The following is a 72089-nucleotide window of genomic DNA, read 5'->3' as shown; positions in this document are numbered from 1 at the left end:
TTCCACATTATGGGGTATTTATAGACATTGGAGTCAACCAAAAAGAGTAACAAGTTACAATCATGAATAATTTTACAAAATTTTGGATGATGTACAAACTTTACCTATTGTTTTTGTAATGATGTAAAAAGAGTACAAAATCAATTGTAGAATCATCAAAGTCAAATCCTTTTCATGTTAAAAGAGAATATTTCTTTTTTTTCCCATTTATATAAAAGCTAGGAAACTACTTGTATGATGCATTATTATTATTATTACTATAGTACTATAAATTCTTGTCTTTTCGGTTTCCTCTTTATTCTTGTGAGAGACAACTAATTCAATAGATAGATAAATCGCCATCTTCATGAGAAATTTTCTGTTTGTATGTATCATGATTCCACTCTGAGAATGATCGTGATACTTGAATGCCTGTCCTTTTAGAAAAATTGATCTCAATTTTCTCTATTAAAAAAAGTAATACGAGCTTCAACTGAATTTGACTGAAATTTATTTATCTGAACTTATTCGACCTTATCGGAAATTTAAAAACTTATAAAAACTTATTTTAGATTAAAAAAATAACGTATTTTAGTTATTTGTGTATTAAATTGTATGAAAAAGCTAATTTTTGTTGAATTTATAGAAACTTATCTAAAGTTATTTTTGTTAAAATAAATCAAAATAAGTTGAAACAAACAAATTCTTAGTTTATTGATAAACTAGATTTTAGCCCGTACGATGTACGGATTTTATGAAATTGTTAAGTTAAAATATAACTCATATATATACCCATTGCTATATTTATATATTAGATTTGTTTTTTTATTTTGGATTGAATTTCATTTTAGATTTTTTAAAAAAAATTATTAGAGTGTTTGGTTTTGGATGAAATTGTATATGCGTAATATTAATAACTAATTAATAAAAATATCTACGTGGCACCTAATTAATTATCTACGTGGCATTTGATTTTTTTAATTCAAAAATAAATTAGAAATTCTATTTTTCATTAGCCAAAACCATAAGATTGTGCAGACATGTTAGGAAACCCAATGCAAGGTTGCAATTGGGGCATGTCACACTCTGCAGTTCATGCAGAGGCTCTAGCATGCTTATATGGAATGGAATGGGCTCTTGCTCACTCTATACACTCGCTTTACATTTTATCCGACTCCTCTATCCTGGCGACATCCTTGCAGAAGCAACAGGTGCAGGACTTTCATCAAGAATGGACAATTGAGCGAATTCGGACCATGGGCAGATTTTTCAATCGATGTGTCATATACAAGGTAGATCGTGACCAAGTCCAACAAGCACATGACTGTGCAAAGATCGCCATACAAGGACATTGTCGTTCTGCAACATTCACCAGGGAGCCGGATTAGTCTGTCTCCTTTATTGTTTTGTATTTATTGTTGCTTTGTTTTCTTAGTTTTACTTGTAGTATGTTCTCTTAATGTCAAAAAAAAACCATAAGATTTCTTACATGGCGCTCTAATAATTCGGCAAATATGCCTCCTTTATATATGTATATTAGATTTTCTTTCAAAAAATAACGGGACGAATTTTGCTTGTTTTGTTACTTGTAAATTATAAAATATTACGCATGGAAAAGTAGAAAACATTTTACTTTGGTACGTGTAAATTTAATCATTTGAATTACTCTGTACCATAGCTTTAAAATTTATCAATTTAGATAAGTGGAAATCAATTAAACATAACATAATAACTCACCCAAAATAATAATTTCCATGTTTATTAAAAATTATTTTTTAAATTATCAAATTTTTATTGAGAAATATATTATAGGCCTTTTGGCCTTGTTATATTGCCCATTACATTCCTTATAGGAAAAAAATATTGAGACCTCACATGAAAATGTATTTGCACATGTAGAGTTTTCTCGCATTGGATTAAAAGGGTGATAACCAACTTACAAGCTTGAAGAGTCACTCTTTCGATTGCCAATCTATCTATACCTAGCTTATATCTAGAAAATCAATCCTCTTAAGATGACATGTGTATTAAATCTAACAAATCTGTAACTTTACAAGTGCCCCCCATCTATTACTCTCATGTACTTCATATTCTCCATCCTTCATCTTCCTCATCCTTCACCTTCTCATTAATTCTCCAACCTTAATTATTTTTAATGTCAATTTAATTCAATTACCAAATCATTTCTACTTTTTCCTGTAGCATTTATTCAAAAAATTAACCATCTCCACTAATAGACTTTCTGACTGATCCATTTCAAAACGGTAGGAGTTCGTAGGGTATTTTAATTGTACCCTACAGGGATTAAAGTTGTAGTACCACCTCCATTCTCTCTCTCTCTCTCTCTCTCTAAGAACATTGTTCTTGATTTTTCTTGCTTAATGATGCAATTCATTTTGCAGAGAAGGATAATTTTAATGTATGGTTTCCATGCAAATAATTAAAGGTGGGGTTTGAGACTTTTAGGTGGGTTTTAGTTGCATATTTTTGTTATTCTTATGGAACTTACAATTAGTTTTAGTTCTCCTATAAGAACTTTTTTTATCAGTACAATTTAATTATTAGAAGTTTCGTCAGTAGTTCAACATTTAGAATTTTCGTCAGTATAGTTCAATAGTTACAATTTTTGCCATTATAGTTCAATAGTTCGAATTTGTTAATTAAGTCTTCAATTTCCTTAATTGGATAACATGAGTATAGTGGTAAATTTTAACATTTAGTGAAAATAGAAGGTTTTCACTATCTCCATCTTTGTTTGATGATTATTGCCAGAGTTGAGGTATTTTTCATCATGCAAGTTCTTACCTTGCCAATCATAACTTAAAGGGCATGACTTTTACCCAAACCAACATATGTCAATTTTTTTCCGTTTATGTTTCCTATCTCGATCTACATCTCCCCGTACTTTCAGGATTAAAATGTAGATCGGTCCAAAGAAAACTAAATACAAACACTCACCCACCATCCAAATATTAAAAAAGTAAGACACAATATAAGATGTCATATATCCTAAGAATAGCCCGTGCCTTGCACGGGTCAGACGACTAGTTGGTTTAATTTGGGGTTGAACCTTCTCTTAGACCTAAAGTTGGTAACTCCACTCCTTAAGTCCTTGTTGTGCATGGCCCATTTATGTGCACACAAATTTAATATTTTAAATAAGGCTATGTTCTGTTCGACTTACTTTTACTTATTTCAGACAATTTAATTAAAGATAAGTTAATATAAGTTCGGACATAATAAGTTGAATAATACAAAGCCTAAAAGGGAAAGATGACTAACATCTATACTAATATATTAAAAGGCGTTGCGAAAAAAGTTTATGTGTCACATAGAACTCTCATGGTTACACCATGTCATCCACCCACCAAGGTTATGTGATGTTATTGACAACCAAAAAACAATACAATAATTGTTGTTTATCCAGGCACATTAATTTATAAATATATGTTAACATGAAGTCTAAAACAAATAAATCTTTGTGTTACCTTTTATTTCTTATGTACTATATTGGACTAAAATAACAATTAAACCATTAGGAAAACCATGAATTATACATGCATTATATCATAAGTCTCATAAACATCAACTATAGAAATGTCCTGCATATATCTAATTTGGTGTTTATTAATTTGAAGCATATAGTTCCTTTAGAAAATAAATAAAACAAATTGTAAGATGATCATCATTATTACCCCATTGCCTCAAAGAGACTCCCGCAAGAAGCGGGGTAAGGGGAGTCGGACGTACGCAACCTTACCCTTGCACTTGTAAGATGATCTAATTGAAAAAATGAAAACTGACATAATAATTAATGACGTAGTGTACATGAGTCTAATTTGAAACATATAGTTCAATTAGAAAATAAATTAAACGAACTATAAGATGATCTAATTAAACTTAAAGAATATTTTCACTTTTATGCATTACATGTATTTTAGTCAAATATTAGACTGAAGAAGAATCTCGAATTTTAATTATTCAAAGTAGCAATCAGGGCATCGCCCGAGCCACACACTAGTATTAATTATGGTTTTAAGATTAAACCATACATAAGGTAACGTTAGAAGTTTCGGTTCTAGTCTCACACAAATCATTTCTTTAACAACGGCCCAGAAATCAAGTTTTATTTTTTATTTTTTTATTTCTTTTCCCCTTTTTCAATTTCAACTAGTGTGTGCATGGTTCGAGCAATGCTCCGATTGCTACTTTGAATAATTAAAATTCGAGATTCTTTTTCAACTCAATATTTGACCAAAATGCATTTACTCCATAAAAGTGAAAAGATTCATTAAGTTCATCAATTACACATATACATTACGTCATTTATCATGCCAAATAATTTTTCAGTTAGATCATCTTACAATTCGTTTAATTTATTTTCTAATGGAACTACATGCTTCAAATTAATAAGATATATGAATGGCATTTCTGTAGTTGGTGCTTATGAAACTTATGATATATATCATGTTTAATTCATTATTTTCCTAATATTTTAATTGCTATTTTTACTCCAATATATTCCATAAAAAATAAAAGGTAACATAAAGTTTTAGTTGTTTTAGACTTCATGTTAACATGTATTTATAAATTAATGTGCATGGAATAACAACAATTAAGATGGTAATGAGAGTTATTCTCCAAACTTGAGTTCTAGTGTTCAAACCTTATTGTATTCACATAACCTTGGTGAGTGGATGACATGGCGTAGATAGGAGAGTTCTACATAGCACACAAACTTTTTTCGCAACACCTTTTAATATATAAGTATAGATTGAGCCACAAAAACATTACTGTACAAGTTATATATAAACGATGAAAGGGGATTTAAGTTATGTCATATTCGAGTTATTTTGACTTATTTGAGACAAAATAAGGTAAGTTATGTTTAGAATTTGAAAAAATTAAGTCAAATTCTAATAAGTTCAGAAAAAATTAATCTTTTATACGGAATGCATTTTAACACAAAAACAAGTTTTTTTAGATAAAATAAGTTTAGATAAGTTCAAATAATATAAGTTCAGACAAAATAAGTCAAATAAAACACACAACTCCAAATCTTATGGATTAGGCCAAGACCCCGATGATAAACCATACCGTACATTTATAAAATTACTTCTAAGTTTAAACTATCATCAATGACATAATCATGTACTTTTCTCCCTAACTATATTATTTAGGCAAATTTGATAAAAATGACCTTTTATAATTCAAATTTTGTGAGAAAGGACTTTATATAATTTTTTTTGTGAAATCACACCTTAATGCAAATTTTTTTGCGAGAAAGGACCTTAGGGAATTTTCCGGCATTGACTGAGCTTTTCCGGCCATTGACTTGCACGTGAGCAACACGTGTGGCTTAAGTTGGCTAAAGACACTGATTTTCCTGAGTGTTGAATTTCCAAACTTGATTTTGTTTCGATTTTTTTTCCAACTTTAGGTTTTAAAATTAGAATTTTAGTGGAAATTTGGGTGTGGTTAGCAAAATGAAGCCACACGTGCTTCTCACGTGCAAGTCGATGGCCCGAAAAGCTCAGTCAATGCCGGAAACTTACTTTTGGTTGTCTTTTGCAAAAAAAAATTACATTAAGGTGTGATTTCACAAAATAAAATTATATAAGGTCCTTTCTCGCAAAAAAAAATTAACATTAAGGTGTTATTTCACAAAAAAAAATTATGCGAAATTTGGGTTATAAAACTTTTTAACAAATTTGCCTATTATTTACTCCTTTTCTTTTAATATGTGAAGTACTTGGTGTAGCTTCTTCCACATAATATGGTTTTCCTTTTATGCATATAACCATGAAAAATAATGATTAGACCTACTAAAAACAGCAATAATCAACTTGCTAAACAGTAACTAATTAAGCTTTTAGGTTACTAATTAGGTTTATTGATTACGGTGTCATTTTCTTTTGTCGACTTTAAATACGTGTCAAGCTCTAATTAGTAATATACTCTTTTCCAACTAATTAACATCATTTAATATTGATCCCCTCGCCTAATTGGTGTTAATTGGAGGTGACAAAAGGTTAATCATTTCACTAATAGAGTTTAATTCACTAATTGTGACTCCAATCCCATCATAATTAACAATTAAGGAAATAAACGGCGAAGTGATTGTGGTCAATTTATTATAATTAGGCATAAAATACAGTTTGAATAACTTTATTTTACTATTATTTTTTAACATCACTCCCTCTTAGGAAACATAACTTAAAGTCATTGTTTTTTTTCCTATTTCCTACGTCATTCAATTAATTAATTAATTAATTAAGTTTGTTAAGTTGGGTAATGCCGACGGATGATTAAGTAACATCAAATCATCCTTCAATAGTAAAGTGTTTGAAATTTTCTACCCATAGATAAAGAGATGTGTTTCGTACGTGTACATATTCACCTTTCACCTTATCTTAATTTCTCACTTATTAGTGGGGCATAATATGGTGTTTTTCGAGGTAAACGGTCCAAATATTTCATACTGATGTCATATCATTATATCAATGTCTAATGTATCAAGTACTCCCTCCGTCCCGGAATACTCGACCCGGTTTGACCAGCACAGAGTTTAAGGGACTTGAATTGACTTATTTAATTTAATAGGTAGTAGTTGATAGTGGGGTTTTATTTTAATGTAGTTAGTGGGAAATGTGTAAAGGGTGGGGTTGGGGGAGAGTAGGGGTTGAATTTTTAATTATTTTTTGTATGGAGTAAGGGGTAGGTGGGTTAATAGGGGTGGAGTGAAAAATAATATAATATTGTTAGAATATTTCCATTTTTAGAAACAGGTCAAGTATTAAGGGACGGCCCGATAAAGAAAACAGGTCAAGTATTCCGGGACGGAGGGAGTAATTATTTAGCATAATCACGTCTTTTTTATAATAACACCAGTGTAAAAATGAAGCGAACTACAAACATAGTAGCAAGCTATAATTATGACTCTATATGTCATTTAGCATGACTAGTAATGTCAAATCACTAATTAAATCGTATCAATGTCTCATGTATTTTAGTAATTGTTTAGCATAGTCGCGTTCTTTTACTTTTTTCTATCTGAATAAGTTTAATTTGCATCTTTAAATGTTTGAAAGTTCTCCAATCCAACTAAACCTAAGCTACAAATGAATTTTCTTAAACAACTACTCTCTCCGTATTTTATTAAAATAAACATTTTAACTGGCACGTAGTTTAGGAGAGTGAGTTGAATTTATTAAAATAAGATAAAAATGAGGTAGTGGGTGAATTATTTATTGTAGTAAAAAGATGATGCGAGTAAAGGTAGGGACCACACAAAGAAAAAAAATATTAATATAATTGAAAGTGAGGACCATGACATGCTAAAAAGTAAAAGTGTATCCTTTAATAAAATATGGCTATTTGTGGAAAATATATCTTTTAATAAAATATAGAGGAAGTAGTTTAGAGCATATGGATATGGTGTAATGGGCCCAAAGACCTAGGAAAATAGGATGTTGTTGAGATTTTTTAGGCCTGCTATGAAAATTGTCTGGCCATTTAGTGGATTAGCCCATAATTTGAAGACCTATCTATAAATCAAGTAGTTTCAAGACATTATTTTGGGCCACACGGCCCACAAAGTAGAATGTGTAAATACCATTATGGGCCGTCAAAATACCCATATCGGAAGACCTATATGGCTATATTGTTAAATACTATACTTTGAATTATGAAAAACGTAAATACATAAAACTAGATTAGGACGAGATAATCTATGTCCTTATGATAATATTAGCCCTCACTATATTTATGATGGGATTCAAAGCTAATCTACCTCAGGATTCCCTGATCACGAATGGAATATAACAAATCCAACCATTCTCATTTCCATTCCCATGTGTTTTGTTTTTTGAAGAAAACTGACATTGTGAGAAATATGATAAAACGTGAATAACATTATCATTATGCATTAGATTAAATAAGGAACCAATATGACAGTTACTAAATAACTGCCCTTTAGTATTATCCTATTTAAAATAATTAATTAATTAATACCGAAATATTAATTAATAACCGCAAAAAGATTAACATTAATTATGTCGTGCCACGTGCTAAGTGCTAAGTCTTGATTGATAATATATATATATCTATATTACCAACCCAATACTAGCACATCAAGCCCAAGCTCCATTTGGCCCAACAACTCAACCCATCACACATTTAATATATGATGCATATGGGTCTATAAAAGACATCCCAAACTTCATATTTCTTCCATGTGGGAGAGTACTCTCACACACTCAAATGAGAAGACTATTATCTAACATATATGGTTTTATCAATGGTTTGCTGGTTTAAGACTTGAATTGATGAAGTCCAGCGCATATAACCCCTAATTGTTGTACTCGGGTACAACCATTAGTAGCTATACCCCCCCCCCCCAAAAAAACAACGCTGCTTTGGAACAGTCAAAAGCGCACGCGCGACTGACAATCATTGTTTGTTCTTTCTTGTTGTGTTGTTTGTTCTTACATGTTGTTTTTAAAATTCATCATAAAAATGTTCATAATTGTTGTTTTGTTTGTTCTTTCTTCTGGAATTTTATGTTCTTTTTTATGTTGTTTGTTCTTTTAGAATTGTTTGTTCTTTCTTGTTTATTTGTTTGTTCATAATAATTATCTGGTTAATGTTCATAATGAAATTAAGCTCTTCATTGATCTTTTATGTTTTTACAAGCGCCTGAATTGTTTGTTTTTTTTGTTTTAGTATTGTTTGTTCTTCTTGTTGCAATGTTTGTTCTTTCATGTTGTTTTTTTCAATTGTTCATAATTGTTGTATTGTTTGTTTTTTCTTCTGAAATGTTATGTTCTTTTTTTGTATTGTTTGTTCTTTTTTGTTGAATTGTTTGTTCATAATAATCATCTGGTTAAAGTTCATAATAAAATTGTTCATACTTTTTGTGTTATTTGTTTATACCTTTTGTATTCTTTGTTCTTTCTTGTTCTATTATTGAGCATCTTTTAGAGCCTTGTTCTTTCTTTTTAACCTATTTGTTTTCTTTGCATGTTCATCATTTTCAAATCAGTAAATGTTCATTTTTAAATTAGTCGTGATCATCGTATCAAATTACTTACGATTTTCATTTTCAGCCTACAACAATGAGGAAATTGAAACCGCAAAAGTCAAATATTGTGTTCAAATCACACTTCATACACACATTCAAACGTATAAGAACTCGAGACTACATCAAAAGCAAGATTCAAGATTGAAGATGTAGAAAAATAAGTGGATTATGTCTACCAATATCTTATAATTCAAGTATAATTTTACATAGACAATGCCTAAAATGTTCATTTTTTTGGGTAAAATAGGTTATTTGACATGTTTTAATTGCTCAATATATGTAAATATATGTTCAATGTAATGACATAGTAATGCAATAACTAAGTTCATTTTAAAATTAGTAAATACTCATTTCACAATCATTAGATATATGTTCATTTCTAAATTGGTTGAATAAACGAGGATTTTCAAATAATTAGATAAACGTTCATATTCGAATGAGTGGATAAATGTTCATTTCCAAATAAATAAATAAATGTTAATTTCCAAAATAGTAAATGTTAATTTCCAAAATAGTAAATGTTAATTTTCGAAATAATAAATGTTCATTTTCAAATAAATAAATAATGTTCATTTCCGAAATAGAAAATGCTCATTTTCATTCCAGTTATTAATATTCATCTCAAACAATACAAAACGACGTCGTTTTGGATGGGGCACAACCGTACAACCAGCTCTGACTGTACCCGGATACAACCAAAATTTTGCGCAGGTTATTTACTTTTTTTTTTTAATGTGGGAAGTACTTGGTGTAGCTTCTTCCACATAATATGGTTTTCCTTTTGTGCACATAACCAAAAAAAATAATGACTACGCCTACTAAAAACATCAATAATCTACTTGTTAAACAGTAACTAATTAAGCTTTTAGGTTACTAATTAGGTTTATTTGATTAGGGTGTCATTTTCTTTTGTCGACTTTAAATACGTGTCAAGCTCTAATTAGTAATATACTCTTTTCCAACTAATTAGCATCATTTAATATTGATCCCCTCGCTAATTGGTGTTAATTGGAGGTGATGAAAGGTTAATCATTTCACTACTAGAGTTTAATTCACTAATTGCGACTCCAATCCCACCATAATTAACAATATAATTAAGGAAATAAACGGGTAAGTGATTGTGGTCAATCTATTACTATATACTAAAAGAGACATCAGGAATGACACATGTCACTTCCTGGTGCAATTTTTTCCCGTCAAAAGCCTATTTCCTAAAATATATCTAATTTACTTATTTATTTAGTTTTTAACAGTTTTTATAAATGATTTATGTATGGAAACAAAATATTGGCTTACTAAATAAGACAATAATAAATACCACATAATAACTTGCTTAACATTATATTGAAATATTTCTGTCAAATCTGTATATCAATAATAAAAAAATACATTTAGTCAATATTTTGATCAAATTAGCATATTATGCATATAAAATATGTAATACGTAAAGTTTCACATCAGATGATTAAATATGAATATGTTCAAGAAAAACAATAATTTTAAAATATCCGTGCATGCACGGGACATAATCTAGTTTATTATAATTAGGCATAAAATACAGTTTGAATAACTTAATTTTACTATTGTGTTGTATTTTTAACCTCACTCCCTCTTAGGAAACATAACCTAAAGTCATTGTTTTTTTTCTTCTATTTCCTTCGCCATTCAATTAATTAATTAATTAAGTTTGTTAAGTCGGGTAATGCCGACGGATGATTAAGACCCGGTTCTTTTTACCTTATTTCCACTTATTTTAGGAAAAATAAGTTTAGATAAGTCCAGATAAGATAAGTTCAGAAAAAATAAGGGTTTACCAAATACAGTTTATAACTAAAATAAGTTTTGATAAGTTCTAATAAGTTCAAATAAGTTCAAATAAGATAAGTTCAAGAAAAATAAGTGGAAATCAGGTGAATAGAACGCACCATAAGTAACATCAAATCATCCTCAATAGTAAAGTGTTGAAACTTTCTACCCTCGCACCTACAAATTGATCTTTTGTGGTCCATGAGCTAACTTGTGAGATAAGAGATAAGAGATATTGTTTCGTATGTGTACATACTTACTTTTCACCTTATCTTAATTTCTCAGTTACTGATAGGGCACAACATGATGTTATTCAATGTAATTGGTTCCAAATATTCTATAGCGATGTCACATTATTATATCAACGTCTCATGTACCTCAGTAATTGTTTAGCATAATCACGTCATTTTTTTTATCAAGTAATATCACCAGCGTAAAAATGAAGCGACCTACAAACATAGTAGAAAACTATAATTATAACTCTATATGTCATTTAGCATGATTAGTAATGTCATATCACTAATTAAATCGTACACGTTTCATGTATCTTCGTGATTGTTTAGCATAGTCACGTCTTTTTTTTTTTTTTTCTATCCGAATAAGTTTTGCATCTTCAAATGTTTCAAAATTCTCCAATCCAACTAACCTGAGCTACAAAGGATTTTTCTTAATCAACTAGTTTGGACTTTGGAGCATATGGTGTAATGGGCCCAAAGACCTAGGAAAATAGGATGTTATTGAGATTTTTTGGGCCTGCTTTTAATTTTATGAAAATTGTGATGCCTTTTTGGTGGATTAGCCCATCATTTAAAGACCCATCTTCTAATCGAGTAGTTTAAGGACATTATTTTGGGCCACAAGCCCATAAAGTAGAATGTGTAAAATGACCTTAATGGGCCGTTAAAATCCCCACATCGGAAGACCTATATGGCTGTATCACCGGTTTAAGACTTGAAGTGATGAAGTCCAACGCCTATACTACTTGGAAATAAAAATTCTTGTAGGTTATCTAACGGTTTACTAACTGTCAGACGACTCATATCACATGACACGTCACTTATGCTGTACAGTATTAGATAGTATACTATGTAAAATTAAGCACGGTCTGACTTCAAGTATGTATAAAATGATCTAATATGAGAATAGCCGATGTAGAAATTAGTCTCTGTTTGGAATTATTTTACACAATTCTTAACCCTTCACAATTAAAGATAATCAATGATTCATATAAAAAAGCTCTTTACAATCGTGGAACCACATTTATTCTCTCCCTGGCGCGTATTTTAAATAATATATTCGATAAAGTTTAATTTATAAATCATCGGTATGTTACGTATGGTAAATCCGCAAGTAGTACACTCTATTCGTTTCTTATTAGTTGATGCATTTTGTTGTTGACACTATTCTCATGAGTTACTTTAACCTTCTTTTGTAATTTATAATGAAGAAAAACCACAGGTTTGTCCTTCTAAGAGCTTGTGGAGTCTAGTAAGAATTGTTTCAATATATACTTTTCAAATATCATCTTCTTATAACTTTTGCATATTACAAGTGGACATATTAACCTTGAAAATAACGCATTGACAAATGTGCTTAAGAAAACGTGTCATCTAAATATGTAACGGAGAAAGTATGTTCTCAAAGTCATGACCTTATTACACCAAGTAAGTACTTTTTAAAGTATTTTTAGTGAAATTTTCGCTTTACTTTGCTTAGAAAAATAACCTTACACTACCATCCACTCACTTTTTGTTGAGTCATTTTCATAATAAAAATTTGGGTACTTAAATTTTTATGTGAAGTTTGAAATTTTCGACTTTTTCTTTGACTTATTTTCCAACTCTTCACAAGTTTTCCAAAGATTTTTTTTTTTTTCAAATAATATAAGTTCAGATAAAATAAATTCGAATATAATGTAGCATGAGTTTTGGCATATTCTAAATCACCTTTTCCTTTTATGCAAAAGCAGGACACATTCTTTTGCTTTAGGAAAATACTTACAAATTCATCTTGTTTTCAAGGCACACATGGAGTATTGTGTTTCCAATGGTCTTTAAAAGATAAAATAAAGATTCACATAATATAATATAGTACTTTTTCAACATATTACAGTGTTTTTTTTTCTTTGAGGGAAACTTTTTAAGTGTTTTATATTCATATTTTGATCCAACCAAGTTTTAAAAGATTTTGTAATGGAACCAGAGACCAAAAGAATGTCACTGATCTGACTGATTTTTGCACACCCCTAGGACAATTAGCTATATATACTACTCATATATTACATACCATAGTGACATGATGTCATAGGTCATTTCTTTGATTTTGATTTTTAATTTTTTTTTAATCTTTTGTATGACCATTATTTATATTCATCATTTTCACTTCTCCTCTTTAATTCAATGTGATTTTTCGTTTAAAATTAAATTTATTTATCTCATGTTCTGATTTTCAATTTCATTGAATTGTACTCAAAATACATCATATTTTATTATTTCAAATTTTTTGTATCCTTCCTTAACAAGTGGGCTATGATTATTACAATGAACGACATATAGAAAATGGGTTAGCAAAGTCGGTTAAGATACACTCTTTTAGTACGTAAATGATTAATTTTCAAATGTGTGATATCAAAACAATACACATATATTCTAAGAAATTCAACATCATTTGTCACCATCAATAGTCCCGCAAGTGTTGGACTCCAAGCCGTCACAATTTCTTCATTTGAATATATATCTCAAATTCTCAACCAAAACCATTAAATATGTCATTATTCCCTTTACTATATGCTCTATAGTTTCAAAGTGGATAAGAGAAAAATGAGGGAGAAAAAAAAACTAACTAAAAATGCCTCTTTGTCATAATTTAGACCAATTGTTATACGTGCTCGTGAAAGTATATTACGTACATAGCTAGTCAAATGATTATCGGAAGTGATAAATTCAAGGAACTTTTACTTCTACCAAGGAAATCCACATTTTTTTAAAGTTAATTTCCTTGGAATGAGTGAAATTATATTCATTGGATTTATTATTTCCCAATAATTATGGTTCTATCATTAAATACAAAATATTTACGTTTGTTTTTGTTCTATCATAATACTGCTATTTTAAAAAACAACAAAATTACATGCCACTTGTGAGCTGTCCCATTTTTACAGCAACTCCTCTCTTTTTTATCTTTATTTTTCCAACGAGCTCCTTTTTTCCCCTCTCTATGTACTTACTTAACTTTCCCCTTCCCCTGCCCCATTCTCAGAAAGTCATGATACGAAACAACGGAGAAGTAATTGATGAATGAAATTAAGGGAAGGATAGGAATCACAAAAGGTATGATCACAATATTTAATTTCATTTATTTATTTCAATGTTCTTAATCCTACTAAATAATGTTGAAATCATCTTTTCCCACCCTATCCATCTCTTTATTCAAAATTATTTTGAGTTTAAAAGGAGCACATTATTTGGAGCGACATGACTCCCAATTTCAAAAGTTTTTTTATGTTCGAATATATTACCTAAGAGTAGACCTGGTTATTGGACAGGGTAGTCCAATGGATATAGGGTTAGGGTCAAGTTAATAGGGCTTTTATTGGATAGGGCTCTTATTGGACAAGACCTTTATTGGACAGGGTCATTATATGGTCAAACTTATACTACAATTATTTTGAAAATAAAAATAGTAATGATACAAAAAATTACGTGCATAGCTTCGTATTTAATTGTACTTGCACATGACTCTTTTGTTTTTCATTTTTCATTGCTCGTTTATTGACCCGCCCACTAATGACCCGCTATTGACCCGCGACCCACTTTTGACCCGCCTATTATCGACCCTCTAAAAATGACCCTTTCAATACCCGACCCTCTTTTGACCCGCACCGACCCTGACCCACCCCGCCCGATAACCAGGTCTACCTAAGAGTATATTCTGTTTATTTGATAAATTTTGCTCATTTGAAAAACTTTAAATGCGAAAAAAAATAATATTCTAGGGTTCATCCCAGGTGCATGTAAATTTTTTTCACATGACTCTTTCCTCTTCGGGTATTCTCGGTGTGAGAAAACAATAATAAAATTTTGTAAATCAATACATTTCTTCTAATTGATTAACGGTTTAAGAAGATGCAACATTTATGATATATTTACATATCAACCAATTTAATCTAAGATTGGAAATTGTCCACATCGATCATTATCTAATTTTGCCACTCTTTCGATAGACATGGACATGTATCCAAATAAAAAAGGTTTTCCCATTTTAAAGGGGTTCTTAACAATAGACCATAGCTATTAACTACTCCCTCCGTCCCGGAATACTTGACTTGTTTTCCTTATCGGGCCGTCCCTTAATACTTGACCTGTTTCTAAAAATGAAAATATTCTAACAATATTATATTATTTCTCACTCTACCCCTATTGACCCACCTACCCCCTACTCCATACAAAAAATAATTAAAAATTCAACCCCTACTCTCCCCCAACCCCACCTCTTAACCCACCTCCCACTAACTATATTAAAATAATACCTCACTATCAACTACTACCTATTAAATTAAATAAGTCAATTCAAGTCCCTTAAACTCTGTGCCGGTCAAATCGGGTCGAGTATTCTAGGACGGAGGGAGTATTAAGGTTTTTTAAAATTCGTTATGGATGTATTTTCAAGCCGGAAATTTAAGACAAAATCATTTATTGTTCATAGTATTAAATACTTTTAGGTGAGGAGGTACATTTCTTTCCACACACCTTAAAAATCATCCCCTTAAGATGAAAAATGTTCATCTATCCATTTTTTGAAAATTCTTGAAATTTCCTGATTTAATTTATCATGTCGTTTTTTTAATATTATATATTTAAAATCTATCTATAACTCATATAACTATATAATAAAGTGGTTATAAATAATTCAGAAAATTCACCTCCAAAATTACAAAAAAAGATATAATTGTTTGAAAGGCAAAAAGGCCCAAAATAAAAAAGAAAACTAGAAATGGGAAATGGCAATCACATAATTCTAAAGTGAGGGTGGAAGATGAGCTGTACAAGCTTGGCAAAATGCGCAATGATTGGCCCCACTATTTAATTAAGGCCGTTAATTTTTTGGTTTTTAGCTTTTTAAACTAATTTAAACAAATATTTATTTGATTTATATCACCTGGCTAATGACTAAAATAAATAAAAATTAGTTATCACTTGCCAATTTGCCAATATAAAAAATTAGGATATGGTGGATATACTCAATTAGATAACCTGAAAGCCAAAATTAAAGCCACTTTGGTCTCATCTAAACTTTTGTGATATTGCATCGGTAAGTTTCTTTGTCAGCTAATCGACATGCAGTAGGTGTCTTATGAAACCGTCATACGCATAAGAACGTTGATGTCATTATTAATAAATATAATTATATAATGATAATAAGTAATTATTTGATTAAAAAATAGATTTTTTTTTTGTCATTTAACACCTTAAAAAAACTAGCTTTTGTAATCTAACACCTTACTTATTTTTTTTATTATTTTTAAACACCTTAAAAAACAAAACAAAAATTAGAAATCGACACCACTAACGATTTTGGTTAGAAAAAACGTTAGTTTTTAACTGTGCTAAAGTTCTCAAGGCATGATTTGGTGGTAAACAACTCCTTCTACCATCAAATTGTGCTTTGGGAGCTATAGCATGGTTAAAAACCAACGTTTTTTCTTATGGAAATCGTTAAGCGGTGTTGATTTTCAAATTTTTAGCTTTTTAAGGTGTTTAAATATAATAAAATATAAAATAAGGTGTTAAATTATAAAAACTAGTTTTTCTTAAGGTGTTAAATGGCAAAAAAAACCTTAAAAAATATAACTATTTGATTTGAATATGAAGTATAATTATTGGACAAAACTATTTAATCACAATATGTAACTATTTAATTATAAAATATAACAATTTGGTAAGAAATTGGCTTTATACATAATACATCATATACAAGTTGTTGTAGTCGACATAATAGTTGGTTTTAAATGAGGTGAACTTACAAATTAAGGCTTGGTGTGTGATAATGTTAAAAATAATTACTAGAAAAAGTGTAGAAAGTTGCATGACTCTTAAAAAGGAATTATCATTTGCCTTCTTAAAAGGGGATTAATTTTTTTGATTGTGTCACTAGTCATAGTATATCTTTCTACCATTAGCCAAATTCAAAAAAGTATAGGAGTTTGTCTAAGGAAAATGACAAGATCTTACAAATAAATATAATTATAGGATTCGTTTGTTTCAACAAAAAATATTTTCAGTGTGTGGTTTTGAGGTCATATAATATTAACTTTCTCAGAGTTTATTTTATAAGGAGTATGGAGTAGTAAATTGTCCAAATGTAACCATAACGAGAATATATATCTATTATATTAATCCAACTCATAAGGACTTTAGTGTCCACCTAAATTGTCAATAATATCCTTATTTAAAATTTAAATTATTAAAAAACATTCATAAAATGTTGTAACATTACTTGCATATACGACCAATACTTTGAAAATTGTCAAAGGACTAACTCAACCAAAAGCTTAAGCTGATGGTTAAAGCCTCAAGATTAGTTTTATACTCTATCACGCCCACTCACATGAAAACCCTTTGGGCTTGAAGTGTAGATGCAACATAGGCCTCCTCATACCCAGCGCGAAATATTCCACTTTGAAAAGAGGGTGGATGAGATTCGAACCCGTGACCTTTGCGTCACGTTGGCTCTGATACCATGACAAGTACTGAGGGAAATCTGTTTCCTTGGTTTGTATTCATTATCACAGGAGTATATATACAAACTATAAAGGCCTAAATCCATGTTAAACTATAAAGGCCTAAACCCATGTTAAACTATAAAGGCCCAAACCCATATTAACAAATATATGTGCATACATAAACAATCCTAACAAAAATGTTCATACGCATCGAGTGCATATATGACTTGTTATGTTAAAGTTAACGCACCTAAGACTATTTATACTAGTTACTCTAGCACTTATTTATAAACTTATAGCTATATCAATGATGTATTTGCTTTCATATTTGAACTGCAAATTGTAATGTCCTTACAGCTCATTTACACCAAAACACTTACTTATATTTGTAAAACAAACAACGTGAAAAGAACATAGCCTACATATCATAAGTTGAACCCCATTCCATCCCCAAGACCCTGACTCTAGGAGGTGCTTGGTTCACGAATTCTAGGTATGTGGCGCAGGTATAGAATGGACACCACGTGTACCATGCGTTTGATTGATAATTTTAATAGTTTTAAACCCAGTCTCAAATGCCAGAGTATGAGGTTTAGAAATATATGAAAAATGTAAGTTTAACTCGTACCTTTACTTCAGACATTACATCCGGGTTAAAACTCATTTCCGAACTGCACGAAACACATGATATTAAGAATCAAATTTCAAACCTGCACCACATATATATAATTTCTCATATCAATCCCATACCACTATGGAATCAATCCCCCCCTAATATGATTATAACCACACTTGAATCTCAAAGATTACTTTCTAATAATAGTTAGACAAATCATAAAAAATAATTGAATTTTGGTGGGTTGGAATTGAAAAAGGGGGACCTTTAAAAAAATAAAAAAAGAGGGAAAAAAAAACTTATTATTATTAGAAAAAAAAAAGAATCCAATATTGAGTCCATCAAGCTTCGCTAGCAGTCCATGTGATTATCTGTCACAACCCACAAATCCGTCCACTTTCCAGTGAGGAACTTTGCTGTTCTCACTTAGCTTCTTCTTCTTCTTCTTCTTCTTCTTCTTCTTCTTCTTCTACTAATTTTAATTCTTCCATTCTTTTTCTTTCTATATAAGAAATTACTGTGAATTATCAAAACTTTCCCTTTTTGGTTTTATTTCTTACCAAACACGCCCTTAACCAAGAAAATAAGTACACCCCATTTTCCCCCATTTTCTTTCTTATCATAATTGTGATTTTTATTTTTAGGATTGATAATTCAGAATTATGGCTACTGAAGTTCCTGTTTCTGTTGTTGTTGAGCCACAATTGAAAGAGGTATTTTTTTCTCCTTTTTTTTAAAGTTTTTTTTCAATAAATTATTACTTTTGTTTTGCAATTTTTTCGATTGTTCTATGAATAATTTCATGTTGTTTTTTAGTAAAATATGTTTAAATATTATTATAATTTCTGGGTTCGATTCGGCTTATGAAAAATGATTGTGGAATTAGGGATCTTCTCAGTTTAGTTAGTTATTATGAAAGGCATGCTCTGTTCTTTAAATTTTATGTGCAAAAAGCTGGATTTTTTGTTAGTGAATTTAGAAGTGAAGAAAATTTTATGGATGAACTTGTAAGCAATTTTTGTAATTATTTTGTGTTATATGTTATTATTGAGCTGGTTTTATATTAATATTCAAGTTATAATATAGTTTTGGGTATTATAGAGGTTACAATATGTGTTGAATCGGTTTAAGTCCCCTACGAACAACACATCGTGTTGTTAGTGAACCATGTTGCATCCGTGTTCTTTATTTACGTTCTTAATTTATCTTTCTTGCATCCGTTATAACAATAGATTTATAGATGGAGATTAGAGGATGAGATTGTGTTTGTGCAAATTTTTGAGTGACATGAACACATGATGATCAGTAAACTGGACATGATTCCTAATGGTTGTTAACTTGTTATGGTCCATGATCATATATACTCGTGTCGAAAGTGACAATCTTTTCGTCTAACAGTGTTTGTCGACTTGAATCGAGTATGTATCCATGTGCTAGACTCGGCAAATATGTGTCCATGTGTTAGACTCGGCTAATATGTGTCCCATGTGCTAGACTCGCCTAATAAGCAGGTTTCATTCTATTCGACTTATTTTGTCTGAACTTATATTCTCTGAACTTATCTGAACTTAACTGAACTTATTTTGTCCGAAATAAGTCAAAATAAGTGGAACATAACATAGCCGTAGTAATGTAAAAAATCTCCATGTTTTGGTCCGGAGTGAAGTGTCAACTGTCCGTACCCATGATGGAGTGTCGAGACACGAGTAAAATAGAGTTTGAGCAACATAGAATTCTTCCTTTTTCCTGATTTTCCAGCCTTGCATACCCTTTTCCTTTGCTTTTATTTAGTTTGTGCATAATATTGTATTCTTTTCTTGTATGTTAAGCCTTCCTATATGCAACTTTTTTGCTCAAAAACATTACTTTTTTGGTATACTGCAGCAGCAAGCAGATCAAAAGGAGCCACAAATTGTAGAGGAGAAAATACCAGAAGAAGTGATCAAATCATCTGAACAATCAGACATGCCTAAGACTGAAGAAGAAAAAACCGAGGTACACGAGAAAAAAACCGAGGATGTTGTTACTGATGAAAAGACGGTGTCACAACCAGAATCTGTTGCTGAAGTGAAGCAAGAAGAAAGTCCCGAAAATGAGCCTAAAACTGCAGAAACACCAGTTGAGAAGGAGGAGGAGCTACCTACAGTAGAGGCTCCTGTGAAAACCGAACAAGTGATTGAAGAGAAGGCGAAAGAAACTGAAGCTCCCAAAAGTGAGGAGCCTGTTCAAAAGGAAGCTGAAGTACACCCCAAGAATGAAGAGGAGAGTACTAAAGAGGTGGTGAAAGTGCCAGAACAAGAGGAGGAAGTTACGGCTGAGGTGAAGGAAGTTACTGCTGAACAAGACAGTAAAGAAGAGGAGGAGAAGGTGAAGGATGTTTCTGAGATAATAATTACCAGAGACATTGATGTTGTGAAATCAAGTGTTGAGGTTGTTTCTGAGACAGAGGAAACGTCAGAAGTCAAGCCTGTCGAAGAAGAAGCTGTTGTTGCGGAGGTGAGTGACAGAAGTGTAGATGCAAGTCTTGTTGAGGAACCTGTAAAGGCTGTTAAAGAAGAAGAGTTTAAGGAAGAAGTAAACTCGAAAGAAGAAGCTGCAAAAGAGAGTGATGTGGTTGAATCCGCTGTTGAAGAGGGTAGCGAAAAATGTGAGAAAATAACAGTAGAAGATCAGTCTGTTCAGGAGGAAGTGGTGAATGTCAAAGATTTAGCCTCCATAGATTACCCTAAAAATGTAGAGGAGTCGAAGCAAGAGCCGCCTTCTGAAGTAGAAGAGGAAGTTGTGAATGTGAAGGATTTAGCCTCTATTGATTACCCTAAGAATGTAGAGGAGTCGAAGCAAGAAACACCTTCTGAAGTAGTCGAGGAAGTGGTGAATGTCAAAGACTTAGTCTCTGTTGATTACCCTCAAAATGTAGAGGAGTCGAAGCAAGAAACAACACCTAGAGAAGCAGTGGAGGAAGTGGTGAATGTCAAAGACTTAGCCTCAATTGATTACCCTCAGAATGTAGAGGAGTCGAAGCAAGAGCCACCTTCTGAAGTAGCGGTGGAGGAAGTGGTGAACCCTACGAATGTAGAGGAGTCGAAGCAAGAGCCACCTTCCGAAGTGGTGGAGGAAGTGGTGAACCCTACGAATGTAGAGGAGTCGAAGCAAGAGCCGCCTTCTGAAGTGGTGAATGTGAAAGATTTAGCCTCAATTGACTACCCTCAAAACGTAGAGGAGTCGAAACAAGAGCCAACTTCTGAAGTAGTGGAGAAAGTGAGTGAGCCTAGTGAAACACCAGTAGTTGAAGAAACTGTTGAAAAAGAAGAAAATGGTGAAGCTACAAAAAGGGCTAGTCTAGGAGACATGATGAAAGAGGAAAACCATGCTACTGAAACTGAAGAAACTCCAAAAGAAACAACAACAGAAGTTTTAGAACAGGTTAAAGTTGAAGACGAAGTGAAAACTGAGGAAACTAAACCAGAAGAATCAACCGAGAAACAAGAAGTAGCTGCAAAAACCAGAGATGTTGAGGTTGTTCCTCCACCTTTGATACCTTCAGAGGAGAAGAAAGCAGAAGCAGAGAAAAATGGACATATGAGTGATGAAGTTGCAAAGGAAGAAGCTGTAACAAAGGTGGAAGAGAAAAGTAAAGAGGAAGTTGTAAGCAAACCTGCTTCAAAGACTATATTGTCAAAAGTGAGGAGTTCTCTTGTGAAAGCGAAGAAGGCGATTATTGGAAGATCACCTTCTTCAAAGACAATCTCAGTTGATCCTAAGGTTGATTTGTGAGTTTGAATTTGAATGAACTGTTTTTTTTTTTTTTAATTGGTGTATCATATTTTTGGTGATTTTGATGTTTGTGTTTTTGTTGTATTTGTTTTTGGTTTGTGATGGTATTGTGTTTCATAGAATGTGAATACACACAGAAGGGTATAGGGGGTTTTGAGGTTCTGTGAACTTCATGATTTTCATTTTCATTTGATTTGTTGTTTCATTGAGAATCTTATTTAGTACTATTTTTTTTTTCTTCTTGAAATGTATGGATTAGTAATTGTATTTGTTTGGTTCTAGTTTGTTGATTAATGATTAAACTGAAGAATTGTTATTGAAACTAGCATTATTAGTGGCCAACTTATTTTCTTTTCAAGTGTTTATATTGTTATTGATGTTTGATACTTATGAACTCCAGTTTAACAATGCCGTCCACGTCAGCACAAGTTTGCAAAACCTTTATTTGTCGTTGTGTAAGATATCTTTAACAACGAGGATGTTGTTGCAATACACAAGTACACAACAATTCGTGACACCCTTATTCGCAACTAAACTACACTTATTCAAAGCAAGGGTTTGCGACAATTTTTTTGTTGTTGCTAAAAACAAGATTTCTTGCAGTCGACATCGGTTAAACTAAAACCGCTAATTGAAAAAAAAAATTAAATAGACCCGCTTTACGTTTCTAACATTTTTGCCAGAAATCGGTCAAAAAATTACATGTTTTTTTTAATATTTTTTTTAAATGAACTGTGGTTTCAGGTGAAGATCGGTTCATATTACTTTGTTTTTGGTAGATTCGAGTATTGGGTCGTTCCGGATCGAATCAATTCAGATCGGTTTCAATTTTGAGTTGGATCAGTTTTGCCAGGTTTCCGATTGATTTCGTGTCGTGGTTTTGGGGCAAATTGGGTGACGAATCAGGTCAATCATATCGGTTTTTTCACATCGGGATCAACTTTTCCACGTCTAATTTTGAGAATATTGACGTTTTCTAACATTTTAGCCGGAAATCAGTCGAAAAATTTACATGTTTTTTCTTTTTTGTTGATTCCTGAGTTTTGATGATGACAAGCTTACACTCTACTAATTGTCGAATTAAGGATTGACAGGAGCAAGTCACCATAAGCTAGGACACGTACGCAACAAGACAAGAAGTGAAGCAGCATGAAGATTAAGTCCAACCTCGTGAAGAATGCAAGTCTAAAGAGTATGGACGAATTAAATCATGGGCCGAAAAGAATGAAGCCCAGCAAGTCAATTAGGGTCCAGAAAGGTATAAGATCAGTAGAAGCAAATATTGCTTAGTATGGGAACAAAGTATTTTAAAGAGTCCTAATTAAATCCTGAATCTAAAGAAAATCGGTTTTTGTTTTTCAAAAGATAAACATCAAAGATTAAACCTGATTTTACTATCCTACTTAAAGATATACTCTTAAAGGTTTTTAAGTTGATTTGCAACTCTCAGATTAATAAAGATAGAATTTATCTAGGACGCGTTTTTAGAAACTGTTTGCGAAAAACTATCTTTCGAAAAGAGTCCTAACTAGTGTAGGATTAGAATCTAGGGTAAAAGCCTGGATTCTTATAAATAGACCTTAAGATCTTTACGAAACTTTTATCAGACTTATTTACATCAACCGGAAGCTTTCAGGTATTACCTTTAAAGTTTTAATCTTTAAAAAGAAGTCTGTTCCTGTTCCCATATAAGAGCAGTATTTGTTACGTGGTCTTGTATCTAGTATTTAGTGTTAAGTTTAATATTCTTTAATTTTAGTTAAGTGTTGAGTTTTTGTATGATAAGCCTGAGTCAGGCTTACTTGAGCAAGAGAGAAGATCTCATAAGAGATTGGTGAGGAGAAGCAGTTGAGGGACTGCTTCTGTAAGGGAAGGAACAACGAGGGGTTGTTCCTGGTCATCTGTAGTCAGAGGCGACTAACAGATTGTGGCCCGAGTAGATTAGGCTTGTAAAGAAACTGAGTTGTTTTGCCTAATTAGTGAATGTGTTTAAGTCCCCAAAAGGGGCCGTGGTTTTTTTCCTCTCTATTGGGCCTAGAGAGTTTTCCACGCTAAATCTCGCTTGCATATTTTATTGTTTCTGTTCCTAGTAGTTTAATTTTTGTAAAACCATAAAATATCAATTCACCCCCCCTCTTGAGGATCTCTGTAAAACTAACAATTGGTATCAGAGCCAGAACCCTTTAACTGCAGGTAATTCTGTCGGGAAAAACGATTCTGAAGCTATGAACACAACTGAGAAACTCGAAGAGGGATACTCAACACAAAGACCTCCAATGTTTAGTGGCAAATACTATTCATACTGGAGAAACAGGATGGAGATCTTTATCAAAGCTGAGAACTATCAAGTATGGAGAGTCATTGAAGTTGGAGACTTCCAAGTCACCAAGCTAAACACCTCTGGTGAAACCGCTCCTAAACCGATTGCTGAATTTGACAAAGCCGACTATGAAAAGCTCGAACTTAATGCCATGGCCGTCAAAATTCTTCACTGTGGACTAGGACCTAATGAGCACAATAGAGTAATGGGATGCAAAAATGCGAAGCAAATATGGGATCTGCTCCAAGTCACTCATGAAGGAACAAATGAAGTCAAAAGATCAAAGATTGATCTTTTAATGCACCAATATGAATTGTTCACCATGAAACCTTCTGAAACAATTCAAGACATGATCACCCGCTTCACTAACATCATCAATGAATTGAACTCTCTGGGCAAAATCATAACCCCTGAGGAACAAGTTAGAAAAGTTCTAAGAAGTCTTCCTCAAGATCCCTGGATGGCCAAGGTAACTGCCCTGCAGGAAACTAAAGACTTTACCAAGTTTAACCTGGAACAACTAGCTGGATCCCTCCTGACTCATGAACTGCAACTAAATGCACGACCTTCAGAGAACAACAAAAATAGGGCTCTTGCTCTAAAAACTGAGAATGATGAAAACTCTGAAGAAGATGAGGAAACTGCTCTATTTGCCAGGAGATTCAGAAGAATGTTCAGGAACTATAAAGATGGAGATTACCGAGGGAAACCTAACCGGAAATTCTCCAAAACTGATACTGGATGCCATAAGTGTGGAAACTTGGAACATCGCATCAGGGAATGCCCTCTCTGGGATCAAGAACGAGGAAAAGGAAAGGAAACAACCAAAGACAGATTCAAAGAGAACAGAAACTCATTCTCCAAAACTGGCGTAAGAAAGGCCATGATTGCCGCATGGGGAGACACTTCTTCGGATGAGGAACAGGAACAACCCAACGAAGAAACAGCTCACCTATGCCTTGTAGCTGAACATGAAGAAGATGGATCTGACTCAGAATCTGAAAAATTCCAGGCAAGTCTCACTCAAATTAAAAGTAAACTTGAATCTCTCTCAAAATTAGAATTGTTTGATCTACTTTCCTGTCTCACTAGTGATTATGAGGATCTACTGAAAGAAAAGTTAGACTCTGATAAAGAACACCAGACCACCATAAAAGAACTTAGGAATGAGCTAGAATGGACAAAAAATACTAACACAGATATAGACAAACGGTTCTTTAACCTCTTTGATCAGAACCTCCACATAAAAGAAATCTGTGAAGCCTTACGAAGTGAAAACATCTGGCTAAAACAAGAACTAATTGATCTAGAAGTGACCAAGACTAAAAACCTTTACAAAGATGAACTAGAAAGAACTCAACTGGAACTAGTTAAGATTCACCAAGAAAAGACCAAACTAGAAGATGAACTAGCTAGAAAGACTAGACACAAAATAGAAGGAACACCTAAATGGATAGAAGAAGCTAGAACCAAACGCACAGAAGGACTAGGTTTCAACCATAAGAAACGTCAATCTAGAAAGACTAGAGTAGATCTCTATAGTGACATAATATGCTCCTTCTGTGGCCTAATTGGTCATTACAGAAACACTTGTCCCAAAAACCAACGAAGCTTGGAAAAGAACATAGAACACACCAGGACTAAATGGGTAAAGTGAAGCGATTTGATTCCAAGCAAGGAACCCAAGCTATGCTGGGTTCCTAAAAACTCTAACTAAAAATCGAATGCAGGTCGAAGTGAGGGGGAACAACACATGGTACCTAGACAGCGGTTGTTCCAAGCACATGACAGGAGACAGAAACAGATTTCTCTCACTCACGACCTATGAAGGTGGAACTGTGACTTTTGGCGATAACAAAAAAGGTAACATCATTGGGATTGGTAAGGTCGGTAAGTCAAAGTCTCACTCCATCGATAATGTATTTTTAGTTGAAGGTCTAGGACATAGCTTATTAAGCATTTCTCAATTTTGTGACAAAGGAAATTATGCAAAATTCTTCTCGAATAAATGTCTGATTATCAACAGTAACACTGATACAGTGATCTTAGAGGGACAGAGGAAAGGGAACACCTATGTGGTTAACCTTAACTCCGTTCCTCACTCCAATCTGACCTGTCTCAGTGTTATTGAAGATGATGCATTATTGTGGCATAAAAGACTTGGTCATGCTAGTTTCTCTCTAATGAACAAGTTAAATTCAAAAAATTTAGTCACAGGTCTTCCAAATACCAAGTTAGCAAAAATATCAGTATGTGACGCCTGTATCAAAGGAAAACAAGTGAGAACCTCTTTCAAGTCAAAGGGAATGATCAGTACAACAAGACCACTGGAGCTGATCCACATGGACTTATGTGGACCAATGAGAACTCAAAGCAGAAGTGGAAAAAGATATGTGCTTGTAATTGTAGATGATTTCTCAAGATACACATGGGTAATCTTCCTAACCAGCAAGGAAGAAACATTTGAAGAATTCATGGCATTTGCCTCTAGAGTCCAACGACAAAGCAATCACAAACTGGTCCACATCAGATCAGATCATGGTACTGAATTCCAAAACAAAAAATTTGATGACCTATGCAAAGAATCAGGAATAAGTCATAACTTCTCTGCACCTAGAACCCCTCAACAGAATGGTGTGGTAGAAAGAAAGAATCGAACTCTTGAAGATATGACAAGAACAATGCTGATTGCTAGTGGACTTCCAAAAAGTTTCTGGGCCGAAGCTCTAAACACAGCATGCTATGTACTAAATCGAGTACTGGTTAGAGCAATCAAAAACAAAACCCCATATGAATTATATAGAGGAAGAAAACCCTCCATAACTCATCTCAGAATCTTTGGATGCAAGTGTTTCGTCCACAACAATGGAAAAGACCAACTGGGAAAATTTGATGCACGAAGTGATGAAGCTATATTCTTGGGATATGCTTCGAACAGCAAAGCATATCGAGTATTCAACAAAAGGACCATGTGCATGGAAGAAAGCATACATATTATATTTGATGAAACTGACTCCCAAAACTCTGTTGCAGGTACAGCTCCTGAAGGAAATTTCGAACTAGGACTCACAAGAAAAACTGAAGACGAGGAAGTAAAGAGGACTTCTCAGATAGAAGAACAGACACAGGCTGTTGAAACACCAGAAGGAGGAACAGTTGAAGTAGAACAAACGCAAAACGAAGATCATACAGAACAAAATGCTCAAACAGAACAGCGTGCGGAAGAAGCCTCTACATCATTCCAACCCAGACCTTGGAAACATCAAAGCTCACATCCTGACCAAATAATTAGTGATCTTGGACGAGGAACAACAACGAGATCACAACTTAAAAACTTTTGTGCTTTTTATGCTTATTTGTCAATGATTGAACCAAAAAATTATAAAGAAGCACTAACTGACTCTGATTGGATCATGGCCATGCAGGAAGAACTCAATGAATTCGAAAGAAACAAGGTATGGCATCTTGAGCCCACACCTTTAGCCAACAGAGTAATAGGTCTAAAGTGGGTATTCAGAAACAAACAAGACGAGCATGCAACCATCACTAGGAACAAAGCCAGATTGGTGGTTAAAGGATACAATCAGCAAGAAGGGATAGATTTTGAAGAGACATTCGCTCCAGTTGCAAGAATGGAAGCAATACGTATACTTATAGCGTTCGCCTCATACATGGGATTCAAACTCTATCAAATGGATGTAAAATGTGCGTTCCTAAACGGACATCTGAAGGAAGAAGTCTATGTGGAACAACCACCAGGGTTTGAAGATCCAGAATATCCCTCACATGTATATAAACTGGACAAAGCACTATATGGATTAAAACAAGCTCCAAGAGCATGGTATGAACGACTTTCTCACTTCCTACTAGACAATAAATTCAATCGAGGTAAGGTTGATAGAACTCTGTTCCTTAAGTCAAGAAATACAGATATACTAATAGTTCAAATTTATGTTGATGATATTATATTCGGTGCTACTAACGAAGATCTTTGCAAGGAATTCTCTGACCTAATGCAGCAAGAATTTCAAATGAGCATGATGGGAGAACTTAACTTCTTCCTAGGTCTTCAAATCAAACAAACTGAACAAGGCATCATGATACATCAACAGAAATACATAAAGGACCTCATCAAGAAATATGGAATGGAGTCGGCTAAAAGCAACCACACACCAATGGGAACAACTACAAGACTTGATGAGGATCAAGAAGGTAAGAGTGTTGATCAAACAAGATACAGAGGTATGATAGGCTCTTTACTTTATCTTACAGCAAGCAGACCAGACATTGCATTTAGTGTAGGTGTCTGTGCCCGCTTCCAATCTAATCCAAAGGAATCCCATCTCACAGCGGTCAAAAGAATTCTAAGATACCTAAAAGGAACAGATGACTTATGTCTATGGTACCCTAACTATGATCACTTTGATCTCAAAGGATATACAGATGCTGACTATGCAGGTGATTTAGTGAACAGAAAGAGTACATCAGGGACGGTGCAGTTCCTAGGAGCATGTGCAGTCTCCTGGGCTTCCAAGAAACAAAACACCGTGGCATTATCCACAACAGAAGCTGAATATGTAGCTGCAGCTTCATGTTGTTCCCAAATGCTGTGGATCAAGCAACAACTTAGAGACTTTGGTATGAAATTAAAATGCGTTCCTATCATGTGTGACAACACCAGTGCTATCTGCATATCAAAAGATCCAGTCCATCACTCAAGAGTCAAACACATTCACATTCGTCATCACTTTCTAAAAGACTATGTGGAAAAGGAACTGGTCAAACTTGAATTCTGTCCCACAGAAGATCAGATAGCTGACATCTTGACCAAACCGCTTAACAGGGACAGACACGACAAGCTAAGGTTAGAACTTGGTATGATACGAATACAATGATTACTGTTGCCCTTACTTACTTTCTAACTTCACTGGATATCAAAAAAAAAAAAAAAAAAAAATGTTTTATTTATATTTTAGTTACGTTTTTTTTTCTTGTTTTTATTTAAAAACTTCTCTTCATGAATGGACTAACCATCAGACTCAGATTGCAAAATCCAGCTGTGTGCATTACCACAGCCACGTCTGCACACTATTAAGGTAATCGCACTTGTTTCCAATACATGCTTTTAATTCGAGGTCTAAGTGGGAAAACTAAAAATGAATGGAAAGCATTTAATTTGATTCGGTGAATCTTACGAACACGGTGCATGCATTACTATTCATTTTTGTTCACTCAAACACGCTTCCCACAAATCAATTCCCAACAAAACCTCTTCAGCTCCCAAATCATTCTCCCTATAAACTTCGCCGATTATTCGCCAAACCCCAGAATTTAAAATTCAAAAACCCTCTCTCTCTCTCATTATCCACTCGCCACCCACCTCTCCTATAACTCTCTACAAACTTCAATTCCCAAACCCTAGAAACTCTTCCTCTCCTTCGGAACCGATAATCACAATTATCCCTCTCCAAACAGTATACCCAGAATCCATGGCTCCAAAGCAACCCACACCAAAACCATCGGCCGCCAAGTCCACCGCCAAGCTGACCACAAAAAGGAAACTCGTTCTACATAAGGAGGTAGCTGCACCAACTCAGGGGGAACCAAACCTTCCAATGGAGAAAAAGGTAAAACTTGAATCCTCAAAATTTCATTATTTTCCCCCCGATCGCATGCTCCCTGGGTTGAGTATTGATTTTGGTTGGTGTCGTGAAGTTGGTTTTGTTGAGTTACTAGAATCTATTGAGTCACAGGGGTGGACATATCTGTTTGAGGTGTGCTCAAAAGCTTGCATGTACCCTGAGGCTATGGGAGAATTCTGTTCAAATTTTTCAAACAAAGGGGGGGTTTGTCAGTCGGAGGTAAATGGGAAGTCATTTAGTTTTGATGCTGAAAAATTGGGGAATTGGTTCAAGGTTCCTGTGCTGGGTGAGGAGGTTTACCATAAGGGGAAAGGTCCAATTGAATTGGGGGGTGCTACCATGGAAGACGTCTACTCTTATTTTGGGGGACAGGGCAAACACCCAAAAGCCCTAAACCAATCTCTTCTCACTCCCTTTCAGAAAGTCTTATTCAATGTGGTACGTCGAGGACTTGTTCCGCGTCACGATAAAAGATCCCTAGCCAGTCGTTTAGACCTCATTTACATCTTTCTCCTTGAGTCTCAACGCCAAATCAACTTTCCCATGGTCTTCATTGCTCACCTAACCCACATCATTTCTCAAAACAACATGATTGGATACGGCTCCCTCTTGACCTTTATCATGCGCAAAGTGGGGGTTGATCTCACAAAATATACATCTGAACCACATACTCCAGCCCACATTCTAAACAAAGCCTGTCTACATGGTGTAAGTCTGAGTGTTGTTGATGGGGTTGTCTGCGTTGGGAAGCTGTTGGTTGGAGACACAGCCCAACAGGAGGAGGATGATTTAGAAGGGGTAGAAGAAGAGCTTGATGAGGGAGATGAACTGTCAGATGCGGAAGAGGAGGCACCATTTCCTTGCCAGGAGACAGAGGGTCAGACAGAGGGTGTTCCTGTTGACCTATGTCCAAAGGAGACAAGTCCAATCAAAGCCACCTCCTCTCCCAAGAACATTCCAACCACATCATCTTATCAGCCTATCCGTCGCAGTAGCCGTCTAGCTAGCTCTTCCAAAGGAATTCCTCCGGTCTACAGGGTCGAGGATTCAGATTCAGACAAAGATGGTGAAACCCAATCTGCTGCTCCCTCACCAGACGGTTCAGTACAGCTCTTGATGGCTAAAGTGGATCAACTGCAGCTGGACAATGTGGTTCTGTTGTCAGCTGTTACTTCTTTGCAGGAGCTCATTCACAAGATGCAGCAGGACCAGGCAGAGTTCTTCAATGACATGACAGAACGTCTTGCTGACATGATCATAGAGGAGGTGGCAAATGATGATAATGCTGCTCCTGGATCACCCCATGCCTGACCTGCTTCTTATGCTACCTTACCCCACCCCATATATTTTGCTCTCTGATAAACAATTTCTTTCTTTTGGTCCTTTGAACATTTTTTTTGGATATTTTGGATGCGCCAGGTTTATGACTAATGCTCATTAGTGCGCTTTTCCTACGTTCTGATAGTTGACCCACATTGACTTGTAGAATTGGTTGTTTGTATTGTGCTCTTTGTTGCGTTTTCCTTGTTTTGCTTGCAGGGGTGCGGTCAAACTCGTTGACCGACTTGATCTGCATGATGACACTCTGCTTGGAAGGGTAATATAATTCACATATGTTCTTTCCTCTTCTTCAAGAAATCGTTTTTCCTAGCCCTTTTTGATAATTCCAAAGGGGGAAGATATTAAGAGGGGCAACATGTGAAAACTGTTGGTGTCTATACATAGGTTCGCCACCTCAGTAACTCTTCTGTACCTGGCTAAGATCTTGGTACTCGACTGTCAGGTTACATGTTCCATTCCTCAGTCATTCTTATATTTTTTAAATGTTATTAATCTGTAAGGTTGTCATCATCAAAAAGGGGGAAATTGTTGATTCCTGAGTTTTGATGATGACAAGCTTACACTCTACTAATTGTCGAATTAAGGATTGACAGGAGCAAGTCACCATAAGCTAGGACACGTACGCAACAAGACAAGAAGTGAAGCAGCATGAAGATTAAGTCCAACCTCGTGAAGAATGCAAGTCTAAAGAGTATGGACGAATTAAATCATGGGCCGAAAAGAATGAAGCCCAGCAAGTCAATTAGGGTCTAGAAAGGTATAAGATCAGTAGAAGCAAATATTGCTTAGTATGGAAACAAAGTATTTTAAAGAGTCCTAATTAAATCCTGAATCTAAAGAAAATCGGTTTTTGTTTTTCAAAAGATAAACATCAAAGATTAAACCTGATTTTACTATCCTACTTAAAGATATACTCTTAAAGGTTTTTAAGTTGATTTGCAACTCTCAGATTAATAAAGATAGAATTTATCTAGGACGCGTTTTTAGAAACTGTTTGCGAAAAACTATCTTTCGAAAAGAGTCCTAACTAGTGTAGGATTAGAATCTAGGGTAAAAGCCTGGATTCTTATAAATAGACCTTAAGATCTTTACGAAACTTTTATCAGACTTATTTACATCAACCGGAAGCTTTCAGGTATTACCTTTAAAGTTTTAATCTTTAAAAAGAAGTCTGTTCCTGTTCCCATATAAGAGCAGTATTTGTTACGTGGTCTTGTATCTAGTATTTAGTGTTAAGTTTAATATTCTTTAATTTTAGTTAAGTGTTGAGTTTTTGTATGATAAGCCTGAGTCAGGCTTACTTGAGCAAGAGAGAAGATCTCATAAGAGATTGGTGAGGAGAAGCAGTTGAGGGACTGCTTCTGTAAGGGAAGGAACAACGAGGGGTTGTTCCTGGTCATCTGTAGTCAGAGGCGACTAACAGATTGTGGCCCGAGTAGATTAGGCTTGTAAAGAAACTGAGTTGTTTTGCCTAATTAGTGAATGTGTTTAAGTCCCCAAAAGGGGCCGTGGTTTTTTTCCTCTCTATTGGGCATAGAGAGTTTTCCACGCTAAATCTCGCTTGCATATTTTATTGTTTCTGTTCCTAGTAGTTTAATTTTTGTAAAACCATAAAATATCAATTCACCCCCCTCTTGAGGATCTCTGTAAAACTAACATTTTTTTTATTATTATTTTAAATTAACTGCTCCAACTCACCTTCACAAAAAATATTCCGAGCATCCATCCTCTTTGCGTAGATAGGAAGCCCCATATATTTGTCGTTTGCACGTGTCTTAACTCAAAAGGGCCAAAACTCCAGACTCATTCTCAGTCTCTCCCTCTCTCTCGACTCTCCCGCCACCATCCTCACATTTCTCTCTCCGACCGGCTTGCAGGCGGCAGCCGCCGCTGCACCGCCGTCCAGGCTCAGTCATCCGCCCACACGGTACTCCATTTGTTGGGTCATCAGCCCCTTAGTCGCCGCGCTTTTCACACTGTCCAATCCGCCTAAAATTCAAGTCAGTTACTTTTTTAAAATTGAGATCTTGGTTTAACTTTTTCGCATTTGTTGACCCTTATAACAGGATTGGTTATCTCATTTTAATTGATTTTTTGAGTATGGGGTTTCTTGCTTTGTTTGCGATTCCATTGCAATTGTTTTCTTATGGTTGATTGATTTTGGTTAATTTGTTTGGAGTTAAATTCCAATGCAAATTCGTATTATCCATTTCGATATGATTGATTAGGGTTATGTGTAGAGTTACTGGCTCAGAGACGGGCCTGATGGTTGGATGGAGTTGTTTGAAATGAATGTTCTGTCTGGATGGAGTTGTTTGAAATGAATGTTTTTCCCTTGTGGTGTTGAGGTGTTTGGCGTAGGCAACGGTTCAATATTCGAATAATCAAATTGGGTTCTAGGTAGTATTCAAGGATGGTGTTCGGTTTTTCTTAAGAGGTAGTGTGATGAGTTTTAGCTCTAAATAAAGGGTGTATTGAGTTTTAACACTATGGGGTTAGTTAATTTCAAGTGTATCGAGTTTCGACTTGATGGGTACTGTTAACTTTGGGTTCATACTAGGTGTTGTGGGTACTATCTCATTTGGTATAATGAGTTTTGGACTTCCTGTTTCATGGTGTAATGAGCTTTATCTCCGTTCATCATAATGGAATTCTAATTGGAATCCTTAAACTTTGTAAGTTTAATAATGTTAGATCATTAGAGCTTAGAAGAGGGAGAAGTTGGGAGCAATTCGAATTGTTAATTGAATTATTATGGTGCATTGGTACGAAGTCTTTTGCTATTGGTTTATCTGATCTTGTACCTATTTTCAAATTTCCTGAATTTATGGGTCTTCAGATGACACCTGGATATTTAGTTAGTAGTCCCAATTATACATTAAACTTTTTTTATGATAAATATTAATTTGAAGGAGGGAAAAAAAGAAATCAGATAGATGTAAATAAATATAATATATATATTTCCAAGCCAAAAAGTACACTTATACATGAAGTTAAATCTTATTTATGAGTGAAATTAACAGTGAGGTTAATCATATGGGATAAATTCCATTCTAGAAATGACTATTGAGCCAAATACACTCAGACACGCATGGAGTTCTCACAATCAACACCGTCAAGTTTGGGGCTCATTTAATTCCATTCCAGCTTGATGAACCACGGGGGCTAGGCTCATTCAATTCCAAAGTCTTGTTGTTACTAGAATGTGCGCCAACCTATTTAACGTTTTATCAACCCGTTCCCTGCTGATAATATGAATATTATACTAGTACTAGTTAGTCATTGGCTCATTTCATGTGTAACTGTGTAAGTATTTTTTTCCCCGGATCGATTTGAAGTCTATGGACTGTGGAGTCAGTTGCTGAACAGTTCTTTATGATTTTGATGTGTTGGTGTAGGTTGCTTCTGCTGTATTGAAATTACTCGAATCTTTGGTCTTGAGAGAGAAGGAAGAATGGGGTATATTGGTACTCATGGTGTTGCAGCGCTACATAAGCACAAGTACAGTGGTGTGGATCACTCATATGTGGCCAAATATATCTTACAACCGTTCTGGACTAAATTCGTGCATCTTTTCCCTCTATGGATGCCGTAAGTACCCGCTTTTCATCTCTTTTTCATTCTCTCCATTATTTTATGAATTGAATTCTACGAACAGACTGCTTTGGTAGGTTTTCCCTAGTTAATGTGAACTATGTCCAGACTGATTCCCTATCTTGAAAAAAAAGAACAAGAAAAGAAACTATGCTTCCCAAATGTGACTACTCACATGACTTATGTTTAGTTTTGTAGAATTGTAGTTAGAGACATTTACATTTAAAATTCAGAGAATCTCAATTGATTGATTGATAAAATTTGATAGACGAATCTTGTCTTCCTGTTAATATATTATCTCATTGTTATCAGATTCTGTAGTACGAGATTGGGTACGGGTTCATAATTTGCTACCTAATTTGCTTATTGGACCAAAATATTCTACCTTCATGTTATAATTCGCTTTTCCGGCCTGCAGTTCGTGGGGTAATTAGGTAACACTGTATTATCTTATATGATTTGGGGTCATCTCAAGAACTTTTCAACTTCCCATAAATGCATGATTTTGAAAGTTGCAAATCATTTTGAGGCAGGGGAACGCTATATATATTGCAATACTAGTTGTTTCTGTGTCAGAGTATCAGTACTAATTACAGTAGCCTGAGAAAAATGTTTCTTTTGTCATGATATTGGATGTGTTATGATGAATACCTCATTGGCTAATGAATTTCTGAAACTGAGCTGTATGTGGAGGAAAAGTATCATGATTGTTTGGTTGGGTGGCTTTGGGACCTAAGGTAGATGTCAGCATGTCACATTTTGAACGTGGGTAACTTTGCTATTGGACGTATTTGTGTCTTGAGCTGTCGGGTTCCAAAAAATATGGAGCACATCTGGTTAGCTTCGGATGTATAGATATTATTGGTTTTAGTGCAAGCTCATGTTTGTTATAATTTGCATCAAAAGTGAAGGTCTATTTCATTTTTTTTCTTTTTCCTGATACCTATATTTTTTTTATTGGGAATTTTCTTGCATTTCTGTGTAGGTTTGTGTTTGCATTTCTATGTATGTTAGTTTGATATTATTTGCATTATCACTCTTTGAACATCTTTACTGTACTGGAAAATTGCTAACTGTCTCTCTTCCTTTGTGCATATTTGCGATTTCTGGATGCTTCTTCAGTCCGAATGTGGTAATTATCACTTTTTGCTTTTTCTAAAATTGCTATATTAACTGGATTGATTGCAAAATATCAGCGAGGCTAACTATTGTTTTGGTGCAGATAACACTCATAGGTTTCATGTTCTTAGTGACTTCTGCACTGCTTGGATTTGTAAGTAAAGATATTTTCACTTTGCTTCAAGTTTGTACTTGCAAGCTTGACATTTTTGTAACCTGTTTCTTGGAGTATCTTTCAACAGTTGATGCGTCACACTAGCGTACTTATAGAGTGCCCTGATCACTCATAATTTTGTAGCATTTACTTTCATATCACGAGGGTTTCAGTTTGGTGTTTGTGTTGAGTTGAACTAGCTCATTTAGGGGCCTTAGATATGTATATTAACTTGTGAAAGAAGAGAAAGAAGTTTTTGTGTGCATCTTATTTTAGCGGAACTGAACTTATACACAGAAATTATTTTGCTCAATTTATTTTGTTAAAGTTTGTTGAATTTCTGATTTGTTATGATAGTACTTACATTAACTTACATTAAAATTTCGTTATTATTATGGTTTTCGTTGTAGAAGTCATTTGTTTAACCGACTTTGCTTGTAGTTGTGCAAGTGTGTGAGAGCAACAATGTGTGTCTCTAATATGATATAGTACCATGTTTAGTTCATTTAAGAAATGTGCACCTATCTGGTTTCACAAATATTGGTGTAGTATGACCTGTCTAAAAACATAGCTGTATAATTCCTGGAGATGGTTGAAATTGTCTTTGATAGATAATGTTCATGCTTTTGAAGGGTCTGATTTTTTTTTTCTTTCTAATAAAGATGTTAAAATATGTTTTATTTTCAGATCTATTCACCTCGTCTGGATTCACCACCACCTAGATGGGTTCATTTCATGCATGGATTACTGCTCTTCTTATACCAGGTTTGTTTCCCATATGAACGGGACAATAACTTACCTGAGTTACCTCTTTGTTGTATTTTACTTGTGTAACTTCTGTTGATTTTGTTGTTACTTCTTATTCTGGGTAGTGGGTGTACTTTCTTTTATCCCTATCCCCCCCTCCCCCGCCCATGTTTGATGTGGGGAAAACTTTACATTCCCAGCCATTAGATGGCTTTCAGGAAACAAATGTATTAATTTTATCCAGGAATTAATGTTTGTGAATCTCTTATTCCGATAAACCCTTGAAGGTGCTATAATTTTCTTACTCCGTATAATGTGAAGCACTTCTAATTGTTCAACATATTAATATGAAATTTGGGCTCTTCTGTACTTTTTAGGGTTGCATTGCATAGATCTTAATTTATCCTAGTTTTATCAGTGGGAGTATCCGTAGGTAACTTTGTTTCATTGTTTTATATGAAGTATGGGAGAAGTTAGCTTTTAGCCGGTGCTTGCATTGTCTGGTTTCTTAGACGTCCCTGAGTCACAGGTTGGCAACAAGTATGTGTGAGCTTGGTCCATGCTTAAGTTTCACCCTATAGTGAAGATTTATATGCCCAGCATCCAGTTGTGTAGTAGAAATGCATTATGGTCTTTTGCTTGGTATGTTTATTGTACTGCCTTTACATTTGTTAGATTATCTTACCCTCTTTTGATCACTCCAGACCTTCGATGCTGTGGATGGGAAGCAAGCAAGACGTACCAATTCCTCAAGTCCATTGGGCGAGCTTTTTGATCATGGTAAGCTTCTAATCTTCTGATCCATTCCTGTTATCCTATGTCTTTCTTAGTTTCCAAGTCATCTTTGCTTTTGGCCTACTTGTGTTATCAGGACATCATTTGCTTTCTACAAATGTTTGAAACTAATCTGACGTATCCTTGGGCGTTTCTGATTATGCATTGCAGGGTGTGATGCTCTTGGTTGTGCAGTAAGTATGTTCCATTTCAATCATATTTTGTGCTTCAAAGAGATGTGCTTAATTTTTTTTATTTTCCCCATATCAGCTTGAAGCCCTTGCTTTTGGGAGTACAGCTATGTGTGGAAGGGCAACTTTCTGGTTTTGGGTGATTGCAGCTATTCCATTTTATGGTGCAACATGGGAAAAGTATGTGCTCAAAATTTTGTTACGTCTATAGTTTGAAGCTACTCAGGTGGTTGTGACTTGTGATAGACTGATAACCTATGGGTACATAGTTGTGGTGTTTTCTACTTTTTTTTTTGTTTAATGACAAAACTGTGACAATAGTTGTGGCATTAGTTAAACATTTCTTTTATTGGGCAGTGCTTCACTCTGAAATTTGATCCACGAAGCATAAGACTACTTGGAACCCTTATATCCGTCTGCCTCTTTGCTTGCGTTATGTCTGCTTCTTTGTTTGTGTTATGCCTGCTTCTGTTTTGGTTCAATGGTTTTGTATTACTTCCTCTATTTCACTATGATAGCCCATTGGAATAAGTGACCTTTCAAGTTAATGGTTAAAGATATGATTTGACAAGGTCACTAACTCAAATGGTTCAATGGTTTTGTATTTCTTCCTCTATTTCACTATGATACCCCATTGTTTACATCTTTTACTCATAGACTTTCCAGTTTCCACTGCTAGACACACTATTGCCTTTTGTTATTTTATTGGCGAAATCCGGTATCGAGCCTGGCATGCTTTGTTGTATTTTATTTATTTCCCCAATTACTGGTGAATTTCTAGTTTTTCTTTTGTTTTTGTATGCAGTCCATTTGGTTTTTTATGCCTGGTTTCTTTACTAAAATGTTGCTGGTTCCATCCTCTACATGTCTCTCCCCAAGATTGCGCATTATTATTAAATAGCATGGATACTGGGGAGGGAGGGGGGGGGGGGGGGGGGGGGGGGGGGGCGGGAACTGAAGACGGGCATTCTGGTTTGAGGAAGTTGTTTAATTGATTTGTTTATGGAGAAGCTAATCAGTGGATAAACATTGCAGGAGTGTCCATGGGTGAGATTGAAAGTCTTAAGGTAGGAGGAGCTGAGGTGCAGGTTCCCCAGCTACAATACATGGGCGATACTAAAAAAAATTGGGAGGTGGGAATTTGGGATAGAAAATTTCAAAATAAGGTCCTTACTGTATTATAGATTTCTGAGGTGATCACCAACCTCTCTAGTGACGTTTAGCAGGGACTAGTATTGATCCTTCTGGGAGTATCCTGTTATGGTTGGGTGCGAAGTTGAGAGGTGACCTCTGAATTGCTAGGTTTGCCTCTTTAAGCTAATCCATATTTAGTCTCTTTCTCGGTACCAGTGATTTGATTTCAAGCAGACTTTAATTAATGGAAGTAGGTCTGCTTGTCACCTGGTTAGTGGGTTGTGGGATAACGTTGATTCAATCATGATTGTCTACTATCTTTGGCTACTATCTCTCCCTATTACCAGTGAGTTGCCAGTAAGATTTAGAAAATGATGAGAGTCTTTGTCATCTAAACCTGGTGTCGTGAGAAAATACCTTATGTGTTGTCTGAAGGCTGAAGGAGGCTTAGGTTTTGAGAATGCGGTGGCTAAAAATATTGCACTCTTGGGAAATGTTGATGGGGCTTTACTCATGATTCTAAATCCCTTTGGCATTGACTCATCAAGAGAGAATATGTGATGCATGAATATGAAAATTGATGGGACTCTGTTACTTGCTAGAATGACATGTGGTGATACTAAGGACCCATAAGCGCCAAGCATGGTACTGCCACTTTCAGGTTGAAATGGACTTACACTAAAATGAACTTCAAATTGAATTCTAAAGATACATAATACTAATACGGAGTACTTATTATTGGTATCCCCTGCTGCCTGTCTTCTTTTGTGTGTTATTCTGTTAGGCTTAAATTAGTACCTTTTTAATGAGTATTCTATACTTATGTAAATATTTTTCGTTATCTACGGATCGTGGACCTCGTGGTGGTGTTATTGTTAGTCATCACCATCTTTAACATTGTTGTTATCGTCTTGAAGGAAATTGTAATTTAAATTGGGTGTTGTTGTTCTTGTTGTACATCAACTTTGCTTGTCAGATGCCAACAGTTTTTTGCATAGTCGGAATGGGGATATGGATATCTGTTTTGCTGAATTTTTTTTATTTCCTTCTAGTTTGCAACTTGACTGACCCCTTTCTCTGTTTGTGATGTCAGCTACTTCACCAATGTTCTAATTCTTCCTGTAGTCAATGGACCTACAGAAGGTCTCATGCTGATATACTTGTGTCACTTCTTCACAGCTTTTGTAGGTAAGCCACTTACAGTTTTGGATTACCGCAGTACTCATTTAATTTGTATGCATTGGATATTCGTGTATTGCTTAGTTGATTAACTCATCATGATTGTAAGAAAAATCATGTTGATGACTTGGAATTGGCATTCAACGAATTATGTTATCTGTCTGCCTGCCAGTAATTATCTCTAAATTTGCTTCTTATTAGGTGCTCAATGGTGGGCTCAACAGTTCGGAATGTCAATACCCATCTTCAGCTGGGTGCCGTTTTTGAATGGTAATGTAGCAAAGCTCTAGAGTACATCTTCCAAAGTCTTGTAGTTGAAAATGAGTGAGAGTTGTTCGAATGTTTTAATAAATTAGTTTTTTTTGGTCTCGTTCAGCGCTTTGGCTGAATTTGGAAAATTGACCTTCTCAAAAGACCTGAAAGTTTTGAAATGACATCGTAACAGTTACTCTTTATTTTTAATGTCCTGGACAGTCTTTGTGGTAGTAATGTGGAAATTGAAAATTCATTAATTGGAGCTGTAAGTGTATGTTGCTTAAGTTTGTCCTAACCAATGAAAGATACTGAAAAAAAAAAAAAAGTTTTGTTATTGGCGAAAGACATTGTTGCTTTTATGGACTAGATGCACTTTACACGTTAAGGTTGTGTTTTCTTGTTTTATAAACTTGGGTAATTGTTTTGCTGTTAGTTTTCTGAAGTGCTTCTCTGGTTTTTTTTACTTTTACTGTTTTACATCTATTTTCTTAAAATCCGTCTTCTGCTTGTGTTTGTGAAACCAAATTGTAAAAGTCTTTTGTTCGTCAGTTTTTCCCTATAGCATAGTTTGTCTAATACGGATGGACAGTGTTAGATATAATCAAGATGCGTTCATGTACTTGAGAACTTCTTTTCAAGATAAAGTATTAAAGAACCGAAATTGCTGTACTGATAAGACTATCTATTGTACTTCCAAAGTGTCAACTATCAAATTATTCCATGATGTGGCAACTGGCAAGTTCTGCTAATTTATTGCAATTGTTGACACTTTCTGCATGTATGATATTAATCTAGGTTTGAACTCTAAGGAGCCGTTTGGTTCGCACGGGGTAAACGGAATGGAATCAAGAATGGGATAGAAGGGGAATGGAAATCATTCCCTTTGATGTAAAAAATTGTTTGGGATGGATTTATTCATTCTTCATTCATCTTCTCTCTCGCCCCTCTTTTGTCACCGACCACCGACAGCCGTCATCACCGCCCCTCCGTCCCCTTCTCCTCTAACGCCGCCTTGCCCCCTCCTCCCTCTCCCCTCTGTCGCCGTCGCTCTCCCTCCCTCTGTCGATGTCCACTCCTTCTCCCCCTCCCCTCGTCGCTGCCCCTCCCCCTCCCTCTATCGCTGTCCACTCCTTCTCCCCCTCCCCTCGTCGCCGCCCCTCCCCTCCCTCTATCGCTGTCCACTCCTTCTCCCCCTCCCCTCGTCGCCGCCCCTTCCCCTCCCTCTGTCGTTTTCCTTTCCTTCTCCCCCTCCCCTCGTCGCCGCCACTCCGATCCCCCTCCCTATGTCGATGTTCACTCCTTCTCCCCCTTCTCTCGTCGCCGCCACTTCCAGAAGGTGGATCGATGGTCGGCATGGATGGTCGGCGTGGATAGTCGGTGAACCAGAAGGTGGCCGGCGCTTGGTGGTCGCGTGGTTGGAGTTTAGATCAGGGTTAGAGGAGAGAGAGAGAGAGAGAGGAGGCGATGGATGTATGTGTTGGAGATTCCGGAATAGGAATCCGAAGTGGCGGTGGAAGGTTTTGCAATGGCGGCGGTGGACGGTTGACGGCGGTGGGTTCTGGGCGGTTTCGTATGAGCAGTGGAAGGTTAGAGGAGGGAGAGAGGGGGGTGGGTAAGTGAAGGGGGAAAGGAATGGGAAAGTGTGGGGGGGGTGGGGAATGAGTGTAGAAGGTTTTGGGGTAAAGTCAATAATAAAATAGGGTAAAGGGAATGAAAAAATAGACATAACAAACAACAACAAAGGGAATGATATCCTCTCATTCTCATTCCCTTTGATTACTACCCCCAACCAAACGCCCCCTAAACTTTAATGGAATGGCTACTTCAAAAGGTTTTATTTCTGAGAATGATGTTAAGAGTTCAAAGTACCCAATAGTATTTCAAAATACAGGGAAAAAACTTTTTTCTTGTCCCTCTTCCCACCCTATCCCCATTCTTTCCCATCCCTCATTCCTTTTGTTTGTAGGACTAATCCCCCTCTCCTAGTTTGCTTCATCAGCTACTGCTCCCCCCTCCCTGTTGGAGCATGGAGGTTATGGTGAAATAACTAGGAATCCTTTTTCTGAGTGTTTATTTGCTGGTTCGCACGTTAAGGATAGACATAATCCCTACTAAAACATATGTAGACCGTCATTACTGTTACACTGTTACCTAATTTCCTATCCCTAAGATAACGGTCTGAAACATACAAATTGATTTTGATACAAAGTAAATGTTACACTGGTATACTTCGGGACTAGTTTTATAATACTAGATAGGAAATATGCATGTCTTAGTTAGTTAATGGATGATTTATTCTTTTGTATCATTCTTTCTCAGTGGATTCATCCCTCAAATCTGATTCCCTGTTTTTGTCTCTAATTCAGGCATCCCAACATACCAAGCTGCGTTGTATCTAATGATAGCTTCTGGTGTGATACCTACTGTTGCATTCAAGTTGGTATTCTTTTTCTATGTGTATTTATTTTATGTTTTTACTTCATCTCCTTGCATTAGAGCATTGAACTTTAACTTAACTTGCATGCTGAATCGGGATAAGATATGAGGCTCTTCCTGAGGTTTAGCCTATGGGGAACTATTTCACTCACGGACACATTCAATTTAGTTCTGTCCCTTGGTATCTCCTTCCATACGCTTACGGTAGTACACAGTTGTCGTTAGGAATAGGGGTGGTTGGTTGTAGACTTGTAGTGCAACGTTTCAGTGGATGTGCTGAAATAATCTCAGCACCTTCAGCATGACATTTACTGCTTGTTGCCTGTAATGTTCTCATCTTGGTATGTTTTCTGTGCAGCATACAGAATGTCTACAACGTAGTCAAATTGAGAAAAGGAAGCATATTTCTTGCATTAGCTATGGTAATTATGACATCATTTTTTTCCCTTGTTGCATTCCTTTAGTTTTTTTCTTTTCCCTGTTACTATCTGGAATCTCATTCTTTACTTTATAAATTTCAGCTTTATCCATTCACGGTGCTCTTGGTTGGAGTCATTGTTTGGTATAGTTCACGGCCCTTAACCTTCTTTACGCACTGGATTTCTTGTCTTCATAAAATAACAATAATCGTCCTGCAGGGATTACTTGTCTCCGTCTGATATAATGGGTAACTATCCCCATCTAGTTGTAGTGGGAACAGGACTTGCATTTGGTTTCCTTGTGGTAAGTAAACGTTTGTGTACTCTCTTTTTAGGTGACATTTTGACACCTTCTACTAGTTTGATTATGTTTATACTGTGTATCACTTTCGCGATTTCACCGCTACTTTTCTATTGTTGATGTCATTGTATGTTCATGCAGGGAAGGATGATTTTGTCTCACTTGTGCGACGAGCCAAAGGGTCTCAAAACGAGCATGTGTATGGTACGATTCTGGTTGATGATCTAGTTTTGGCACATTATCTTCAGGATCTCATGAAAACATGTGAATTTGCTAGTTATTTCCCTTGATTTGTTCTTTTTCAAGCTTTAGTTATCTTTCTACATTAATACTAAGTTGGTTTGTCACGTTCGTTTACATCCACTGCATTACTTAAAATAAGAGAGTCAACCACGATATGAGCCTTTGAAGTTTGGACAAATCAAATAAAAGATTATCTTTTTGTTTCAGAACAAGTGATATTTCTGTTCTGCATTTCATTGACTAACTCTTTGATTACTTTGCTTCAGTGTCTTTTGTATCTACCACTGGCCATTGCAAATGCTTTAACTGCTAGGCTAAATGACGGGTAAGATTTTGCCATTTTTCTCATGTCTAGCAAGAAATTCATTGCTCCACCTAATTCAATATTCATCTTTTAACATGTTCGCAGAGTTCCATTAGTCGATGAGCTATTGGTGCTGCTCGGTTATTGTGCATTTACTGGTAAGAAACACGTGACCTATTCTATAGCTACTTTATCTCCTTTTAGTTTATTGGTGTCACGTGTAGAATGAATATGCTTCTAAACTAAATAAAGACTGAAATACTCAAATTGCTGTTTTTGGTTCTCCTGTATTTGAAAAAAAATGATCAACTATTTCCCTTAATTTTGGTTTGGAATCATGTAGCGTACTTTTCCTGCCCAAATTAGAAGTGCAAACTGCATGAGAAGTTTACAAGGAAAACTGATGACTATGTTGGGGGATTTACTAATAGAACTGCTAATCGTATTTGCAGTAATGAAACAGGGCTCTTATCTTTTTAACGCCAAGCAAGGAAAACGTTAAATAGTGTGAAAGGATTTTCTAATTAGCGGTTCTACTCTGTGCCAGAATATTAAAAAGAACGCTATCCCACTCTGATCCTGCTTTATCATGGGATTAAATTCAAAACCGATTCAAAATGTTTTAATTTTCTGAGCAATATTTAGAAAAAACTCTTGTATCTAGATTTGGAGGAAGGTGTCCATTTTGGTGTTACTTTGATTTTCCTGATGGATCTTCCTGTCTTTCCCAGCTTTTGTGTACATGCACTTTGCAACATCAGTCATTCATGAAATCACGACAGCGTTGGGAATCTCCTGCTTCAGGTGACTTCTTTTTATCTGTATGCCTTTGTAGAATTGTGTGTTGCGTTTTATTTGTATTCACTTTCTTTGTCCAATGAGCAGGAATGGTTTTCTCATGGTTTGTGACACGCAACTCATTTGTGATTTCCTACTGAAAAATATCATAAAACCACTTTTTTCGTAATTTGGATTGTGTACATGTTGGTTAATACCATGCAGTACCATGCAATGCAGTACCACCTCATTAGTGTGCATCATCTATCACCTGATTATTTCTTCCGTAACTGATTTTAGCTGACGTGGCAAGTCAGCAGGTGGTTTGTTATTCTTCTGCTTTCTGATTGGTTGTTATGCTCATGCTGTTCTCTGATTGGTTAGGACAGCATTACAGTTTTCTATATAAGCTTATCTATTGTATTATTGCAGTTAGTTAGTTTTTCCCTAATTGCTTAAGCTGTAAGCAAACCATCAATAAAGATTATACTCTCTCTTCTTCCTTAGCAGCTCAGTTTATAGTTGCTAAGGCCCAAACTGTGCGTTTGTTCTAAGCTACTTCAATGGAGATCAACTGATTTCATCAGTACAAAAACTACATGGAGTTTTCTACTAGTAGCAACTGCATCTGGAAATTCAAATGAAGTTTTATTATCCGTACCCTTGCTTATTTTAGTCTCCGTTTAAAATGGATTCATCTCTTGTATATTAGTGCTACAATTTTGCTCCACAATCCCTGATAACCGCAATATCACGTGAAGGGAACTTGACCCTTGTTGGATAGGAACATTTTACGGGTAGCATTTGCCATTGCATTACTGCATTATACCCGAATTAATCTGATTTCTTCTATTTAAGCTCGAATTAATCTGATCTCTTCTATTTAGGCTCTGATTTTTATCATTTTATTGCAACTGAAGCATACCCCAACTGTATTAAATCTAGTAGCAGCCCTAACTTTTTCCGGTGTTCATGAATTACAGGATTACTCGGAAAGAAGCATGAGGAATGTTCAAGTTACTGGTACATCATTTTCCCTTCCCATACTCTATACCCTTCTTCTGTGTCGCGCCTCCTCTAACTGACAGTGCCCTCCTTCTCGATCAATGGTTTACGTTTTACTTTGTTCGTGCAGGTTAATTTATGGAGATTTGCTTATTCGAAATGTATTGCCATAGAATCAACTTTTGTGACTCAGAAATTCGACTTCAGTTGCAGCAAGTCAATGAAGATGTTTTTCGCTCTTAAATTCTACGATATTGATTAGGTTTCACAACGGAAGGGTCGATTAACAACGGAAGGGCGGAGTTGCATAAATCGACGTATCAACAAAAAAAACAGAAGTGGGGGGTTGGAGAAATCAAGTTTCATTATGTACTATTTGTACTCTCTGCTTAAACTTAGAGTTTTGTATCTTTGAGCATTGTAATTTTGTTACAAGGATGTTGTGGGCTTTTGAATTATTGACACAATAAAAGCTTATAGGGAAATAACTTATTTTATATATTAACGTGTTCGTTTGAAATTGGAGATATTTAAAACTCCGGTGAATTTTGATTGATAAAGGAGCTTCGTAATTTATTTCTCATGTTTTATAGGATATGAATTCGAAATCTCCTATTTTTATTTTTTGCGTCAGCCAAAATTATCTACCCTATCGATTTATAACTGTTATGATTAATTATAACATCCACAAAAGTATAATATCGACTCAATACATCCATAAGCCACTTTTCAATTTCACAACTATGTATATAAAACGTACACTAAAACACTTCGTCAAAATGGTTTTAACAAACAAAAAAAAACTGGTTTTAATTAATTGTCAAAAGCTGAAAAAAAATAAAGATGTACAGTACAACCCTTACGACCCTACGTTTTAAGAACTTTCTAAAAATATAACAGGACTTGTAAAATTTAGTTTTAGATATTAGTGGTCAAAGTTTGAATTGAGAAGTCTGTTAGTCAAACTGATAGATGTATCTATTTTATCAAATCAAAATGACTACCCTTTAAAACATGGATCGGTACGTCCACCCAATTAGTTAAAACTCTATCCAACCGCTTCCTAAAAAGCTACATTCAAACCCGAATTGCATCTAGAATTATAATCCTTATTACAAATTTTATATCATACTTTAAAATATTACCATAATACCAATTACATCGTAACAAACTAATTAGAAATCTAATTATCTTATCCCATAACATTTCTTCATAGTCAAGTCATTAACATATATAAATATACCTTAGGTTAAAACAACAAAATCAAATTATCAAGATCAAAATCAATTTTCATCAAAGAAATTATAAAATTACGTACTTGATGACAGATATTGTATATCATACTCAAATTATATATTCTTGATTAATAATAACGCATATATATATATATATATATATATAGTACAACAGGTTAATTAGACTCCTAATCCTATTCAATACTAAAGTCTACGCCTATTAGGACACTAATATTACTCGATCTAGAACTCCGACTCTTATTAAAATTTTGAGGCATATATGATTGTACTCTATATATATGTAATATCTAGGCATTGCAAATTAAACCAAAACTTACTATCATATAACACATACTACTACGTATACGTAATTAAGACTTACTAGTAACAAACAAAAATGCATAATCTTCCACCAGGTTTTGTGTTTGAACCCACTTTTCCAGAAATATTAACAACTTTTCTTCCCCAAAGGTTAATTTTCGGCCTCGAATCCTTACTTGACTACCAAGGTATCATATCAGAGATCGATCTTTATGGAGACAAGACACCCGAAGACATATTCGAAAACTCAGAACAGAAAGAATTCTACTTTTTTACGAAGTGTAAGGGTACCGGTAAAAGGATGCAGAGAGAAATCGCCGGAAAAGGATGTTGGACGAGTAAAAGTACAACAGATAATTGCGTAGTGGAGATCGAAGGGAAGGAGAGAAGAGTTGGGACAAAAAGACAGTTTAAATTTCAAAATTCAGAAAATAATCCATGCAAAGATTGTAGTATTTCTTGGATTATGCATGAGTATTTAATTGACAAAGATTATATTAAAGACGTAGCCCTAAACTGCAACAAATATGATATAAACAACGTAAGTAATTCCTATATTTACCTACGTACGTACTTCTTAATTTGGTTACTTGCATGTTGTTCTTGTTGTTGTTTTATTTGTTCTTCTTTATTTTCTTGAATTATTTCTTGATTTGATTATTATATATTGTTCTTGTTGTTTTTGGTGTTTGGTTTCAGTCTATTATACGTAGGTTAATTTTGCTTAATTATCAAAGATGATCGATCGGCTAGTTTATAGCTTCTTGTTTTAATTGGTTGTACGTTGTTGTTCTTCTTTAGCTTTTTTTTTTCAATACAAGAAATTGTACCATTAACGACGGGAAATCCCGTCGCTAAAGGCCAATAATAATTGATTAATGATGAGATTTCCTGTCGCGAACCCGTTATAAAAGGGGCCGTTGTTATTGGAAAATCTCGTCGTTAACCCGTCGTAAAAGACATTTGCGACGGTTGTTCCCGTCTTTGTTTGGTAGTTAGCCCCGTCGCAAACGCTTTTGCGTCGAAATTTTTGACCCGTCGTAATTAGATTATTGTTAAAGAGACAAATTCGTGTAGTGTTTGCTCGTTGATCTTTATGTCCGAATCGTAGTATTTCTTGAATTATTTCTTGTTTTGTTCGTCTGATTATAATTTTTATTACCATTATTGATGTTGGTTTTGTTTCTTTTATTCATTAATTTGATCTCTATGTTCGGTTTTTCATTTGGTGTTGGTGTTTGAGTAATAACATAATGGATGTTATAAGTGTATAATCTCGACATGTCACGTAGGTTTTTTTCGACAATAAATTAATGAATCCCTAATAGGTTTTTTTGCTTAAATCCCTATCAAACATGATATTTTCGGATGCATTCATGTTTAAAATTATCACTATCATATCTTAATTAAGTCTAGCTAGCTAGTTTATGTTTAATGTTTGGCTTATGGGCTTTAATTATATTATTATAGTTTTAATTAATGCCAAAAATATGAAATTATACGGAGTGATAATTAATGGATTAAATTGTTAATGTGAATTACAGGAGGACATTATTGCATTCTGCCATGTTTACAAGAAAAATGAGCCAAAAAAAGTAGTGATGAAAAGGAAAAGTTTGCAATTCCCAGAGGAGGGAATTAACAAGAAGATTTGCATTGAGGCCAAACACGGATTTCAAGATGATAATAATAATAAGGAGATTAATTATAAAGAGGGTGATAATGATAATAATGATATTAATTATCAGTTCATTACAACGACATTGGATAATGTTGCTAGTCTTGAGTTCAACAACAACAACAACAACAACAACAACAACAATGTTCATATTAATAATGTTGATGAAGATATGGATGAAACACTCAACATGATTGATTTCTCGTCGGAAATCGATTGGGATATTATCATCAACAACAACAATATTAGTATGAATGATGATTCTAACTTCGAGAGAGTCTTATCGAATGAAGAAAAGAGGTACTTGAATTATGATAATGGGTTCATTGGTGCTTGTTTTGATGAGAACAACAACGACAACAACAACAACAACAACAACAACAACAACAAAGGTGAAGATTGGAACAAATTCATAAACGATGATGCGCGGTTGCTACAGAATTGAATAGCTTGGATTTAGCATGTTCACTTTTTTTTTGTTTGTTACACTTATTCATTAATACAAAGACAGTTTTGAATATACTTGATACAATTTAATTGTGCATTCTCTTTAATTGGGTTAAGTGTTTTTTCCTCTTGAAGGTCGATTTTAGTTCACTCATACATAATTGAAGTTGTACTAATCAAGTTTCATCAACTCAAGCACTAGCATATACACCTTATCTGACGAGTAAATCAGTAATAGGACAGAAAAAATTCATGTTAAGCCTCTTCATTGGGAAGATTGTGGTTTTCGAAACTTGCTTCTCGATCGATATAAGGGGAGGAACTATATTCCAATCTCAGATATGTTTCTACAAAAACATATAAACCAAAACAAAATAAAAGTGATGCAATATATTAAGAAATAGGCTGGGTTTGAATTATGTACTGACAAATTAATTAGGGTATGTAGTTTCCTTGATTTTGTATTTCACAGCAACGTATACTTATATAATACAAGGCTAAGCTATGGGCTCTTTGGCAATACATTAAATACAATTGAATGAGTAAGGCCCAAATACAATATAGGCCCTAATACCCCTCCTCAAGTTGGAGCATGGAGATCACAAATGCCCAACTTGCGAAGTAGATAAAGAAATTGACGCTTGCCCAAAGCCTTTGTGAATATGTCGGCAAGTTGTAAATCTGTAGAAACGTGGCTAGGAGTAATGATGCCGTCTTGGATAGCGTCCCGAACATAATGACAATCAATCTCAATATGCTTAGTCCGTTCATGAAAAACCGGATTGTGAGCAATGTGCAGAGCGGACTTACTATCACAGAATAAGGACATGGCACGGGGATGATCAACTCCAAGACTAGAGAGCAAAGCTTTAAGCCACTTTAATTCCGAAGTAATGGTGGCCATAGATCGATATTCAGCTTCCGCGGAAGAACGAGAAACAGTGTGTTGTTTCTTGGTTTTCCAGGACACGGGGGACCCACCAAGGAAGACAACCCAACCTGTGAGAGATCGCCTAGTCAGAGGGCAGCTAGCCCAATCAGAGTCACACCAACCAGATAACAATAAATCACAATCAGCCCGAAGAAGGATGCCTTGACCCGGACATCCTTTCAAGTAACGAACTGCCCGAATAGCAGCATTCCAATGTTCCTGACGCGGTGCCTGCATGAACTGGGCCAGGATATGCACAGTGTAGGCCAAGTCAGGCCGAGTGAAGGACAAATAGATGAGACGGCCCACAAGCCGTCTATATGGCTCCGGATCCTCAAGCAAAGCACCAGAAGCAAGAGCAAGATTGTGATGCTGTTCAATTGGAAACCCAACAGGTTTGGAGCCCAATAAGCCCGCATCAGTAATAATGTCAAGAGTGTACTTCCGTTGACAAAGGAAGATCCCCTCTGAACTACGAGCCACCTCAATTCCGAGAAAATACTTCAAGACACCCAAATCCTTCATATGAAAACATTCACCCAAATAGTGTTTAAATGAAGCGATAGCAGAAGAATCATTACCGGAGATTATCAAGTCATCCACATAGACAAGCACATTGAGTTGAATATGGTCTTTAACGAAAGTAAAAAGTGAGTAGTCCGAATAAGACTGAAGGAAACCATAATTCCGTAAAGAAGCAGCTAACTTAGCAAACCAACACCTTGGTGCTTGTTTCAAACCATAAAGAGACTTTTTCAAACGACAAACCATTCCGGGCTTTGCTGCATTGAATCCCGGGGGCAATTTCATGTATACTTCCTCATCGAGGTCACCATGCAAGAATGCATTGTGAACATCCATCTGATGCAATTCCCAATTCTTTGCTGCCGCAACTGCAAGAAACGAACGGACGGTAACCATCTTAGCAACTGGTGCAAAAGTCTCATTGTAATCTAGGCCTTCAACCTGATGATTACCAAAGACAATCAAGCGCGCTTTCAGACGCTCAATAGTTCCATCTGCATGAAATTTGATCTTATAGACCCATTTACAACCAAGAGCCTTCTTCCCGGGTGGTAATTCTTCCATTACCCAAGTCTCATTATCCTCCAAAGCTCCAATTTCTTTTTGCATAGCCTCCCGCCATCCCGCATCTTTCATTGCTTCATTGAAAGTCCTAGGCTCAAGGCCTGCAAGTACAGCTGCAAGAAATATACGATGTCACAAGAAAAATTTATCACAATTCACAAAGTGTGCTATAGGATAGGGAGTACCTGAGGAGCTAGTGGAGGAAGATGAACGGGTGGATGGACTCGTAGTTTGTACAGTGTGTGTGACAAAATTCTTGAGAAGAACCGAAGGACGCTTGAGGCGAAAGCCCTTGCCTAAACCAAGTGGGCCATCCACGCCCACCTCTTGAGAAGAAAATTGGGGCGGCTGCTCATGTGGGCCAAGACCAGAAGATGGCGTGGCCTGATGTGAACCAAGAGAAGAAGAGCAAGAGTGTTGGGCCAAGGGAGGAGCTGGGCCTGTTGATGGAGACAACCCACCTGGTTGGTCCAGCGCTGGCAATACATCTGCTTGGGCCAGCGATGGTGAGATTGGGCTGGACAACTCCAGTGGAGCAGTAGCTTCCACTGCCACACCGTGGGAAGGGACCTCATCCCACACCCTTGTTGTGGGCTCTGCTGACCCACCATGTAAATCATTAAAAAAACCAATATGTTCCAAGTCATCCAACACACCAATATTAACATTCAAATTACCAGTGCTCAACACATTATCATCAATTAGTTTCTCACTCGAAATATCAAAGGGAAATTCATGTTCATGGAATTTGACATCCCGAGATACAAAGATTTCAGACGTTTCCATGTCATACAACTTCCACCCCTTCTTGCCATTAGGATATCCAACGAATGCACATTTCCGACTCCGAGATGCAAATTTATTACCCTTAGACTTCTGATTATATGCAAAGCAAAGACAACCAAAAATACGCAGATGATCCAAATCAGGTTCTTTGTCAAATAAGACCTCAAACGGTGTTTTGTTTTGCAACAAGCCAGAAGGAGTTCGATTAATTAAATAAACCGCACCCAAAATACATTCACCCCATAGAGAAATAGGTAGGTTTCCCTCAAACATCAATGCACGTCCAACATTTAAAATGTGTTGATGCTTACGTTCAACTCGACCGTTTTGTTGAGGGGTACCGACACATGAAGTTTGAAATATGATCCCATTTTCATCAAAATAATTCAACATACATCTAAATTCCGTTCCATTGTCACTACGAACGAATTTGACATTCGTTTCAAATTGACGTTCAATCATAGCAAAAAATGAACGAGACGCTTTATAAACTTCTGTTTTTGAATTCAATAAATACACCCACACTGCTCTTGAAAAATCATCGACTAATGTCAAAAAATAATGGGCACCACTGGTTGAAGAAACAGAATTTGGTCCCCATAGATCACAATGTATTAATTCAAAAATTCTACTGGCTTTACTATCACTAACAGGAAAACTTTCACGATGTTGCTTTGCTTGTGGACAAATTCCGCAAGCTTTATTTAATTTCTTCGTAACATTACGAGGACAATTCTTAATAGCAGGTACTAACTTGAGAACTCTATCAGACGGATGCCCCAGTCGACGATGCCATAGCTCAAATGTAGATACTTCAGGAATTGTCACCGCACACACTGTAGGTATTGCCCGAAAATAATAGAGTCCATCTTTCCGTTCACCGGCTCCAATCAGGCGCCCCGAAAGTCGGTCCTGTATAGCACACAGAGAGTCAGTGAATTGAACAAAACAGTTAGAATCATCAATCAATTGCGACACCGATATTAAATTGCAATGCAAAGTAGGAACATATAAAACATTATTGAGGATTAATGTGCTCGAAAGTGCCGCTTGACCCTCCATGGTAGCAATAACATTGCTGCCGTCCGGTAAACCGACAGGAGAAGCAACAATTGAATCCATATTTGTCAAACGAGTAGCATCACCAGTGACATGGCGGGACGCGCCGGTGTCAATTATCCAAGGTAAAGTAGAGCACGCACCTGTCATTTTGTCTAATTGGGAACCATTGTTGTTAAGCATATTGAGTAGGGTACGAATTTGCTCAGGTGTATACTCAATTTGAGCTTCTGGTACACTACCATCAGACACAACATTCAGGTTGTTTTCCCCTACAGCACTACTGCCAGACACAGTGTTCGCTCGCGCAACAACCCCACGCCCACGACCTGCTGCAACACCTCCTCGCGAAGACCCTCCCTTAGCGCGCCTCTGCTTCATCTCTTCATACCAATCTGGATAGCCATGAAGCTTGAAGCAAGTGCTATTATCATGACCGTCACGCTTGCAGTGAGAACAAGTGAGGCGAGACTTGTCAGGCCGCTCAAAGCGAGGTCTCGGACGATCAACTTGCACAGAAAAAATGGATTGAGTTTGCACCCCATCTGTCACAGCCTTTGCAGTAGCAATGGATTGAGAGCGTTCCTCTTGAATGAATGCCAGATAAGCCTCATCAAGAGTAGGGAGAGGCACGCGAGACAGAAGGTTTGTGCGAACCGTTGCATACAAGTCGTCATCCACGCCTATGAGGAAGTGATGTAAAATTTCTTCATCCCGGTCTGCAGCTAATTTGCCAGCCATATCACACGAGCAAGCTCCACATTCACAGGCGCGAAGAGGTTTGAATTGGACCAAATCATCGTACAAACCAGTGAGCATGGTATAATGATCCTCCACAGACATTCCCTTCCCCTGCTTACAAGTCGTAATCTGACAACGGAGTTGTTGGAGACGAGGACCGTTCGCAATGCCGTACTTCTTAGCCAAGTAATCCCATAGTTTCTTTGCATTGTCATGAAAGGGAATAGATGAAGCAATTTTGGGTTCCATGATCCTCAACATCCAAGAGACAAGCATCGAATTAACAGTCACCCAATCTAGGTGTTTCGTCTTGTCACTGGGTTGTGTAATTGTACCATTGATGAACATAAATTTCCGGCGCGATTGAAGAGCCAATTGCATTGCTCTAGCCCACGCCATATAGTTTTCACCCCGTAACAATACATGGGTGATTACGGTCCCTGGTTGATCTCCAGAACTCAAGTAATACGGAGATGCGAGATCGATTTTGCCGTCACTATCCATGGTTATTCAAGAATGTCACGCTGGTGCAAACTTGATGGAAAGAAACGGACGAGAAGAAGAAGAAGAAATAGGAGGAAGAGAAAAAAAATTTGTAGGTTAGGGTTTGCTAGGCTGCTAGCTCTGATACCATGACAAATTAATTAGGGTATGTAGTTTCCTTGATTTTGTATTTCACAGCAACGTATACTTATATAATACAAGGCTAAGCTATGGGCTCTTTGGCAATACATTAAATACAATTGAATGAGTAAGGCCCAAATACAATATAGGCCCTAATACCCCTCCTCAAGTTGGAGCATGGAGATCACAAATGCCCAACTTGCGAAGTAGATAAAGAAATTGACGCTTGCCCAAAGCCTTTGTGAATATGTCGGCAAGTTGTAAATCTGTAGAAACGTGGCTAGGAGTAATGATGCCGTCTTGGATAGCGTCCCGAACATAATGACAATCAATCTCAATATGCTTAGTCCGTTCATGAAAAACCGGATTGTGAGCAATGTGTAGAGCGGACTTACTATCACAGAATAAGGACATGGCACGGGGATGATCAACTCCAAGACTAGAGAGCAAAGCTTTAAGCCACTTTAATTCCGAAGTAATGGTGGCCATAGATCGATATTCAGCTTCCGCGGAAGAACGAGAAACAGTGTGTTGTTTCTTGGTTTTCCAGGACACGGGGGACCCACCAAGGAAGACAACCCAACCTGTGAGAGATCGCCTAGTCAGAGGGCAGCTAGCCCAATCAGAGTCACACCAACCAGATAACAATAAATCACAATCAGCCCGAAGAAGGATGCCTTGACCCGGACATCCTTTCAAGTAACGAACTGCCCGAATAGCAGCATTCCAATGTTCCTGACGCGGTGCCTGCATGAACTGGGCCAGGATATGCACAGTGTAGGCCAAGTCAGGCCGAGTGAAGGACAAATAGATGAGACGGCCCACAAGCCGTCTATATGGCTCCGGATCCTCAAGCAAAGCACCAGAAGCAAGAGCAAGATTGTGATGCTGTTCAATTGGAAACCCAACAGGTTTGGAGCCCAATAAGCCCGCATCAGTAATAATGTCAAGAGTGTACTTCCGTTGACAAAGGAAGATCCCCTCTGAACTACGAGCCACCTCAATTCCGAGAAAATACTTCAAGACACCCAAATCCTTCATATGAAAACATTCACCCAAATAGTGTTTAAATGAAGCGATAGCAGAAGAATCATTACCGGAGATTATCAAGTCATCCACATAGACAAGCACATTGAGTTGAATATGGTCTTTAACGAAAGTAAAAAGTGAGTAGTCCGAATAAGACTGAAGGAAACCATAATTCCGTAAAGAAGCAGCTAACTTAGCAAACCAACACCTTGGTGCTTGTTTCAAACCATAAAGAGACTTTTTCAAACGACAAACCATTCCGGGCTTTGCTGCATTGAATCCCGGGGGCAATTTCATGTATACTTCCTCATCGAGGTCACCATGCAAGAATGCATTGTGAACATCCATCTGATGCAATTCCCAATTCTTTGCTGCCGCAACTGCAAGAAACGAACGGACGGTAACCATCTTAGCAACTGGTGCAAAAGTCTCATTGTAATCTAGGCCTTCAACCTGATGATTACCAAAGACAATCAAGCGCGCTTTCAGACGCTCAATAGTTCCATCTGCATGAAATTTGATCTTATAGACCCATTTACAACCAAGAGCCTTCTTCCCGGGTGGTAATTCTTCCATTACCCAAGTCTCATTATCCTCCAAAGCTCCAATTTCTTTTTGCATAGCCTCCCGCCATCCCGCATCTTTCATTGCTTCATTGAAAGTCCTAGGCTCAAGGCCTGCAAGTACAGCTGCAAGAAATATACGATGTCACAAGAAAAATTTATCACAATTCACAAAGTGTGCTATAGGATAGGGAGTACCTGAGGAGCTAGTGGAGGAAGATGAACGGGTGGATGGACTCGTAGTTTGTACAGTGTGTGTGACAAAATTCTTGAGAAGAACCGAAGGACGCTTGAGGCGAAAGCCCTTGCCTAAACCAAGTGGGCCATCCACGCCCACCTCTTGAGAAGAAAATTGGGGCGGCTGCTCATGTGGGCCAAGACCAGAAGATGGCGTGGCCTGATGTGAACCAAGAGAAGAAGAGCAAGAGTGTTGGGCCAAGGGAGGAGCTGGGCCTGTTGATGGAGACAACCCACCTGGTTGGTCCAGCGCTGGCAATACATCTGCTTGGGCCAGCGATGGTGAGATTGGGCTGGACAACTCCAGTGGAGCAGTAGCTTCCACTGCCACACCGTGGGAAGGGACCTCATCCCACACCCTTGTTGTGGGCTCTGCTGACCCACCATGTAAATCATTAAAAAAACCAATATGTTCCAAGTCATCCAACACACCAATATTAACATTCAAATTACCAGTGCTCAACACATTATCATCAATTAGTTTCTCACTCGAAATATCAAAGGGAAATTCATGTTCATGGAATTTGACATCCCGAGATACAAAGATTTCAGACGTTTCCATGTCATACAACTTCCACCCCTTCTTGCCATTAGGATATCCAACGAATGCACATTTCCGACTCCGAGATGCAAATTTATTACCCTTAGACTTCTGATTATATGCAAAGCAAAGACAACCAAAAATACGCAGATGATCCAAATCAGGTTCTTTGTCAAATAAGACCTCAAACGGTGTTTTGTTTTGCAACAAGCCAGAAGGAGTTCGATTAATTAAATAAACCGCACCCAAAATACATTCACCCCATAGAGAAATAGGTAGGTTTCCCTCAAACATCAATGCACGTCCAACATTTAAAATGTGTTGATGCTTACGTTCAACTCGACCGTTTTGTTGAGGGGTACCGACACATGAAGTTTGAAATATGATCCCATTTTCATCAAAATAATTCAACATACATCTAAATTCCGTTCCATTGTCACTACGAACGAATTTGACATTCGTTTCAAATTGACGTTCAATCATAGCAAAAAATGAACGAGACGCTTTATAAACTTCTGTTTTTGAATTCAATAAATACACCCACACTGCTCTTGAAAAATCATCGACTAATGTCAAAAAATAATGGGCACCACTGGTTGAAGAAACAGAATTTGGTCCCCATAGATCACAATGTATTAATTCAAAAATTCTACTGGCTTTACTATCACTAACAGGAAAACTTTCACGATGTTGCTTTGCTTGTGGACAAATTCCGCAAGCTTTATTTAATTTCTTCGTAACATTACGAGGACAATTCTTAATAGCAGGTACTAACTTGAGAACTCTATCAGACGGATGCCCCAGTCGACGATGCCATAGCTCAAATGTAGATACTTCAGGAATTGTCACCGCACACACTGTAGGTATTGCCCGAAAATAATAGAGTCCATCTTTCCGTTCACCGGCTCCAATCAGGCGCCCCGAAAGTCGGTCCTGTATAGCACACAGAGAGTCAGTGAATTGAACAAAACAGTTAGAATCATCAATCAATTGCGACACCGATATTAAATTGCAATGCAAAGTAGGAACATATAAAACATTATTGAGGATTAATGTGCTCGAAAGTGCCGCTTGACCCTCCATGGTAGCAATAACATTGCTGCCGTCCGGTAAACCGACAGGAGAAGCAACAATTGAATCCATATTTGTCAAACGAGTAGCATCACCAGTGACATGGCGGGACGCGCCGGTGTCAATTATCCAAGGTAAAGTAGAGCACGCACCTGTCATTTTGTCTAATTGGGAACCATTGTTGTTAAGCATATTGAGTAGGGTACGAATTTGCTCAGGTGTATACTCAATTTGAGCTTCTGGTACACTACCATCAGACACAACATTCAGGTTGTTTTCCCCTACAGCACTACTGCCAGACACAGTGTTCGCTCGCGCAACAACCCCACGCCCACGACCTGCTGCAACACCTCCTCGCGAAGACCCTCCCTTAGCGCGCCTCTGCTTCATCTCTTCATACCAATCTGGATAGCCATGAAGCTTGAAGCAAGTGCTATTATCATGACCGTCACGCTTGCAGTGAGAACAAGTGAGGTGAGACTTGTCAGGCCGCTCAAAGCGAGGTCTCGGACGATCAACTTGCACAGCAAAAATGGATTGAGTTTGCACCCCATCTGTCACAGCCTTTGCAGTAGCAATGGATTGAGAGCGTTCCTCTTGAATGAATGCCAGATAAGCCTCATCAAGAGTAGGGAGAGGCACGCGAGACAGAAGGTTTGTGCGAACCGTTGCATACAAGTCGTCATCCACGCCTATGAGGAACTGATGTAAAATTTCTTCATCCCGGTCTGCAGCTAATTTGCCAGCCATATCACACGAGCAAGCTCCACATTCACAGGCGCGAAGAGGTTTGAATTGGACCAAATCATCGTACAAACCAGTGAGCATGGTATAATGATCCTCCACAGACATTCCCTTCCCCTGCTTACAAGTCGTAATCTGACAACGGAGTTGTTGGAGACGAGGACCGTTCGCAATGCCGTACTTCTTAGCCAAGTAATCCCATAGTTTCTTTGCATTGTCATGAAAGGGAATAGATGAAGCAATTTTGGGTTCCATGCTCCTCAACATCCAAGAGACAAGCATCGAATTAACAGTCACCCAATCTAGGTGTTTCGTCTTGTCACTGGGTTGTGTAATTGTACCATTGATGAACATAAATTTCCTGCGCGATTGAAGAGCCAATTGCATTGCTCTAGCCCACGCCATATAGTTTTCACCCCGTAACAATACATGGGTGATTACGGTCCCTGGTTGATCTCCAGAACTCAAGTAATACGGAGATGCGAGATCGATTTTGCCGTCACTATCCATGGTTATTCAAGAATGTCACGCTGGTGCAAACTTGATGGAAAGAAACGGACGAGAAGAAGAAGAAGAAATAGGAGGAAGAGAAAAAAAATTTGTAGGTTAGGGTTTGCTAGGCTGCTAGCTCTGATACCATGACAAATTAATTAGGGTATGTAGTTTCCTTGATTTTGTATTTCACAGCAACGTATACTTATATAATACAAGGCTAAGCTATGGGCTCTTTGGCAATACATTAAATACAATTGAATGAGTAAGGCCCAAATACAATATAGGCCCTAATATGTACTCATAAGTTCAAATAAGGTACTCATAAATTCAAATGACACTTTCGAAATAACATCGTGCCCTCAGATATGCATTTGGAGGCACATATCTGATTAAACCCAATGTTGTCACTTACTAAACTAAGGCAGGCATCAGGGGCAGGCAAAAATAATGTAATTTTGTGAATTGAATAGCTTACCATTAATTAGCTACAGAATTGAATAGCTTACCATTAATTATTAGCTAGGTTAAGTTGTATTAAAAAAAAGTTAACTTGGCTTGGATTTAGCATGTTCACTTTTTTTTGTTTGTTACACTTATTCATTAATACAAAGACAGTTTTGAATATACTTTATACAATTTAATTTTGCATTTTCTTTAATTGGGTTAAGTTTTTTTTTCCTCGATTTTAGTTCACTCATACATGATTGAAGTTTACTAATCAAGTTTTATATCCTGGTTCAAAAAGCATGTTTTGTTTTTTTGACAGCTTAACAGAAAAAACCGAACTACAGACCCTTTCTCTCTTGCTGTGCAAGATTATGGGCCCCGCCCTAACTAGCATTTCTCTACTAACTTTTACACATACCACATAATCTAATTTTGCAGCTTCGGTATGAATATCCACAATAATGGGAGCAATACTAACTGGAGCTAGATCTTTTTGGGTTTCTTATTGACTCAATTGCCTCCTTGCAATCAGACTTGATTATAACATTTTTGGACACAGCACCGGCTTCCTTGAGTCCTTCCCATATCGCAATACACTCTGCTTGTAGAGCTGAATTAGCGAAAATTCGCTTTGCCCCTGATCTCCTGTGGATATTGTCCGAGTCTTCCACCCAAGCTACTGCAGCTTCCCATTCCCTCATTTTGACCTTCTTCTTCCTTTTCCATGCTGCATCCACCATAATAGAGAAAAAATCAGCAGACCTGCACTTACCATACCTCCATAAGGTGATCTTGTCGAGATTGTTGCTTGGTTGAGGATCAAAATGGTGCACCGTATGACTCTCCTTAATATTAACGTTTGTAGGTCGATCTGTACCTTTCATCCTGATCGAGTTGCATCAACTCAGCCACTCAGGCACTAGCATATACACTAATACACCTATATATGTTGTCATGTGGGAGTAATAAAAATTCGCATATATATGCTATATATATTCCAAGTATCTGATGAGTAAAACAGTAATACTCCGTAGGACAGAAAAAATGCATGTTAAACCTCATTTATCATAACCTGTATTGTACTCCCTCCGTATTTATGTAAGAGATACACTTGGCCGGGCACGGGTATTAAGAAGAAAAATTGATTGAAATAAAGTAATAAAACAAGTAGGGTTAGGATAGATATTTTAATAAGGAAAACAAATGGGGACCATGTCATTTTAGAGGGTGGGAGTGGGGTACGGTGTAGTTATGAAATAATTTGTTTAATAGGGTGGTGAGACATAGGATATATTAGATAGATTATTTAATTAGATGGTGGGGTTGATAAGTTACTAAAAATGGCAAGTGTATCTCTTGAATAAATACGGCCGGAAAAAGTAAGTGTATCTCTTAAATAAATACGGAGGGAGTACTTATTAGTCTGAAGCTCTTCATCGGGAAGATTGCGGTTTTCGAAACCTGCTTCTCGATCGATATAAGGGGAGGAACTATATTCCAATATCACATACGTTTCTACAAAAACATATACACCAAAACAAAATAAGAGTGATGCAATATATATATATATATATATATATATATATATATATATATATATATATATTTTGATGCAAATGAGGGGCAAACCCCTAACAAAGAAACTAAACAATAAAACGGGGTGTAGTAACACCCATGAGATCCTCATGGATCAGGCTAGGGATGGTGGGAGGTGGGCTCTCAAATATCACTAGTCGATTCATTTGGATTGCCCCTAAGTTGGCTAGCTTATCAGCTACCTTATTCCCTTCCCTATAACAGTGCAAAATACGAAAATTAGAACCTAAAGATTTGATGATGTTGCGACAGCTTTGGATTAGGTGGAAACATTCTCCCCCTTGATACTCTTCATTCTTCAGCACCTCAACGCACGCTTTGTTGTCCATTTGTAGTATTAGCTTCTCAAGGCCCATTTCTTTAGCCATCGTGAGCCCTATTTCAGCTGTTGTAATCTCTGCCTTGTACGCTGAACAGATGCCCAAGTTGGCTGTAAAGCCCCGTATACATACTCCGACACTGTCACGAATGATGCCCCCACCTCCAGCAAGACCGGGGGTGCCTTTGGAGGCCCCATCGGTGTTCAATACAAACCAGTCATGTGGGGGAGCCAACCAACGGATATAGACTTCACGCCTTGCAGGTGTTTGCAGTTGAGTAGCATCATCAGTACCATAGAAGGCCCTGTGAGTTTCATCAGTTTTGGCTCGCAAGAATGCTCCTGTATCAATTGGAATAGCATTGTTTCTCCCAAAACACAAGCAATTCCTCCATTTCCAGTTCCACCATAACGTGAGTGCAAAGCAGGTTGGCCATTTGTCTGAGTAAGTAAGACCCTCAGCCTTTAAATTGCGAATGATCCATGTTCTTAGATCACCCGTGTAAAAGGAGGGGTATAAGGCCGTGCCTCCTACACTATTCCAAACGCTCCTCGCTGTGGGGCAGTCACGCAGGAGGTGTAGAGTGGTCTCCTCTTGGTTCCTATCACACCTTTTGCACCTTGGATCATCTGTAAGTTGCCGTTTCAGTCGGTTTGCGTTGCCCAAGATACGATCATGTAGAGCTAACCATAGGAACACACGCACTCTTTGCTGAACCGGAGCTTTCCAAGCTAGCTCCCATTGTGGGTCTTTGAGTTGACTGTCATCCTCTCTCATTATGCTGAATGCATACTTGATTGAGAATCCTCCAGTCTTCGAGCCTTTCCAATATCTGAGGTCACCTGCAGTTGGGTCAGCAATGACTTTGTGGGATGCTATTCTCTGTGAGGCCTCGTTGGGTAAGAGATGGGCAAAATTTTCCCATTTCCACCCCAAATTCATGTCCCATAACTCTTCTACAATTGCTCCATCAAGTTCATTGGGTATAATTCCCACTGCTTCTTCGCGAAGAGGACGGTCTGTAGCCCACACATGGTCCCAGAATAGAGTCGTTCGCCCATTACCAATTGCAACCGCCGAACCTTTCTTTAGCCAGTTCACGTTTTCAGTGATGCCTCCCCATACATTAGACATGCTTGATTTTGGCATGAACATATCAATGTCACACCTCCCACTACAATATTTGTGCCTTAACACACGAGACCATAGAGCATTTGGTTCAGTAAGTACCATCCAACCCAATTTCGTAAGGAATGCGGAGTTGGCTTGTCTGGCAGACCGGATTCCTATCCCTCCCATGTCTCTAGGGCGTTGGAGTGTATCCCATGACAATAGGTGGTGTTTGGGCTCCCAATTGAATATCAATTGGGCCATTAAGTCCAAAGCCCAAGGGCTCACAGCAACAACATCAAACCCACTACAGTCCAAAAGGCTATTCAGCCCCCAATCAAGGCCCAAGGCCCACTTGCAATAAATAACCTAAGGGGATTTATTGTACAAACACTATAAATAAGCCGTCATGGCTCACTTACCAAGGTACGTCCATTTCACGCCTCAAGACTACTCTTCTAGGGAACTTCTCTCTCTAGAATCCGAGCATCGTTCTTACTTAGGCATCGGAGGGGATTTCCTCGGAAACACCCCCGAGGTTAGTAACTTGTTTATTGTGCAGGTTGATTTGGACACAACACATTCGAGCTAGCAAGATCTTCAACACACAGAAAAATGGCCTTCACTCGAAGCCCATTGTTTCATCCACTTCAACACCGGAACAATTTGGCGCCGTCTGTTGGGAGGAACACTTGAAAGCTCCGAAAAAACACTTCACTTTCCACGTAAAAAATGGAAATGCCCAACAATAACAGCCAGTTGGGAGATGTCCTCGTCCAAACGGATTCGGAATCCGATGGAGGCGAACAGCTGCACTCAGTGGCGAGGTCGCAGCCAACAAGGGCCACCGCCACGACTAGCAGACCACTCCCCTCTCGAGAAGAGCTCGCCGCGGCCATGACCATCATGCAGAACTTCCTCTTCAACGAGAAAGAACAGGCCCAAGCAGCAGCACGGCGAGAGGCGAGGAGAGCCAGGCGACAGGTATTGCTGAACATGCCCTCGACTGACGAGGACAATGTGAGACCCGAGCAAGATCTCTCCACAATGTCAGGAACACACCTAATGACAAGGTGGAGAGAGAGCACGTGGGATACGCAGCAAAGAGCTGCACAGCAGCCAGAGTGGTTCGCAACACCGTCTCCAACACTGCAAGCTCTCCAAAGTGGAGCAAGTGATCGCACTCGGATCCGAAGCTCGGTCCACAGCAGACTGCGACCTTCGGTTCACGACAGGCTGGGTAGCCCCTGTAGATCCAGTAGACAACCCGAGGGCAGTGGCCAGTCAAGAAGGAGAAGTGGCCGAACTCCTAGCCCCCTACACGCCCCCGAGCAATCTCTTAGAGGGAACTCGAAGAGCGACGGTATCAGGGCGAGGCTAGGGAAGAGGATCATGACTCCAGCATCGTCCCCATTCTCGGACGACATTGTCATGGAGACAATCCCCAAAGTGAGGCTGCCAGCACACCTGACTTACAGCGGGACTACGGATCCGAGAGATCATGTCATCTCCTATGAACAACAGATGTTTCTGAGTCCCTACTCCGAGGCTTGTTGGTGCAAATACTTCCCAACCACGCTGACAGGAGTCGCAGGAGAATGGTTCAGATCGCTGCCGAAGGGGTCGATCAAAAGTTGGAAGAAGCTGAAGAAAAGGTTTTGTGTGCAGTTCGTGAGCAACAATCGCCCATCACGAACCACATCCGAGCTAACTTCTATACAGCAAGAAAGGGATGAAAGCCTGCGAGACTTCATGGCTAGATTCATGAAGGAATCCACCAACATTCCAAACCTACAGCTAGACGTGGCAATCTTCGCTTTCAAGCATGCGCTACGGGAGGGAAAGTTCTGTGACAAACTGACAATGAAAAACCCCTCCAAGATAGCGGACGTGCTCCAAATGGCAGATGCGTTCATCAGAACAGAAGAGTTCAACAAAGCCGCAGCAAGGCTAAGAGGATCCTCAGATCCGAAAGATAACAAAACAAACCAGAGTAAGCCCGAGGGCAACTCGAGAAAGGGGAAAGAGAAGGTGGGCGCGAGAGATGCAAGCCCAAAGAAGGATGGGAAAAAGGGTGAATTTCAACCCAAATACACCAACTACACTCCACTCGCCATACCCCGAAGAGAAATTTTCAATCTCCATAAAGATGATGAAAAGTGGAAGCTACCGGACAAGCTCAGATCCAACCCTCTCCGTAGGAACAAGAACAAGTGGTGCGAGTTCCATGATGACTTCGGCCATACCACTGAAGAATGCAATTCGCTGAAGGACAACATCGAGGACCTCATCCGCCGAGGCTACCTAAAGAAATACTTGCTCTACCGTAGAACGGAGAGGGAAGAAAAAGAGAAAGCGACATCCGGAAAGCAGCAAGAGAAAGCCCAGAAAAGAGTCCATGAGACCGAGGGGCAAAAGATGAAACCAATTCTAGTGGTGTTCGGAGGACAAAGGTCCGGCCACGCCAGCAAGAAACATTTAAGAGCTCTCTCCCACCGAGTCAACTTCAGCAATGTTGGGGAGAATCAGCCTACCCCCCCGAACATGACCTTCACTGCTGATGACTGCCTCGGGACCCAGTACAAACATGACGACCCGTTGGTGATCGAAATGGATCTCAACAACCACAATGTCCACAGAGTACTAGTCGATGGGGGAAGCGCCGTCAATATCATCTTCAGGAACTGCTTTGAGCAGCTCATCCTCGAAGAGGGTGAAGAGTCACTGACCAAGGTCAGCTACCCGCTGATCGGATTCAACGGATCCGCAGCTATTCCCCGAGGAAAAATCACCTTACCTGTCACAATCGGTCAAGGCCTGGCAGCGAGAAACGTCCGAGAGGAATTCTTGGTGATGGATTGCTACTCAGTGTATAACGTCATCATGGGACGAACCATGATCCACAAAATACAAGCAGTTCCATCCACATACCATAAGATGATGATGTATGTCTCGGATGCCGGCTTCGCCGAGCGGATAAAGGGCGACCAAGAGGTGGCAAGGTCAACTTGTCACACGGCCATCCGAAAGCCGAAGCTAGGAGATAGTCCCGAAGACGAAGATGAGAAGGGTTCTCCCCCAGGTGGAGAAAAGGATGCCAAGAGGAGAAAGGCGGGGTCGAGCAGCCTGGTAAAGCCCGCAGAAGTTGACGCTCGACCAGAAACCCTTTCCCCCGAACCAGACCAAGAGATGGAAGACATTCCCCTTAAGGACGAGTCAGACAGAGGCGTCCGAATAGGCAAAGGCCTAAGTTCGGGACTTCGAATAGAGTTGATCCAGTTGCTGAGGGATCACAAAGACATCTTCGCATGGTCGGCGGCTGACATGCCAGGGATAGATCCGAAGATGATCTGTCACAAGCTGGATGTCAGTCCCGAGGCTCGGCCAATCAAACAGAAGAAAAGAAACTACTCCTCGGAGAAAAACAAAGCCATCGCCGAAAAGTGAAGAAGCTACAAGAGGCAGGCTTCATCGAGCCATGCATGTACCCCAAGTGGTTGGCCAATGTGGTCATGGTCAAAAAAGCCAATGGCTCATGGCGCATGTGCGTCGATTTCACAGATCTGAACCGAGCCTGCCCAAAAGATTGCTATCCCCTCCCGAGGATAGATCAGCTGGTAGACTCTACCAGTGGCCATGCATTGCTGAGCTTCATGGACGCCTTTTCAGGGTACCATCAAGTATTCATGCACCCCGACGATAGAGCGAAGACCGCCTTCATCACGAGCGCGGGAGTGTTCAACTACAGGATGATGCCTTTCGGATTGAAAAATGCCGGAGCCACCTACCAAAGACTAGTTGATCACGTCTTCGCCGATCAAAAGGGGAGGAACGTCGAGGTTTATGTGGACGATTCCATAGTAAAAAGCGTGAAGGAAGAGGATCACATCAAAGACCTGGCCGAGACCTTCGCCAACCTGAGGAAATACAACATGAAACTGAACCCGAAGATGTGTGTCTTCTGGGTAAAGTCAGGGAAGTTCATCGGATTCATGGTGAGCGAAAGGGGAATAGACGCGAACCCGGACAAGGTCCAGGCTGCGCTAGATCTGCCCGAACCGAAGACAAAAAGAGACGTGCAAAGGCTAACGGGCAGGCTAGCCGCACTGTCGAGATTCATATCGAAAGCTTCGGATAAAGGGGCACCCTTCTTCAAAGCTCTCAAACCCAAGACCCTCCCAGGAGGAGAAGCAGAACCCATCAAAAAGAAAGGCGTCCCGAGGAAAGTGGACCCCGATCTGACATGGGAGCAAGAGCAAAAGGATGCATTCCAGCAGCTCAGGGCTCACCTAGCTCAACTGCCGACGCTAGCCAGGCCCAAAGAGGGGGAAGCTCTATACTTATACGTCGCAGTCAGCCCTGGGATCGTAAGCGCAGTGCTCCTCCAAGAGGAGGAAAAGAAACAACAGCCAATCTATTTCACCAGCCGAACCCTGACGGACGCCGAAACTCGGTATCCGCTCATTGAGAAAGTAGCATACGCAGTGGTGGTAGAAGCTCGGAAGTTAAGACCCTATTTTGACTCCCATCAAATAGTGGTGCTAAGTGACCAGCCACTGGAGAAAGTGTTAGACAAGATAGAGGTCGGGAAGATTGGCTGCTTGGGCTTTCGAGTTGTCTGAGTTCGAAATCAAGTATCAGCCGAGGACGGCCATCAAGGCACAAGCACTCGCAGACTTCTTGGCCGAATTCTCATATCAAGAGGTGCTAGATGACACCAAGAGAACATGGGAGGTCTACACTGACGGATCTTCCACAGTGAACGGCTCGGGAGCCGGAGTAGTGCTGATACCCCCAGTGGGAAAAAGCATAGAGTACGCCCTAAAGTTCGGTTTCAAAGCAACCAACAATGAGGCCGAATACGAGGCAGCAATCGCAGGGATAGAGCTGTGCTTATCTCTTGAAGCCGAACATGTTTGTCTCAAGACTGATTCCCAGCTCGTAGCCAACCAGATCCGAGGGGAGTACGAGGCCAAATGGCCAAGCATGACAACTTACCTAGCAAGAATCAAATCCTTAACGTCAAAGTTGAGATCCTTCGAAGTCATACTCATTCCCCGAGGTCAAAACGCACAAGCAGATGCGCTTTCCAAACTTGCAAGCTCAACGCTCTCTGACCTAAACAGGTCAGTCCATGTGGAAGTACACCAAGAAAGGAGCATCGACATGCCACCCCCCACAGTCTGCAATGTGCGTCCCGAGGAAAGTTGGATGGACGCAGTCATTGCATACAAAGAGAGGGGAGAACTTCCCGAAGACAAGCTGCAGGCAAGGAAGCTGAAAAGGTTGAACCGGTGGTTCATCATTGACGCCAACGGAGAGCTCATGAGAAAGTCATTCTCAGCCCCACTTCTGAAATGTGTAGGCCCAACCGATGCCGATTATATCCTAAGGGAAATCCACCTCGGCATATGTGGAAATCATATTGGAGGCAGGGCACTGGCACACAAGGCACTAAGGGCCGGATTTTGGTGGCCCACCATGGTTTCCGAAGCAAAGGCACTGACAAGAAAATGCGAGAAGTGCCAAAAGTTTGCACCTGCAATCCACCAGCCAGCCCAAACCCTACAAGCAACACTCTACCCCCTACCATTTGCACAATGGGGTTTGGATATCATTGGTCCATTCCCTTCGGCTGTGAATCAGAAGAAGTGGCTGATTGTGGGGGTCGACTACTTCAGTAAGTGGATTGAGGCCGAAGCAGTCTCCTCCATCACGGAGCAGCAGGTCCGCAAGTTCATTTGGCAAAACATCATCACAAGGTTCGGAATACCGAGGCTATTGGTCTTCGACCATGGGAAGCAATTTGACAACACACCACTGCAAAGATGGTGCAAACAGTTCGGTATCCACCTCGCCTACTCAGCAGTGTGCCATCCTCAGAGCAATGGCCAAGCCGAAGCCGCAAACAAGCTCATCCTCAATGCACTCAAGAAGAGAGTCGAGGACGAAAAAAGAAAATGGCTAGAAGAGCTCCCAGGAACACTTTGGTCCCTTCGGACCACCGAGAAGGAAGCCACAGGACAAACACCCTTCCACCTGGTTTACGGCTCCGAGGCCGTCATCCCTGTAGAGATCGGAACAGAAAGCTTAAGGGTCCAGGCATACAACAGGTACGATGGATTCCATGGTCAAAGCAACGACCAACTTCTGTCCGAATCATTGGATCTACTAGATGAAGCTCGAGACGAGGCCAGAATTCTGAACGCAGCGTACCAGCAAAGAGTCAGCAAGCACTACAACCGAAGAGTCAATGCCAGACCTCTAAAGGTCGGTGACCTAGTGCTCAGAAACGCTGCTGCGGTTCAGAAGGGAAAAATCCACGGGAAACTCTCGGCAACATGGGAAGGACCATACATAATCCACTCTGAAAAGAGGACTGGCACTTTTATGCTTAAACAGTTAGATGGAACCATCTTGAAGAACCATTGGAATGCCGATGTTCTCAAGAAATATTTTGTATGATCTAACTTCCTTCCTTTTGTAATCCAAGTAAGTCCTTTAATGAAAAGAGGAAAGCCACTGGCACCATGTGTTTCATTAAACATATCCTTATGTCTTTTTATTCTATCACTATGCATGCAACTTCGGATCTGATCAATCCGAAGCTAAATCAATCCGAAGTAGCCATTCCTTGGGTTCCAAAGGCCCAAGAAATGGCTAACTCAAAAACGACCCGCAAGGTACCGTCCAGAACCTCCGGATTCGCGGTACCCAGGGATACTCCGTTCGCAACAAAGTCCCTCGAATACAGTTATAGCAAGTACGGCTCAAATCCACGGATTCCCGAAGCTAATAACTAAGAGAAGACTTGCGATTTCTTGCCCAGGTTTCCGAACCACAAGAACTCGAAAGAACGGAAGTAGACACTGAAAGAGCTCAAAAGTAGACTCAACAGATCCACAGATCTGATGAGCTCAAAAGTAGACTCTATACTTGTCTACAAACGACAAAGAGCTCAAAAGAAGACTCTCAACAGATCTACGGATCTGGAGAGCTCAAAAGCAGACTCTACTGTCAAACTTCAAAAAAGCTCAAAAGCAAACTCAACAGATCCACGGATCTGAAGAGCTCAAAAGCAGACTCTGAACACATCTACATATGTTAAAAAGCCCAAAGGCACACTCAAAACAGATCCACGGATCTGGAGAGTCCAAAGCTACCAAATCCACCCGCAGAGCCTAAGCAAGGCTCGAAACGAGTCTCGGAAGATCTACGGATTAGGAAAACTCGCAAACAAGGAAACAACTTAGAAAAACGGTGGATTCAAAAGCAAATACTTCGGTAATATACGAAACAGCAAAGTCATTTCTTATTTCAATATTTGGGGGACAAATACAATTACACCAACTGAAGCTCGGATTAAACCAAGGAATCCTCAAAAATTGAAAGAAAAATGACTCAAAAAAAAAAGCTAAATCGGCAGCCATCAACAGACAAAACATCGGCCTACCGAAGTACAAAGAAAGCTAAGAAAGGAAGAAATTATTAAAGTACAACGCAGTGCCGAGACAAAAGGGAGGAAATCAAGCGCAAGTTCGGGGGTCCTCAACTGGAACCAACCGACTCTGATGAAGACGACTGCCCGAGTCCCTAGGGGACGTCACCATCACGTCCCTGAAGAGCAGACGGCGAAGAAGTGCCAGCAGTGGTGTCCCCTTCCGAGGCAACCTTCCGAGCTTGCTGCGCTTTAACAGCTTCTTCGCGCTCCTGGGCAGCGTCGTCCCTGTCAGCCTGACATTCCATTAAGTTATCCTCGGCCTCGAGCCACAGAGGCACATGCTTAGTCCACTGGAAGTCAGGCATGTGCTTGGCGAACATTCGGCGACAACCGAGGATCCCCTCCCAGTATTGGTCCCGACACTGGTCGGCGGTGTACAACAGGGCTTTCTCCGCTTTGAGCTGGCGAACCTTGGCCTTAAGCTCCTCGGCCTCGTGCTCAAGCACAGGGATCCGCTCAAGAGCAGCTGTGAACTTTTGAGCGCTCTCGCGAAGGTTCAGGATGACAGCATCCTTGCTCTGCAGCGCAACGTCGAAGCGAGCCTTCTCCTCAGCTTTCTCCACCTTCAAGGCCTCGTGCTCCCGAGCATCAGCCTCCATCTTCGCCTTGAGATCATGAATCCCCTTGCCGAGCAACTCTAATGTGCCCGTCTGTTCCCGAGTAAACTCGGCAACCAAGCCCTTTGCTTCTTCAAGCTCGGCAAGGAGGGTGTTCTCCTTCTCATCCAGAAGGGGAACGTCATGATCATAGCGCTCCTCAAATCTGGCCAGCCTTACTTCGTCAAAGTACTGACATTCCGCAGCGAAGGAAGACCAGAAATGCGCCTACGAGGATGAAGGAAGGAACAGTAAATAAAAAGAAAAAGAGAAAAGAAAAGGAAAATCGCAAGAAAGAAATGATGTTTACCTCGTTCAGATGGAACTGAGCCATTTGAGTAGGGTGGTTCGCCTCCCGCCCAGGGACTCGCCAAGCAGGGATGCCCCGAAGCATGTTCTCCCTAGCAGTGCTGGGGCCAATCATGGACTCGAGATGCGCCTCGGGGTCTTCACCCAGAACAGAAGCACGAGCTAACCGAGCCATGGTGTCCCTCACCTTCCGAGGAACCCTCCGGATCGGCACGTCGAAGGAAGGATACGCAAGACGCTCCAACACCGAAGTAGATGTGGAGCCCAAAGTCTCGCGGAACTTCCTCTTCAGTCCGCGTTGAGAGCCAAGTTCCCCACCTTCGGGAACCTCAGAGTCAGCACCCTTGGCCGCCGAAGGATTACCTTCCTCAGCGCCTGATGAGGTAAGGTCAACCACCACCTTCGGGGGATCTTGCTGATCATTCCCCTGCCCAGCCGCAGCAGCATCCTCGGGCCTGGCAGCCTCAGCAGAGCCAAAGGGAGGGTCCATCTCAAGCTCCTCCACCATTGGAGTGACTTCAGCAACAGTTCCCCCCACTGGAGTGAACTCGGGCTTCGGAGGCGAAGGCGGAGTAAACTCCTCGCCAATGGGCTGGTTCACAGGCTCATCCTGCACCAAAACCGCCACACTTCTCAGCTTCTGGCCAGGAAGCGGAAGCTTACTCTTGAGGCTCGGCGGCGGACCCATCTCTCCCTCTGTCGAGCA

At 38.3% G+C, this 72089-nt stretch overlaps 4 protein-coding genes across 5 annotated transcripts; all 4 read left to right on the top strand.

Moving 5' to 3' along the window:
- The first annotated feature begins 14107 nt into the window (after window positions 1-14107).
- LOC110801032 (uncharacterized) lies at window positions 14108-22300 on the top strand. 2 transcript variants are annotated; one of them, XM_056843086.1, is made up of 3 exons: window positions 14108-14196; window positions 18849-18917; window positions 20089-22300. In XM_056843086.1, exons 2-3 carry the CDS (start codon window positions 18867-18869, stop codon window positions 21976-21978), a joined length of 1941 nt encoding a protein of 646 aa, XP_056699064.1. In that variant the 5' UTR covers window positions 14108-14196; window positions 18849-18866; the 3' UTR covers window positions 21979-22300. The 2 variants fall into 2 exon arrangements, with proteins under 2 accessions (XP_056699064.1, XP_021862039.1); XM_022006347.2 differs by lacking the exon at window positions 14108-14196 and having other exon boundaries at window positions 18523-18917.
- Window positions 22301-22385: 85 nt separating this feature from the next.
- Window positions 22386-25955, top strand: LOC130471287 (uncharacterized). The gene is made up of 3 exons (XM_056841329.1): window positions 22386-22406; window positions 23738-23812; window positions 24150-25955. The coding sequence occupies exons 1-3, from the start codon at window positions 22386-22388 to the stop codon at window positions 25953-25955; spliced, it is 1902 nt and encodes a 633-aa protein (XP_056697307.1).
- A 7088-nt stretch (window positions 25956-33043) lies between these two features.
- Window positions 33044-46489, top strand: LOC110800996 (choline/ethanolaminephosphotransferase 1). Its single transcript, XM_022006308.2, has 20 exons — window positions 33044-33281; window positions 34680-34872; window positions 35998-36007; window positions 36098-36148; window positions 36836-36913; window positions 37600-37675; window positions 37841-37863; window positions 37940-38040; window positions 40088-40182; window positions 40375-40443; window positions 42795-42864; window positions 43223-43286; window positions 43386-43426; window positions 43503-43587; window positions 43726-43788; window positions 44094-44152; window positions 44237-44289; window positions 44863-44935; window positions 45892-45931; window positions 46044-46489. The coding sequence occupies exons 2-19, from the start codon at window positions 34736-34738 to the stop codon at window positions 45911-45913; spliced, it is 1170 nt and encodes a 389-aa protein (XP_021862000.1). The 5' UTR covers window positions 33044-33281; window positions 34680-34735; the 3' UTR covers window positions 45914-45931; window positions 46044-46489.
- Window positions 46490-47493: 1004 nt separating this feature from the next.
- On the top strand, window positions 47494-49702 carry LOC130459591 (uncharacterized). Its single transcript, XM_056827053.1, has 2 exons — window positions 47494-48010; window positions 49014-49702. The coding sequence occupies exons 1-2, from the start codon at window positions 47546-47548 to the stop codon at window positions 49590-49592; spliced, it is 1044 nt and encodes a 347-aa protein (XP_056683031.1). The 5' UTR covers window positions 47494-47545; the 3' UTR covers window positions 49593-49702.
- The last annotated feature ends 22387 nt before the right edge of the window (window positions 49703-72089 follow it).

The sequence above is a fragment of the Spinacia oleracea genome, chromosome 4, assembly GCF_020520425.1.
Source record: "Spinacia oleracea cultivar Varoflay chromosome 4, BTI_SOV_V1, whole genome shotgun sequence".
NCBI lineage: Eukaryota > Viridiplantae > Streptophyta > Magnoliopsida > Caryophyllales > Amaranthaceae > Spinacia > Spinacia oleracea.
The sequence above is the reverse complement of the archived record's forward strand: the minus strand, read 5'-3'. Positions and strand labels throughout refer to the sequence as shown.

Coding starts and splice junctions, on each gene's coding strand:
- LOC130471287 (XM_056841329.1), top strand. CDS start 22,386: ATGCCGTCCACGTCAGCACAA. Junction 22,407..23,737: donor TGCCGTCCACGTCAGCACAA/GTTTGCAAAACC, acceptor CTTTAATTTTAG/TTAAGTGTTGAGTTTTTGTA. Junction 23,813..24,149: donor GAAGATCTCATAAGAGATTG/GTGAGGAGAAGC, acceptor AATTGGTATCAG/AGCCAGAACCCTTTAACTGC.
- LOC110801032 (XM_056843086.1), top strand. CDS start 18,867: ATGGCTACTGAAGTTCCTGTTTCTGTTGTTGTTGAGCCACAATTGAAA. Junction 18,918..20,088: donor TTGAGCCACAATTGAAAGAG/GTATTTTTTTCT, acceptor GGTATACTGCAG/CAGCAAGCAGATCAAAAGGA.
- LOC130459591 (XM_056827053.1), top strand. CDS start 47,546: ATGCATAATCTTCCACCAGGTTTTGTGTTTGAACCCACTTTTCCAGAA. Junction 48,011..49,013: donor ACAAATATGATATAAACAAC/GTAAGTAATTCC, acceptor TGTGAATTACAG/GAGGACATTATTGCATTCTG.
- LOC110800996 (XM_022006308.2), top strand. CDS start 34,736: ATGGGGTATATTGGTACTCATGGTGTTGCAGCGCTACATAAGCACAAG. Junction 43,427..43,502: donor TTGGTTGGAGTCATTGTTTG/GTATAGTTCACG, acceptor ATCGTCCTGCAG/GGATTACTTGTCTCCGTCTG. Junction 43,789..44,093: donor TCAAAACGAGCATGTGTATG/GTACGATTCTGG, acceptor ACTTTGCTTCAG/TGTCTTTTGTATCTACCACT.